General features: G+C 58.7%; 1 protein-coding gene across 1 annotated transcript; it reads right to left on the bottom strand.

The window, feature by feature from the left end:
- Positions 1-21643: 21643 nt before the first annotated feature.
- On the bottom strand, positions 21644-69635 carry CDH22 (cadherin 22). The gene is made up of 11 exons (XM_068416022.1): positions 69411-69635; positions 64692-64986; positions 58859-58978; positions 49540-49707; positions 48702-48889; positions 47635-47888; positions 40163-40299; positions 32856-32977; positions 32429-32543; positions 23596-23847; positions 21644-22182 (listed from the first exon to the last, which is right to left on the bottom strand). Exons 1-11 carry the CDS (start codon positions 69633-69635, stop codon positions 21644-21646), a joined length of 2415 nt encoding a protein of 804 aa, XP_068272123.1.
- Between the last annotated feature and the right edge of the window lie 426 nt (positions 69636-70061).

Raw genomic sequence — 70061 nt, 5'->3', positions numbered from 1 at the left:
GAGGTGCCCTGCCCGGAGCGGCTCCTGCTCCCCAGCTGCCCGCAGGGGCCCTGCCTGCCCCTCCTGCCCCAGCCCTCGACCCTCCTGCCCCGTTCCCTGTCGGCAGGGTGCACACTGCCAGGACGCTGGCCAGCGAGCCCCCCGCCGTGGAGCCGTGCGCTGGGGCAGTGGCGAGGATATCTGCAGGGAGAGGCTGGGGCGGGTGCCCGGGTCCTGCCCGCTCGGGGGGGCCGGGGGAGGTGGGTGCCTCCCTGCGCCATGCACGGTGCTCCCGGTGCCCCCGCGGGGCTGCGCGGCGGTGAGAGGGAGCCGAGCGCCGTGTCCCGGTGACAGGTTTACAAATCACCATGGCTGTGTGAGGAGGAAGCTTGGCTGCCTCGGCATTCATCCCTGCGCTAATTACTGCCTCCCCCAGGAACACGATCCATCTCGCTGTAATTGACAAAAGGCAATTAAAAAGCAGTTGTGAATAAAGGGGGACATCTCTGGAGGGCCTGGCAGGAGAGATTTAGGTGCTTTGCTCCCCGGCGCCTTGGACACGTTCCAGCGGTGTGGCTCAGGAGCGATGCTCGGGGCGGCTGTGCCCCCTCCTGCCCCGCTGCCAGCCCCTGCCCTGCACCCAGCCCTCCGCTCGCCCGCATCTCCTCCTGCCCTGCCAGCTCCAGCACCCGCCGCTTACCCCCCGCCTGGTCGCCATACGGACCCGCAGACCCGGCCGCACGCGGGCAGGGACCGGGGCAGGAGCAGCAGGGCCCTGCACCCACGAGGAGCCCAGGCCAGCACCCGGCAGAGCCCGTCCCAGGGGCTCCCGTCCAGCCCGCGCTGGGATAAGCCCCCGGAGCTGTGGGAGCCCCAGCATCTTCCCCTGCTGGGAGCCACGGGGGACACGGGGAGCGTGGGGCGAGGAGGGCAGAGCTGGGAGCAGCGCCATGGCCCCGCTGCCCGCGGAGCACGGCCCGGCAGGAGACAAAGGGCAATCAGCGGCGAGCGGCACGGAGCCGCGTGAAGAGCCGCTGATGAGGGAGATGCGTCAGACGCCTCTTGTGCAGAGCCATCGCCTGATTGCGAGAGCTGCAGGTGCGGGCGCTGGAGCTCACCTGCGGGGAGGCGGCGGGAGGGCGGGGGGGACGTGGGCACGGGGCTCTGGCAGGGCTGCCCCGCTCCAGCGGCGGCAGATGGCAGGTTGTGCTGATGCCGGGATGTTCTTCACCATCTGCTGGGTCTAATTGACTTCCTGCAGAAGTTCTTGAAAAAAATTAAACCAGTTGCAAGAACAAAATTGTTAATTAAAAGGCCTTTTGATTAGATAGACAAATATTTATCAATTACGACTGACCCCGGCCACCCTACTTTTTGTTTGCAAACTCCACATCAGCAGATATCTCAGCAGTTACGGCCGCACCGATGATCCCCCCGTTCAGTCCCTCCCTGGGGGTGTCCCTGCAGCCACGGGCAGGCTGGCAGGAGGGGGGACCCCAGTGCTGCAGAGCAGAGGGGTGGGCTGCCCCGCTGCGCCCCAGGCACGGCCCTGCAGCAGCCCCCCGCGCCCCTGCATGGGTATGTGCCCACTGCCCGCCCCGCTGCAGGGGCCCTGCTCCGGCCACGGTGCCTTCTGGTGGCAGCGTCCTCCCCTGGCTCTGGCGCTGGTCCCCAGGAAAACTGGGCTCGTGCCACACCGTGTGCCGAGAAGATGCGGCTCCCAGCCGAAAAGCTGTCTGTGCTTTGGGGGGAGATCAGCACGCGGCAGGGCTCCCCACCGGCCCCGGCGGTCGGTGCCCAGCCTCAGGGCAGGGGCTTTGTTTCCCGTGGCCACCCCTCTGTTGCCAGCCCTCCGTGGCCCTCTCCCACACCTGGGCACTGGGTGCCAAGGGCTGTGCCAGCTGCTCGGGACCCCGCTGCAGCGCCCAGCCCTGCTCCCAGCCCACCGGAGCAGCAAATCCCCCTTCCCCCTGCCCCCCGCTGGCACCCGCGGCCAGGGGCTGCAGGACGGGGAGCCTGCGCCTGCCCTCGCGCCTGCCCATCGGCTGCCGCCTGGTCCCGGGCGCAGCACGGCCCGTCGCCCACGGGGCTGCGCCGGGGCCGGACCGGAGCGACCGCAGCCCGTGGCACACCGGTCCCCCGCCCCACACTGCGCCGAGGGGTCACGGGGCGCAGCACCAGCCGCGCACTCCCAGGGCAGGACGTTGGTTTTAATGCGGTAAGAAATTGATGGATGATCCCGAGCGAGCGAATGTTCAGTGTAAATTAGCCATGTTGGGCTCCGGTCCGTGGCTAATCCATTAGACACACGTTTCTACACAAAAATAAAAAGCTGCCTGCACGCATTGTTCACTGAATGCTCTGAAGAAAAGACGTGGGGAGGCGAGGGAGGCTCTTGACCCACTCTCCTGGTGAGATCCTGATTCCCAGCCTCTCTGCTCTTGCTGCGATGAGCTGCCAGCGCCTGCCCGTCCCCGGAGCCCGCCCAGCCGTGGGGCTCGGCACTGCCCGGCGTGCAGAGGGGCTGGGAGGAGCGCGTGGCACGGCGCGGGGGGCACGGGAGCAGAACAGACCCTGGGCATCAGCCCCGGCAAAGCGCGGGGACGGCGTGAAGGCCCATTGCCATGATCCAGCACCATTTAGAGTCTTATTAACGGAGTGGGAAAGCTAATTGTGATTAAAGTAACGATGGCACTAAACAGATAACTCTGCACTGAAGGGCGAGACAGATTTTTAAAAAGTGAATAAAGAAAGGAAAAGACGGAGTAACCAGTCCCTGAAAATACAGAGCTCTGTAAGAGAGGATCATTTTTCATTATCAGAGGGAGCTCGGGGGAGGCACGTGTCTGCATCCCCGGTGCCTGTGGCCGCACGGCTCTCAATCACCAGCACCCAGCGCCGCCGGGCCTGCCCGCGCCATCGCCATGGCTACTGCACTCTGCTCCACCAGAAAACTAAACACTGAGCAGAGCGCGGGTGCGCGGAGGATCCCAGCCCTCCCCAGCCGTCGGCACCATCGGCACAGGCAGCCGTGGGCCACGGGCCAGGCGAGGCAGCCAGCGTCCCTGTCCCGTGTGCCCGGACACGGGGACCTTCGCGCCCTAGCCGGGGCAGGGGCCGGGCCAAGCCCTGGTGATGGGATCAGCAGGAGACCCTTCTCCAGGGAGCTTAACCTGTGCTGAGCTCCTTTCCCCCCGCAGCGGCAGGGAGAGCCCAGCCAGGACCTCGCCGTGCGCTGCCCAGCCCTGCAAAGGCTGCGGGAGCCGGACGGTCCCTGGCACCCGGGACCCCCTGCCCTGCGCCCGCCGTTCCGCCGTGCCTGCCCGCAGCTGGGGAGCTGCGGGGACTCAGGCGCTGGCCTGAAGCCGCTGCTCCCCGGGGCTGGGGGATGCGTGGTGGGGACATCTCCCCAGCAGACCCCAGGACCCACAGACCCAGCAAACGTCCCGTGGCTCCTGCCTGCAGCGCCTAGCCCAGGAGGCAGCGGGGAAGGAGTTTGGTATCAGGACTGCTGGAGGCTGTTGCTGTCATAAATAGGTGGCACACGAGTGCTCGAGGTGAGAAAGACAAAGTGCCCGTGGCTCAGCCTGGCTCCTGCCTGCAAATGCCTTCACCCCGTCCCCCCTTCCAAGGGCTCCCCAAGGCCTGGCCGGGGCCCCCGGGGTCTTCTGCTCCCCAGAGCTCCCCCACCCTCCCTGTGCATTTCTATTCACCCCTCTAAATGTTCTAATACTGTGAAAGATCCATCAGAAACCTTCCACTCCAGAGGGATATATATTATCTAAATTTGATAAGACAACTTAATTTCTCTCTGTGTCTGTTACTGGCGATAAAACTGGGAGACTTTTATGACCCGCAGTCCTCTGTAAGATTGTCAGGAACTTATTATACAAGGTATAACTGGATTTCTCTGCACAGATGGCTTGCAGCCATGAGCTGTAACGCAATTCTGCAGCACATTTGGTAGAATAAATGCAAAGAGCTTGTTACAGCGCGTTAGATAAGAGCGACGGGAACACGGCTCTCGCAGGCTAATTCGGCATCTGATCTGCCTTTTCCCTCGCTGTGAAGGACGACGTGGAAACGTGCCTTTAACGCCGAGGAAGGAGCCAAGCCCTTCCCAGAGCCGCCTGGGACCGGCACTGGTGCGGCACGCTCAGAGGGACAGCCCCGGGTGCCAGGGCAGAGCCACCCGCCCAGCCCTTCCCCAGCAAAGCACCGGCAGGCGCCTTCCCGCGCCGCAGCGAGGGCCCTCCAAAGCCCTCACGAAGGCTCATCCGTTATAGTTATCACACAGCCCGTGCAGGCTCTGACCAGATAAAGACTGGTGATTCTTTATTTACTGATTTTTTTATTTCAGCATCCTGCGGGCAGGGTGCCACGCAGCACGCTCATTTATCTCAATTTGCTCCCTCCCACCTCCCATCCCTAATTTTTCATCAGAGCCCTGGAGGTGAAAGCCTTATCTGTGTGGTTCTCCTGCACACGGAAAGCCATCGTGGCCTCTCCTTGTAGGGGTCCTGACGGGGCCATTTGCTGTTGGAGCAGCAGCTACGGGCGCTGGAGATGCGATCGGTCCCTCTGCAGCCGCAGGCTATGCCAGACCCTGCGCTGCTGTGCCCAAGGCTGCAGCGGGGCTCGTGCGTGGGGCTCAAAGGCTCCGGTCACACAGCGGTGCTCCAGCGACCGTCCCCGAACAATCACAGAATCACACAATCAATCAGGCTGGAAGAGCCCTCTGGGACCACCGAGTACAACCATTGCCCTGACACCACCATGGCAACTAGACCAGGGCACTAAGTGCCATGTCCAGGCTTTTCTTAAACCCCTCCAGAGATGGTGACTCCACCACCTCCCTGGGCAGCTCCTTCCAATGGCTAATGACCCTTGCTGAGAAGAAATGCTTCCTAATGTCCAACCTGAACCTCCCCTGGCCAAGCTTGAGGCTGTGTCCTCTTGTCCTCTCGCTGGTTGCCTGGGAGAAGAGGCCAACTCCCACTGCGCTACAACCTCCCTTCAGGTAGTTGTAGACTGCACTTAGGTCACCTCTGAGCCTCCTCTTCTCCAGGCTGAACACCCCCAGCTCCCTCAGCCGTTCCTCGTAGGTCAGACCCTCCAGACCCTTCACCAGCTTGGTCGCCCTCCTCTGCACTCGCTCCAACACCTCAACATCTTTCTTGAAGTGCAGGGCCCAGAACTGAACACAGTACTCAAGGTGCGGCCTCACCAGTGCAACAAATACCCCCCACACTCAGACCATGTTAGAGCAAACGGGACCCACTGGAAACGATCAGCCGGTAACAGCATCTTCCTCCCGCGGCCCCGCCGAGCTGCAGCCCCCGGCACGGGCAAATCCGGCCCTGCAGCCCTGCGCACTCTCCCCGCGGCTGCTGCAGCACCCCAGCACGTGCTGTCCCCCAGAGCGGGTGTCACCCAGCCCCAGCACGGCCAGGCTGCTGCCTGCACCCATGCCCACACCAGTCCCCAGCCCTCGGACCCCGCAGGGCACAGCCTGGCCGGGAGCCTGGCTCGGAGCGGAGGCTGCAGCGCGATGCGGCCACATTAATGCTGGGCAAAACACGTTGTTATGTGCATCAGGTTTTGTAACAGAACATGTTTAAAATTCAATAGAAAGAAAGATTAAAAAATAAGTTTCTTATCTAAAGGAGCCATAGAGCCAGTGAGGAAATTATGAATGTCTCGTTGTCCAAGGTTAAAGAGTGAGAGCCGAGGCATGAAAAGGCAGGAGATAAGATGAAATGTTTTCTGTTCAAATGAATGGGCTCCACTCTGCTCCGTAATAAACGATCAGTGTCAATATGACAAATTAATTCCACACTGAGCTCCGTTCAGCGTGTGCGGGGCGGGGAGGGGCCGGCGGAGCAGCACGGTCCCAGCCACAGCCTCTGCTGCCAGGTCCGTGCCACGGGGCTAAGCTGGCACCTCAGAGCCTGTTGCCCTGGGAGCATCTCCTGGAGGGTGGCACAGGAGAGGCCCCGCGTCCCGGGGGCCACCCTGGCCAGGAGCTGCATGCTGGTTCCCCAGCCCCTCTCTGGGGTGGCCAGCAGTGGGGCTCGCAGGGTAACCAGCACCCAAATGGGGACGGTCAGTGCCCGAATGGGGACGGCCCCACCACCCCAGAGCCGCCTGCCACACCGGCTGGAGCCAGAGCCCGTCTGTCTGTGGTCCCATGGGCTGGGCTGGGCCGGCCCCATGAGCCCCCTGTGCTGGCAGAGGGGAGGGGGGCACCCCTGGGCCCAGCTCTGAGCACTTCTCTGCCCATGGGGAGAGGGGGATCGCAGCAGGACCCCAAGGATGGGGGGACAGGGATGACATGTCCTGGGCTGGCAGCTGCGGTGGCTGCAGCGGAGCCGTGCCAGCATGAGGAGCTGCTGGCGGAGCAGCCAGGTGACCCCGCAGAAGAGATTGGACCTTTTAAAAGAGACAGTGACAAATGAAGCTCCTTCCAGCTCGAGGCGCAGAGGAAGGGGGCAGGGAGGCGCTTCCAGGAGCCGCGAGCTGAAGGTCACCAGGAGCTGGATGATGCTGCCGCGGGATGAGGGGGGGCAGTGGGACGGTGGGTGCGGGACCCGGCTGGGCAGTGCCAGAGGCGGGAGGAGGGGGGGAGCAGGAGCCATCCACGCCCCGGGAGCGGATGGGCAGGGACCTGGGGATGATGCTCCTGAGCGCCACGGTCAGTGCCAGACCTGCCGCCATCCTGACCGAGCCCCCGCGCTGGCAAGCGACGCTGCCGGGGACTCCTTTCCCACTGACGAGTGGTGAACCCTGGGACGGGAACGCGGTTCCCTGGGGTGGCAGCGGGCCGCCCGCCAGGCAAAGCACAGCGAACCGGCCGGAATGGCAGCTGTCAGCATTCACGGGAGAGCCCTAGTGCGAGACATGCTCTCGCAGGAGACAAATCGCAGCCAACACACAACACTGCTGCTCCGTGTTTGTCTCCAGCTGCCTGAGGGCACGAGCAGGTGAAGCTACAGGAGATGTGGGACCGCTGGAGCAGAGAGCTGCCACAGCCCCGAGCACATCCAAGGCCCCACTTTGCCCCAGCTCCGGGCTTGCCCACCACCAGCCTCTGCCCATCCCACGGGTGCAGGCAGGGACGGGGCAGAGCTTCGCCCTGGGCAGGCATCGCCATGGCTGCCACTAACGAACCAGGGGCTGCCCCCGGGGGTCCCCAGGGATGCAGCCACACATGGGGGACAGCAGGTCCCAAGCAGAGCAGGGGGCACCCAGCCACTGTGCCGGTCCCACACAGCCATGCTGCCGCCGGCCGCACCGCTGCCGAGCTGAGCTGTGCCCAGTGCCATGGCAGAGCCACACGCTCCCACACCCGGCTGCCCCGGCGGGACGGGCAGGGCTGCCCACACCACAGCATTCCCCCTCGCCCGGGACCCGGGGAGCTGCGGCAGCTGGGGCGCAGGGCCAGCTCCTGGCAGAGTTAACAGCCTTCCCCATCTTGTTCTCAAAACGCTGGCACTGGAGCTGAAATGGAAACAGCATCTCAACAGCTGAGACTAAAACAAGGAAATGAATATAGAAATGATGTTTGTTAAAGCGAAATAGCTAATATAATCCTCAAAGGATTTTTCCTTTTGACTTAAAAAAAAATCTAATATCTTCATTTCCATACCTTTTTTAAGCTAATTTGTGGAAAATTAAAATGGTGAGCCCACAAAGGCTGCGGTTTAATTGAATCTTGCATCAGCCCTTGGTGAGCAGTCTCCTTGGATTCCTTGATTAGTTCCCTCCATTAAATCATTTTTGCATCGTTTAGCTGAGATACTGTCTTCTGGCGGGTCTGGGACTCAGGGACCTGGATAACTCAGTCTCCATCTGAGCAGATGTAAAAAGACATGCCCTGCTCTGGAGAGCTGCCTTGTCTGGCCTCCCATGTCCGCAGGACTCGCTCCTGCGCCTCGCCGGCCCGGGCAGCGCCGTGGGGCTGGGGCTCGGCACAGCCCCGGTGCCGCGGGACCCGCACGGGGAGCGGCAGGAGCGAGCCCAAGGGGGCAGGACGGAGGGGAGCAGGGGCAGTGGTCAGCACCGTGCACGCTGGCCCGGCCGGGGGGGACACAAGGCGCAGCGGGGACCAGGGTGTGACACCCCGGCAGGGGAAGTCCTTCTGCTCTGCCTGGCAGCGCCCTGCGCACGGTGCCGCAGGAGCACCGGCCCTTGGCATGGGACACATGTGCAGGGTGCGTCTGCAGTGTGGGAGAAGTGTGTGAAGTTCACATTCTGTCTCTCCCTGCTGAACACCCCCTCTCTCCAAGCACGGATAAATTACACCTACCAGGGACGGCTCATAACTTAGCGGGAAGAGAATTTACAGCCTCCCTGTCCCATGGCACAGCATCCCGACAGGGACAGCGCCGCTAAACCTCTCTGAAGCCACCAGCAGCAGCTGCACAAGGACAGCCAGTACGTCCCAGCCCCAGCGAGCCACGTCCCAGCCCCAGCGAGCCACTGTGCTCCGGAGATGCTGGCGCTTGAGGAGCCAACCCGCCCTCGCACATCCCCAGGCAGCCCTGGCACCTCTCCCTGCCCCAGCCGTGGCACACGAGTTTTCTGATGGCCTTGTCAGGCTATCATGTCCTGTAGATTAAAACAGATTTATATAAAGTCCTTTTCACCCCATTAGATTACTCTGGATTAACCTTGATCTCAGTAATAGATGCTATAAATGTAAGTCCTGCTCAGGGGGATTTTATCCATATGTTCTTGGAAGGCAGAAAGTAGATAAATTCTTAGAGAAGGTCTTACCGAGCGATTAGAAAGATTTAACCTCTTCAGAGCCAGCTGGAGCCACGTGCCCCTCTGCAGGTGAGTGATCAGTCCCACGGCCCCGTTGCAGAGCAGACTGCAGTCCTTTCAGTGTTTGATGGCCAAGAAACAGTTAATTCAAGGAGTGAAGAAGGCAACGAGAGGAAATTCAAGCAGCTGTGAGAGCAGGGGAAGGAGCCAGTACATCACCGAGTGGCTCCACGCACACACCCGCAGGTGCAGCCCGAAGGGGTGGCAGCAACCTGAGTTAATTCCCCCTTCCCTCCTGCTGCTGCTATTAAATTGCTCTAAGTGCAGGCTAGAGGCAGCATCAGCCAAGCTCAGCTCTTCCAGGAGAGTTTGGCCAGCAAGATGCCTTCTGCTTGCTGCTCAGAGAAGCACCCAACAGAGTGTCTGCCTTTAGCCTGCACCCAGGGCTAAACAACAGCCAGGTGGTCTCTCACCCAGTGTCCCTTCCCCAACCAAGAAAAGGAATTGGGAAAAGGAGGGAGACTTGTGGGTTAAAAATTAAGCAGATTTAAAAAAAATAAGGAAAACAATATCAATGCTAATACAAAAGACACAAAATTATACTTAGCTCAGAGCTGTGGCAAGTTCCTCCAGGGATCACAACTGTTGAGAAGAGGAGGAGAAAGAGGGATGGGAGGGGAGAGCAAAGAGCCCCCCAGGCCCAGCAGCTTCCCCATTTATAGTGCCCCTGAGGTTAATGCTGTAGAACACACCTGTGGGGCAGCCGGGGGCAGCTGCCCTGGGTTTAGCTGCTGATGACCTCGATCACCAAGCAGTGGAGCAAGCCTGAACCCAGGGTGAGGACAGGCCTGTGTCCTGCCCGGGCTGAGCTGGCCCCCAGGGCTGTGCCGCAGCCCGCGCTGCCCGTGGGGGTGCAGACCCTCCCGTGCCCGGTGCCCGCCCCGCCAGCAGGCGCAGCCCTGCCTGGCCGGGGTGACTCGTGGGACCAGACTTCGGCCGCCGCGCTGGCGTGTGTCCCCCCGGGGCTGCGCGAGCCACACGGACCCGCCTGCGGCAGAGGAGGGCGAGGGAGCTCGTGCTGTGCCCTCCGCCCCCCCTCACCTGCCCCAGCGCAGGCACGTGGCAAACCGCAGGGAGCGGCTGAGGCAGACCAGGCACGGCACCAGCGGGGCAGACCGGGCACAGCACCGGCCTCGTGCCCGCACAGCCACCCGGTCACCAGCAACGGGGAGCACAGGGAGCCCTGGCCAGGCGCAGTCCCAGGCTGTGCTGTCCCCAGCCACTGCCTCAAGGTGCCGGGGTTTGTCCTGCTGTGCCCTCCCTCCCAGGGGGCCGGGAGGTCTGACTGAGACCTACAGAAATTCTGCCTGCTGCCATGAGCTGTCACCTCCGATTCTGCTGAATATTTAAAAACTGCCTGAATCTGAAGTGACAAATCCATCATTGACCATCTGCCACTCTGCGCGGTCACCCTGCAGCAGTCCCTGACATTTCCAGCTCTGCCCTGACACGAGCCAGTAACGCGGAGATGAAAGGCATCAGCCTCAGCGGGCTGACAGGCGCTGCCCCTCGCCAGCCCCAGGCTCCTGCACATCCCACGCAGCAGGGACAGCCAGGGCACACGGGCCCCTCCTGCCCCTCCCCGCCACAGACTTGGTGACTCCTGCCGAGCACGGGGCTCCAGCAGCGAGGCTGCCGCTCCCTGGAAACCTGCTCTGGGGCTCCGTGACAGAGGCAGTCGGTGGCACTGCTCATCCCAGGCCCTGAGCCAGCAGCAGTCCTGGCACCATGGGCCAAGCCCCAGAGTCCTGTCGGGGACCGAGGGCTGCCCAGGAGCTCTGCCCAGGGCCCAGGATGCTCCCGGCAGGCAGCGTGGCTCCTGTTGGCAGGCAGCGTGGCTCCCGTCCCCCAGGGCCCCAGGAAGAGCCAACAGTGCCCACCACAGCAGCTGTGCCAGGTGCCTGCGGAGCTGCTCCTGGCAGCCTGCCCACAGAGGAACCGCACTGCAGCGAGACCCCGGGGCTCCTCACCACCTCTCCTGTGTCCCCAGAGGCCTGACAGGGTGGGGGAGTGGGGCCGGGTGCCAGGAGAGCCCACGGGGGATGTGGGGCCGCGGCCCTACACCTCCAGCTTGGCTCAGGCGCAGCAGAGACAGCAGGGCTGCAGGAGAGCTCCCGCCTGCCGCTCGCTCTGTGCTTGTAGCTGGCACAGAGCTGCAATTTACAATCAACCTGCTGTTAGAGCTAATTGTGCTGTAATTGCTGAGCTGTGCTCCCTCCTGCTTCACCAGAGAGCGGTGGTTCTTACACTCCTCTTGCCAGGCCAGCACAGCCCCCGGTCGGCCCCATCGCTCAGCCCACTTGCTCCCACCCCAGCCGTGCCCCGAGCAGAGGCAGTTTTCCTTTCTCTCCCTCTGCCAGCAAACACCATCTCTCACGCCTGGAAGCTGCTGGGCTCTCTAGGAGCCCCCACTGGATGCAGCTGCTGGAGGGCACAGGGTGAGCGGGCACTGCCACGCCACGGGACGGGCAGGCGCAGGGCACCTCTCCAAGAGACACCTCTGCTTCCTTGGACGGCGTCTTGCCGATGTTTCATTTTGATTAGATATAATCTGCGCAAAGGGGGGAGCAGAGCAGACTGTGCCTCAGTCCGGGGGACAGGACCTGGGGTGCCCACCGTCCCCCTGCAAGGCGGTGAGCACTAAGGGAGGGAGACGCCGGGTTATCAATCGTAATTAAAGGACACTGTCACTGGCGCTGGGCTGGTTCCCAGCAGCTCCCGTCACTCGCCCGCGCTGACGCCGCAGAACTCGGACATCCTCTGTGCTATTTAAAAACCCCATCTTTAATAACTCAGAGACACCAGGAACCCGCAGGACAGGCACGGGGGGACACCAGGCACGGCGGGGACACCAGGCACGGCGGGGAGAAGCACAAGGGGACGCCGGGCCCTGGGGAGCAGGGGGGGCTGCAGGCGGCCCCGAGCGCGCAGGCGGGTGGCCGCCGGGCTCGGTGCCCCGGGCTCGGTGCCCCGCCCCGTGCCCTGGGGTCGCCCCCGGGGCCGGTGCGGGGTCGCGGCGGGGCAGCGCCGGCAGCACCGCGGACAGCGCCGGCCCGCGGGCGCGGCGGGGGGCGCAATCAGCGTTAATCAGGTCGCTCGCTAATTGCCGGCCCCCCGCGGGGCGGTGATGGCGGAGGGCGCCCGGCAGCGCTGCCGCAGCGGAGGGGCTCCGGCAGCGCCCGTGCCCGTCCCTGTCCCTGCGCGTCCCCGCCGCCCCCGCCCGGGGCAGGTGTCAGGAATTGGGTCTAAAAGCGTTTCTAAAGAATGAGCGTTAAAAACTCACAGAGAGGCTGCGATTCTTTCAAGAGAAAATGGCTTTAAAAGGCAATTTTTCTGAGAAAACTTGCTCCTCTTCCACGTCCCAAGAGTTTTTTGCCAGGTGCCACGTTTCCCACAGCGTGGTTCCCGCGGTGAGCACACGTGGGGCCGCGTCCCTGCTGCCCGGTGTCCCCGTGGGATGCACAGGCAGGCCCGGCGCTGCGGGGCAGCTGCCCACACCGGGGGACATGGCACAGCCGCCCTGGCCGGGGCCTGCCCTCGCCCCGGCTTGGCAGGGCGTCCGCAGCCCGTCCGCAGCACCAGCTGGTTCACACACATCTCCACCTGACAGGCTGGGCCCTATGCAAATTCCCACCATAATCACTCTGAGAGCTATCAAACTATCTAATTTAATTTCTTTGTGAAAATAAATAGCTAAAGTGGCCCTAGGTACGTGCATAAATACTTCAGCTTTATGTTGGGCCTGTTATTACTTCTCCCAGCTTGTGTAGTTATAATGCACACTTAATAAGTACATATTTATTGCGCGTCTCGTCCTGGTGGAATAGTGAGCAGTTTTTGCTGAATAAGCAGGAAAACAGCTTAGTTTGTAATAAAAAAGGGAAGGAGTTAAAAGAAAATATGCTGGGTAATTAATGATTGGGCTTTGAACAGCCATAATTTTTTATTAAGCAAGTACGCAAATACGGCGTAAGTGGCTGTGTTAGCGTTCGATGGCTTTTTTAAAACATTGATGGTGATCTCTGGTAACACACTCTCTCTTTTTCTTTATGCCTGCGTGCAGAGAGACATGATGCTGAGCAAACACGAGCGTGTCTGCGTGTCCGTGCAGGTATTTGGGAGCGTGTACGGAGGGAGCGCACACTGCTCGCGCGCAGCCCTGGCCAGCGAGCGCACACGTGGCTTCGTGCTGCTCCCCAGGTCTGCACGACACACCGCCTTATCCTCCTCCTCGTCTGCTGTCATCCATTGTCTCTTTCTGCTGCTTGCTTTGCCTCGCCTATACATTTGTTGCATGCTTCATTAATCCTGATAAATATGTGGATTAGCGCTGCAGAGGGGCCAGGGAGACTGGGCTGGGGGAGGAAGCTCCAGGGATGCTGCCACCACTGAGCTTCCAGCGCCCTGCTCCTGCCGGCCAGGGCTGGCACCCACGGGGCTGCCCATCACCAGCCGTGCCCGCCGGCACGGCCGGGTCCCTGCTGCAGCCCCTGGGGTAAGGTCTTGCTGTGTGCCCAGCACCTGAGGCTGTGGAGAGGGGAGAGCAGGCAGCCCCGGAGCGTGGGACAGGCAGGGAGAGGGACGATGGGCCCCTGGGGCTGCTCCCAGAGCTCCATCCTTCCTGTGAAGCCCACAGCAGCCCTGCAAAGCAGAGATTTCCCCTGCAGAGCTGCTCCGTCCCCCAGCACCAGCACCGCAGCCATGCAAGCCGGGACAGGCATGCAGGTGAAAAGACGTTACTGAGCCACGGCCAAACCGGCCAGGGCTATCGCTCCTCTGGCTGCCAGAGACTGCTGGCCCCGGGCAGACCCCGAGGTGTGGTGGGGCAGTATGAGGGGCCGAGTCCTGCTGCTCTGTGGTCGGAGAAGACAGCTCAGCAGAGCCGTTTTTGACACACCGAGCTGGAGCTCGTTCCCTGGGGAGCAGACCCCGAGTCCCCATCCCCACTGGAGCAGCAAGGCAGGGAGAACAGCCGGGTCGCAGGAGCGACAGGGCCACGGCAAAGCACAGCCACGCTGGCAAACAGCAAGCTGATCTCCCCATTAGCCCTCATTAGCACGTGGCTGAAAGACAACACAAGTTTAAATTAAGAAGGCATCACAATGGTCCCAGCTGTGTTACCGCTGTGCTCAGGAAGAGCCCGACAGCTGCTATTTAATACACCTTCATGATCTGTCAGGGCATATGCACGCTGCACAGCACGTCTGTGCCTCGGCACACGCGTGCTTCCGCATGGCTGCACGGCTCCACACGCAGCCACCAGCACCTGCCCCCGCACGTGCCCGCCGCTGCGCAGTGCGGGGGGACGGGGTGGGACAGCCCCGCTCAGCCCCGCTTCCCGGCCGGGAGCCGTGGGCTGTGACCGTGCGGGGCTGGGGCTGCACCACCCCCCGTCTGGCTGCCCCTAAGGGCCAGGGCTGCAGCCTGGCCCAGACCCCCAGCCCTGGGAGCATCCTGCACGGCCTGGGGGCTACAGCAGAGACAGGAGCGTGGGGACGGGCACCAGGCGTTCCTCCACTTCAGAGAGGGTAAATGGGAGAAGGAAAGGTCATCTTCCTGGGCCCCTCACTGGAGGAGCAGAGAGCTGCAGCACGGAGCTCAGCGCAGACCTGCTGCCTCAATTATTTATAGGTACCACAGGTAGAACATGTTTTAATGACATTTGTGCTGGAGCTCAGCAGTGCAGATCTGCACCGAGCCAAAAGGACTATGTCAGAGGCTTTACTGATGGCAAAAGCAGCACCTCCATCACAGCAGCACGCTCACCTCAGTCCCTACGTCGTGTTCACCTCAGTCCCTATATCGTGCTCACCTCAGTCCCTACGTCGTGCTCCCCCTGCCCCGCGGAGAGCCTGCCCACAGCCCCCGTGATGGATCGGTGGGCAAACCCACAGACACACAGTCATAAGTCACCAGGCTTTTTTTATGGGTAAATCACAAGCAATAAGCTTTTGCACTACAATTAGAATGACATCCTGGAAAATTATGCTCTGGTTTTACAGCAGATGACAGAAAAGCAACGGACTCCTTGGAAGGGGGTGCCTGTCCTCCTGTCAGGCAGCCACGGCTCGAGGCTGGGCAGGACCTCAGCACCCCGTGCTGGGCAGCCTCGGGAAGCTCTGCCCGCCGCGGACACCTGCCCGTCCACCCAGCTGCCCGCCTGCCTCCCTCTCTGCCCCACGCTGGGCAGGATGGGGCAAACCCAGCAAATGCAAATCTGAGCAGGAGATGAAGGAGACAGGGCAGACCTGGGATCCGACCCGCGGCTGGGCCACATCGGCTCTGTGCACAGGGCTCATCCCGAACCACGGCGGCCCCGGGGCGACGGGAGAGCATTGCTGTGCAGCGGCAGCACGAGGCTTGTGCAGCCCCGGACCGGGCAGCCTGGCAGGGGAGCACGGCTGCCCCCGGGACCCAGAAATGTCTGTTGCTGTGCTGGCAGGAAAGGGATGTGTCTCTGCCTGACCTTGCAATCCTGCAGCCAGCTTCTCTCTGCAGCTGGTGGGCTGCGGGTCCACGGCCCAGGGTCCCGGCAGCCAGACCTGGAAGCAGCAGAGGCTCCCGGGCAAGCCGGCTGGACACCACACGCTCCGGCACCTCTGGCGGCTTCGGGAGAGGAACCCGGGGCACTGAGCTGTGGTGCTGCAGCATCTCCAGCTTGCCCATGCATCCGACAGCACGCCTTGTTCTGGGATTTAAAGCTCATTGGTCCTAGTGCCTCTTTGCATTTCGTAATTTTCTTCAGAAAATGCTCTTTTGCAATTACTGTGAATTACACAGGAAAAGCAAGTGCTCACGTATTGACTGGAGCACAGGAAAAGCACCAGAGCCATTTAGAGTAGATTAACTTTTTCTGGAAAATGGTTTCACAGTTATTTAAAGAGATTAATCAGTTCATTTCAGGTCATTTGGCATTGTTTCTGTGGCCTAGCTTTCCCCCAGCGCAAGGGCTGGCATATCCCCCTCTCTGCCACAGGAGGAGCCGAGGCCGGCCCTGGAGGAGGTGGGCAGGAGGGCAGGAGCCCGTGTCCATGGGGTGCACACCCTCACCTCCTGCTCATGGCCAGCACACCCTCATCTCCTCCTGCTCATGGCCAGCACACCCGCACACCCGCACGCCCTGTCCCTCCAGCTCACGGTGACGGCAGCACGGCCACCCAGCACCCTGCAGGCAGAGCAGGCTCCCTCCCTGAAATAGTTCAAAGCATTTTTTTTTTCTCTGGGAAGACAGTACAGAAGTCAAGCGGCTCCTGTGGTGGAATACTTTCCAAATGTCAACACAATCTGTGCTACATTATGGCTAAATGTGATAATCTTAACGCCTGGCTTCTTAATGTCGGTGGCACTGAGGTCTGATGGATTGACAGACAGCCGGAATGACACGCAGTCACAGCTGATAAGGGCTCTCTCCGGGGAAATCACAGCTTTTTAGAGATGTTGGCAGCCACTAGCAAGCACCTTTTTATTTAAAAGGATTACAAGCATTGATTGCACTTCCTGTTTTCTTTCTATCACATTGCGGCACCAAGTGACGCTCGTGCCGCGAGCTGAGCCTTTCAGACAATTATTCTGGAATAACGAAGACGTGTCATGCCGGCTGTAATGAGTATTTTCAATGCCTAATTTGTGTGCGATGTGAAGGGATTTCAACGGCTGCCTGGTTCCTGGCTAGAGGTGAGTGACTCCTGGCCGCGGAGGAAGCCGCCGTGGGCTGGCTCAGCTGGGGGCAAGCCGGGGTGGATCGTTTCTGTCAGCAGCGCGTGCTTCCCCCGGCAGAAGAGGGATTAAAACTTCTCCAATTACCGCAGTTAAAACACTAGCTAAGGGGACGCATTCTGCCTAGAACCGGCTGGTGTCTGCTCCCCCAGCCAACAGCCGGGCTAACCCGTGCTCACCTGAGCAGCTCCTCCGCAGCAGCCACTGATGGAGACAGATGAGGAACGTGTGTCCGTGAGACCGCAGCGAAGCCGGTCAGGGCAGTGACCCGTCCCCAAGGCACACACACTCGCTGCCGCTGGCAATAGAGGGGGGGGGTCTCCAAGCACAACAGCCTGGCATCCCGACCACAGAGGGCCGGCCCAGGCCCGGCAGCAGAGGCGGGCAGCGTGCCACGCCGCACGGCCCAGGAGAGGCAAACGCTGAGGCACGCCGCTCCTGCTCCCATTTCTACCCTTCCTTGCTGCCAATGTCGTGACATTAAATGCCAGATGCTGACCCCCCACGCCTGGGTTCTGGCATTGGTGATGGCAATGGCGAGGGCAGGCTGGGCCGAGGCCCTTTGCAAAGCTTCCTCAGAGGATACAGGGGGAAAGTGATCACCTTCCTGAGCATCAGATCACCAACGCGAGCGGGAGGTGGAGGCTTACAAGGCCTTGCTTGCCTTCCGTTACCAGAGATGTATTTTTCTCCTGGGGGTGCAGATATCACTGCCCTTTTTTCCTTTCCCCTTAATGATCCCAGCAGGTCACATCCATCTTTTGTAAATAACTCTCGGGAGGAGGCTCGGACACCTTGCCGTCTGGAGCTCGCCGCAGCCCGGAGCTGCTGCCGTAGCGCAGGGGCACCAACCTTGCAGGACTCATTCAGAATGTGACCGTGGCAAACGCCACCGTCCTGGCCAGCAGCCAGCTGCATCCCATGCCGTGGGGGTCACGGCTCAGCCTCGGAGCGGGTGCTGAGGGGGTGACTTGTGCATGGATGCCAGGAGCCCTGTGCCAGGACGTGGGGCACCGCAGGAGCCAGGGCACACGGGGAGCAGCAGCTCTTTGGCAAAAACACCCAACAACGCAGCACCACGGGAGCTGCCACACTCTGCTCCTCCAAAGCAGCTGGCCGCAGCAGAGCTCCTGCAGGCAAGAAACAGCCAAAGGTGCAGGCGTCAGCACGGCCAGGTCCCGGCTGCCGCCGTCACCTTCCCAGCACACAGCAGCCACCCCCACATGTACCCGCTTTACCCCCACAGGAGCCCTCTCTGCCCAGTGACTGCCTGGTCCGTGCACCCACTGCCCCGCTCTGCGCAGACAAACGTGGGCGTTGTGGATGAGCTGGGAGCCCGTGGCCCACGGCGCTCATTCACCCACACCTCTGGGGCTGCCTCTGATGGGAGAAAACTGACCTGGAAGAAGCATCTTCCCTCCGCGCTCACCAGCAGAGCATCCCCTGGGTGTGCCCAGCCCCTGGATCTGCGGGGCAGGACTGGTTCCTCTCCTGCAGAAGCAAAGAGATCAGCCTGCCCTTGCCCTGCCCTGCAAGGAGCCAGAGGCTGCTGTGCCACTGCTAAAGAGAGAGAAGTTGCTATAGAAAAACTTCCTCAAAAGGGGCTGTGTTGAGGGGACACGGAGCTCTTAGAACATCTTCACAGATGCTTCTGCAATCAGAGCTCTCAACAATCCTCCTCTTTTGTAGTTAAGGGTCTGGTTCTGGCTGGCAATTTGTTGCTTTGAGCTCTCTCAATTCCTCTGCAGTATCAAGAAGCAAATCCTTCTGCGTGGCCCAGGCTCATCGCACTCAGCGCCAGGCACTTGTTACCGCCTGTGTAACCTGTCGGGGGGAGCTCCAGGACACTCAGCCCACCTGATCCCCAGAGTCCCGAGGTCACCAGGCTGCTTGTTTGGTGCTGAAGTTGGACAGCGGGATTCAAAGAGAGCACGGCTCTGTGCTGGTTGCACCTGGAACATGAGAGCTTGTTGCCAAGGTCCTGGGCTGAAAACCCGGGGTGCAAACACGCAGTGACCACCTCTCTGCACACAGCAACTGGCCGATGTGCCCAGCGCTGCCGGAGCACGCAGCTGTGGGCGCGCTGCCACATGCCTGCGGTGCGTGGGCAGTTAACGACGATGCTCACAAAAGGCCTCCTCGAGGCTGGCAGCCAAGAGGCACTTGCTGCACCTGTGAAGAGCACAGCAGCGCGTACACTGCGGTCTGGCAGCACACCTCGCGGGCCTGAAAACCCCCCGCCCTTCTCTTGCAGCATCCCACTAACTGCTGTCCTCAAAGGGCACCAGATGCTCCTTCCGTAACATTTAGCGAATAGTCAAGGGAGCGGAACGGCAGCGGAGGCTTGGCGATGGTGAAGGACACGGAAACGCTTAAAGACCTCGGGGATCAATAAGCCTGTTTCGGAGCGAGCACTGCAAGATGCCATTTAAATGACTGTCACTCCACGGAGAGGTCTGAATTCTGCCTGTGCTACCTGCTGACCTACACTGATGCCACCACAGAGCCTAGCGCACGTCCCCCCTCTGTGCCGCTGCGTGCCACGTCCAGCCCCGCAGCCTCCCACCGCCGCCGGAGCACTCACCGCTGCGCACCCCGACGGGGCTCCCAGGCCAGGGAGGGTCACGCTTTGCCATCAGCACGTTGATCGTCCCCCAGTCCCTTGCCATCGAGGAAACCACCAGCCTGTGCTCCCTCGGGAAGGCACTGATGGGACCACGTTGACAGGGCAACGGGAGGAAACAGGACAAGACAAAATAAGCAAGTAAGACTCAGGCTAGACGACAAGGAAATAATTTATTTCCAGGTCCTAGAAAGACCTTGAAAAAATAACAAGGGTGAGGAAATCAACCTCCTAATTTCGTTTGGGTAGAGAAAGAAAACCAACGTGACTCCCCCAGACGCCGCGGCAGCTGCCAGCTCCCCCCGGGCGGGCAGTGCGGGGCAGCACCGCGCTCCTCCTGCACCTACAGGTGGGGTAGAAATCAAAACGCAAGCGTGTGTGCATGCGCGTTGGGGAGGACTGGCTGGTCGGGGGTGAGGGATAACCCCGTGGGAGGGCTGCTAAACACGTACCCTGTCAGGCCCCATCCCCGACGGACGGAGCCCGGCTATTGCACAACACTTTTGCTAGAGGAAGGGCCAGCTCCGGGGGAGCTTGGGCACAGCTCTTCAGCCCAGAGGGAAAACACAAACACATTCCTGAGGAAAGAGAGGGCTTTCGCTATCTCCTGCTCCGAGGTGCGGGGCATCACCTGCCTGAGGCGGCGCGGCCAGAGCCAGCACCCGAGGGCCAGTGCGAAGCGGCCCGTTGGCCCCGCTGCCCCCCCGGCAGCATCACAGTGAACCCGCAGCGCACCGGGGCGTGGGTGCCCGCAGCGGGGGCCCGCCGCCTCCTTTGGGAGGGACCAGAGAGACCCTGAGAAGCGAGCAGCTCCCGGTCCCAGCGCGGAAGCCGAGCGGCAGCTCCTGCGTGGGCAGCCGCGGGCAGGAGCAGCCGCGGGCAGGAGCAGCCGCGGGCAGGAGCGTGGCAAAGTCGCGTCCTGCCCCTCTCCGCTGTCAGGTCTCGCGCTGCAGCCAAAGGACCAACACCAGCAGCCGGGAAGCAAAACACAGTAAAAAAATGAACACGCGTGTACATACATTTACAGTTAAGCCTTCTCCAGGGAGAGAAAACACTGTCTTGTGGCTAAACTAAAAGGACAAACCCAACGACAAGCCCAGGCTGTGTCAGGCCTTGGGAGACCTTATCGGTTACCTCTCAATGGCATAATTGATTTTTTCCCCGACATGAACAGATAAGGAGCTGCACCAGCCAGCACGGCCCAAGAAGCTGCCTGCGGGTGTTGCTCAACGCGCTGCTTGATTTACCCCGAGGGCAGTCAGCAGGCTGGGAAGGCGCAGGGCACCGAGCGCTTTCCTCCAGCATCAGCTGCAGCCCGCAGAGCCATGGCACGTCCCGCCCGCCTCATCCCGACCTGCCTCCCGAAGCCAGAGACCTCGTGCAAAGGTGGCCCCGCTGCGGGAGCTCACGGCGGTTCCTTGCAGGGCACCGTGCCGGGGTGGGGACAGCCCAGGTACCCCGAGGTGTCACGGACCCGCTGCCCAGCCTGCAGCAACCAGCTCTGCTGCATGGCAGCGCCAGCAGGATTTGGCCTTATGCACATGTCCTGGGGATGGCTTTTTTATCACCAATGGTGACGCTTTGCTGTCAGCTGGGTGTAAGCTGGAATCACCCTCCAAAGCAGGGGGCCGGGGTTCTCTCGCACCCTACAGCACGATCCCCTGGCTGGGACACAGCTCTCCCCCCCCGGTGAAGGCCAGGGCGTGCTGATGACCGGGGCTGTGGGGCACATTGGGACCTCGCAGACAACGTCCGCTGCGCAGGGAGGGAGAGAGCCCCTTCAAATCACAAGAACCTTTGATAACCACAAGAGAGGTCTAATAACCGAGAGGTGAAGCAGCTGCAGCTCAGAGGCGAGTGTGTTCTGAGGTGAACTCTAGTGCAGCGGTCGCTCTGTGCAGGACGTGACCTTGGGGCCCACATCCAGCCCACGCGTCCCCAGCGCGGCACGGCGGGCCAGCAGCCGGGCACCGCCGAGGAGCCCACGCACAGACAGAAGGAGAACTCCAACAAGCAAGCCAACGTAAGGGGGAAAAAGCTGAACAGAAGTTAAAAGCTTGTTTTTCTCTGCAAGGAAAACTCTTAAAGAAATCAAAGCACTTCAAACGCTCTGACTGAAGTGACAAAAACAATTCAGACAACAAAAGGCTCCCGGTTTGCTCTTGCTCTCCTGAACAGATCTATTTAAATGATAATTTGTAGGGGAGAAACTCCCTCCAAACTCTCTTGAATTAGATTTTTCTCTTTCTTAAATTAATGTGTAGTGCTTTAATGGGGACTGGTATTAAGGAGATGAGGACGGCCACAGCGGCTCCTTTGGGCGGGAGCAGAGGACCCCGAACAGGAGCCAGCTGACGAGGAGCCCGTCGCCCAGCGCTCCCGGCCCCTCGGCACAGCCCCTCTCCAGCAGCCGCGGAGCCCGGCCGGAGGCACGCGCTGCCCCTGCCTGGCACCTCGTGGTACGGAGCCCCGGTCCAGGAGACGCCGGGAGCCCGGCTAGGACTCCTCGCTGTCCTCCTCACCCCTGCGCCCCGCATAGAGTGCTGCCAGCTGCCGGAAACGTGGCCCCCAGCCCCCCAGGTAGGAGAAGTCCTGCTCCGAGCCGCTGGACCAGGTGTTGATGGAGCTCAGGGAGGGCACGGGGGAGTCCGAGCCCTCGAAGGCGTAGGTCTGGAACGAGTCGTAGGGCGGCACGGAGAGGTCCTCGTCCGCCTGCTCCACCTTCTTGCAGATGTAGTCTCTGAACATGGAGAAGTCCAGGTCCGGGCTCTGCACCCACTGCGGGAGGGCGTGCAGCTCGGAGGCCGGGTTCCCATTCGGGCCCCCCTCTCCCAGCCCCCCGCCCCCGTCGCTGCCTTTGATCTCGCTGAAGTCGTAGAGGCTGCGCAGGGCAGACATGTCGTAGGCCTCTGTGTCCTGCTCACCACCCCCTTCGTCGTTGTATTTGATGACGTTGTCCCTCATGTCCTCGTCATCCTCAGATGTCAGGTGGCTTTTGTGGTGTCGCTTCAGCGTGAGGATCAGAAGGACCAGCACTGGGGAAGGAAGAGATGGTCAGATGGGCGCAGGGGCTTGTGCCAGCGGCGCTCCCGCAGGGTGAGGGCGGCCGTGCCCAGCGGCAGGGTGCAGAGGCACAGCACTCGCTGCTACAGCACCCTCCGGCACAGGGAGCCCCGAGGCCACCGGTGTGCAGCCCATTCCCATCAGCCAGGCTCATCGAGTAGCAGCTTTGCTGCATCACTGGCTGGGAGAGGGGTTTGCCCAGGCTCCAGTGCAGACCAGAAGCTTCCTTTCCCATGCAGCGCGACCACTGAGACAGGAGGGACAGATGGATGAACACACGGCTGGACACACGGATGAATTCTGCAGAAGATGACCAGGAAAAGGGGGTGCATGAACCACAGCAGCAGCAGCCAAACTGCTGCTGGGAGGGTGAATGTGGAGCAGGCGGCACAGAGCCTGAGCAACGAGCCACAGATGTGTCCTGATTGTCATCCATTCATCCCATCACCTTTAGAGCACTGATGTGCACTTTATTCATTTGGGCAATTAGGCAGAAATTTGTTTGCGCTGCGTTGGAAAATGAAACCAGTGTAAAGTGCACCCTGTGGGAAAGGGTTTTCTAAATGGAGACACAGCAGGAGACGGGGAACAGAGATGTGCCAAGGACAGGAGACCTCACTGAACAACGTGCTGCCTTCTGCAGATGTCCGCCAGCCCTCGGCAGCCAGCTGCGAGCCAGCACCGACACCGCAGGGCTTTCAGCAGCAGCGTCCATCAACTGCCCTACACTAAACCCAAGGGCACGGCACCGCTCTCAGAGCCCCCTCCCACGCGCACACAAGCCCCCGCCTCCCCTGCACCATCACACCGTGCCGTGGTGGCCCAGCACAAGCTTTGGCAGCCAGCAGACTCCCAAGGTGCAGGGCCCAACCTGGGCAACGCTCTGGTTTGTGTGCACCCCAGCTGCGCGCCCTGCCGCATGCCAGCGCCCCGAGGGAAGAGCACAACGCGCACCCCGTGCCCGCCGCCCTCGGCCCCCGCGCTGGGCTGCACACACGCCCCGGCTGCCGCGAGACCCGGCTCCGGGCACGGCCTGGCAGCCTGCGAGCGGCTCCCGGCTCCTGCCCAGCGAGGCGGGGAGCAAGCCGCAGCTCTCCAGCCTTCGCCGGGCAGCAGCCCGCCCGCCTGCCCGCGCACGGGGAGCCCTGCTCCGGCTGCCCTGCCGAGCCCGGTGCAGGCAGCTGGGGCAAACGGGGGAGCTTCCCCGATGGCCCCCACTGGCAGGGGCCGGGCTTCCTGCCCCCCGCGCTGCAGCTGCCAGCAAGGAGAGGTGGCAGAGGAGCCTGCACGTGCCCACAGCGACCGCCCGCGCTCGTCTGTGTGATGCTGGATGGAAAGGAGACGGGACGGGACAGGAGGAGTCCGGGGGACAGGCGGGCACTCACCAACCAGAATGAGGACGCACACCAGCAGCGCGATGAGGGCGCCGGGGCTCAGCGTGGCGGACACGACGTAGGCTGTGCTGTTGCAGGACTGGATGGCCCCGTTGCTGTCGCAGCCGCAGACGCGGATGGTCAGAGTCCCCGTGCTGCTGAGGGCTGGCGGGCCGCTGTCCACCACCAGAATGGGGAGCAAATACACGTCCTGCTCCTGGCGATTGAAGCCCATTCTTCGCGTGTGCACCGCAGCCGTGTTGTCTGTAGGGCACAAGCAAAGCCACAGCAAAGTCACTCCCACAGCAGAGCCGGCAGGACTCACCGTGAGCTCCTCCACACGAGAGCAGCACTCGGGGTGCTGGCGGGGTGCTACCACCCACACAGCGTTGTTTGTGCACCAACTCCAGCAACCACCCACAGAGGGGACGGGGCCTCCATCCTGCCCATCACAGGGGAGCAGGGAGCGAGCTCGTGGCTCCCCTGCACCGCAGCCCCTCAGCAGCCCGAGCACCCAGGGGTGCCCAGCTCTGCTCCAGCACGCGCCCCTTCGCCGGGCACCTCGGGGCCAGCCTGGCGTCTCGCCCACCGACGTGCCCAGGGCACGGTGAACCTGACATAGGAGCTACAGCACGCGGGTGTCTGAGCCGTGCTGACATGCAACACAGTTGGAGCAGAGAGAGGGGAAAAAACCTTCCAAAAGACCCTCTGAGAGTGGTACAGAGCAGGAATCAGGGTAAAAATCTGCTGCTGACATGGAGACCGCTCCCGACCCGACCTGGCCCACTCAGTCCCGAGCAGACGGGGGTCTGCAGGTGGCACTGACCCTGCAAGAGCAGTTACTGCTTCCACACCCGAGAGCCGCAGGTGATGGGTCCTGCCTCAGCCGGAGGGCCACATACCCCCAGGATCCTTCGTAACTTCTGAAGGCGCAGGCAGAGCTCCCTCCCAGCCGAGCCAGCCATCCTCCTCTCCGTCCGCTCAAACCCTGCTGTTTCAGGGGCTCAGCCGGCGCAGCAAAACCCCCTATGACCCCATTAACACAGCCACTTCGTGGGCCCTCCCCAGGGCCCCGGTGCCAGAGATGAACCCAAGCAGCAGCTGCTGTGCACAGGCGACCCGGCGCGGGGAGGGCAGGGACAGGGACTGAGCATCAGCTCGGCTCCCTGCTCGCTGCCAGCCAGCCGCGGAGCGGGCAGGAGGGACTGAAGAGCAGCTGAACAATCGTGGCCATGTCAGAAGTTGCTGCCGACTGTCTGCAGTCTTTATCTAATAAAACACAGAGTGGCCCGCTCACAGCAAGGCGCTGCCGTCTACAGGCTCTCTCCTCATTGCACCTGATTTATGCTCAACTGGCCCCTTTCTGTATCAATCAGCTCTTCGATCGGAAAAGACATCTCTCCTAATCCTGGCTCTCGGGCTGCCTGCCACCGTGGAAATTGCCGTATGGATCGGGTGCCGCATGGGAGCACACGGGGCACAGAGGGGACGGGACGCGAGCCAAGAGTGGGGCCGAGGGGCCGCAGACGCTGAGCCGTGGGATGGGGAAGATCCGCCTGGGCAGATCCCGGAGGCACCATGCAGCAGCCGGGGCACGGAGCCCATCTCCCCCCAGCTGCCCAGCGCTGGGGCAGCGCAGTTTGGGCAGAGCCTGCCAGGACCCCCGCGCTGAGCCCTCGCCCGCTCTGCCAGCACGAACGGCAGAGGCACAGGCACCTGCCCGCAGGACCGCTGCCACCAGCCCCAGCAAGGGCCGAGCGAGGGCAAGGCTGGCCTCTGCTTGGCAGCAGTCTGGGAGAAGAGGAGCGGGGGCAATCCTCACCCCGTGTGCTCGGGCCGAGCACAGCCAGGTGCAGCAAGGGCGAGGATGATGTGCTGCCCGTGCCCGGAGGGGAGGCAGCAGTGCCCGGGCTTGTGCCCAGCACAGCACTCAGCTGTCACGGTGCTAAACACCAGATTGCTGCTTCCTACCCTGAGGTTCCTGGACTCGGCCCACCAGAGGCTTCTGCGTTGCCACAACCCAGACGTGTTGCTGGGGAGAGCAGAGCTTTTGGCACCCTAGCTGGGGAGGGCTGGGGTTCCAGCACAAAGGAGACAGGGAGAAAGTCATCTCCTCCAGTTCAGCTGAGAGCACAGGTCTGCCCTGAAGAGCTCAACGCGGGAAAGGCAAGGACACCGGAGAGGCCACAGCAGCCAACCCGTGGAGGCTGCACTGAACGCCACAAAGGCGATATCCAAACCCTGATCTTATTCAGGCACACAGAACCGTGCTGCAGGTCACTAGAAGAACTCTTCCTTTGGGTGTAGCATCTTTTATCCATTAAGGGAATTTTCCAGGTAACCTCACTCATCCCTGCTCGCAGCAGCAGACTTCAGGCAGGCAACATCCTCCGGAGCACAGCACAGAAGCCAGCAATAAGGCAAATGCTTGTACGCGTCGATCCTGTGACAGTTTGTCTCAGAAGGGAGGTAGCGCCTGCAATGTCTCTGCCTGCACGGCTGCAGCGCCCAGCACTGGCCCCTGCTTCCCGAGCGAGGTGTGACCCGAGTACCGCAGCGTGGCCAGCCCGTGGAGGGGATGGCACAGCAGAGAGCACGACCTTTCTGCACCACGTGCACTGCCTGGCTCCTGCGTACGCGCGGCAGGGACCACCCACCCACCCACCCTCCGCCTGGGTCCTGCGGGACATCTGCCACCGCGGCTGGGACTCCTGGGGCAGCACATGGCCAACCAGGCAGAGCTGTCGGGAGGAGCAGGGAGGCTGGACAAGTGTGGCAGCCCCAGCAGCAGGGTCTGCTGAGAAGCTGCCTGTTGCCTACCAAGGACGAGCTAGGAAAAAATTATTGTTATGCTAATCATCCGCACAAAGGTAACAAGATCTCATTTGGTGCTGCTCCCTCAGCTTGCTGCAACATAGCAGGGAGATATAAATAACATTAATGGCACCATCTCAGCAAGAGGCCAGGACTAACTCCTAGCTAGCCCTGCGAAACACATGCGTTGGGCATCTGGATCCAGTGGAGATGAAGCCACAGCACACAGGACAGACCCGCTTGCTGTGAGCGAGCCAGGCTCTGGCCCTCAGCCCAGGTTGCCTTCACTGGCACCATCACACCAGTCCAGTAACCAGCCTGTGCTCGTGGTCGGATCCCGGCTCGAAGGATCCCCGTGCACCCAGCCCTGTACCTCCCCGTGCTGCTCAGCCCGTCTCTGGCCCAGGTCTGAGGAAATGCCGTGCTCGGGAGCTCTGCCAGCTGCCTGGCGAGATCCCCTTCAGTGCTGCGTAGATGCAGGCGTCGCACCAGCTCCTCACCTCTCCGCAAAGGCAGCAGACGGCTGGCGACTCCCCCTCTGCTCACAGCCAGCTCCAGCCCCTGTTAGGGAGAGGACCCGCCACAAGGCACACCGTATTTTTAGAAACAGTCTCTAGAAATCAAGGGGAAATACCTGTGCAAGTCGCAGAGAGGCAGCCACTAACCCCAGCTCAGCTGAGACTGCTCAGACGGCACGTTGCACGGCTGAGCCCCCTCACCTCCGAGTACGGGAAGGAGAAACATTTTCACTGCTGAGCCCACAAAGTCAAACTAAGGCAGCCAGTACTTATCAGCAGCACGACAGACAGCTCTGCTCTGAGAAACCTCAGCTCAGGAAGGGGCTGAGGTCTGGCTCTGTAACCAAAACTTGGTGCTAGGCAGAGAGACAAAAATCACAACTATTTCAAACATCATGAGATTACATTTTCTCTCTGAACAGAGTGACATGAGCACTTCCTACAGGGGGAGATCCACAGGAATTTCACATCTACACCTGCGACATTCCTCAGCAAGGCTGGACAGCCAGACCCCAGTCTGGCAGAGACCAGCCCCCTCTGGGCACCGAGGCAGCTCCAGCCTCCTCCCTGTGCCCACCCGCGTACCCAAGGCTCCCCAGGCACCCTGGACAACTGTCTCCTCTATCGAGGTGTTTACACTCCTGTTACTTGCAAACTTCTGTGTTCCCTTCCGAGATGCTCCAGAAAAAGCAGTGCTTCTGCCATGCAAAGTAGTCTATTTGACCACAGAAGTGAAGAAAATTGTGCCCAGATCTGGGAAAATGTATCCTGGAAAACGCTGCAAAGCAACCTCCTACAAAACCACAAACTTCGCTTGGTACAGTTGTGTCTCTACATGAGCTGACCCAAGGCAGTTGCTTCAGGGCGTGTGTCTTGGCGTAGATTTGTTTGTACCAGCACAGCCTGAGTCACTGCAAAGACAAGCCAGGCAGGCCTGGCCCTGCACCCTCTCGTGTCTCCTCCTCTGTAGCAGCTTTCTGCTCAGACCATTTTTTGGGTCACGAGGTTGAGGAGCAGAGTTTCCCAGGAGGTGCTACTGACATTTGAGCAGACATTAATCCACAGCTTTCCTGCACGGACGAGTTTGGATCTCCACACTTGTGTTCTCCTGCTCCGTCCACACGAGGTTGCACTTTGTGCTACGGTCACACCACCCCGAAGGTTGTGCCATGTGTTCTCTGACGCCCCAAGCCAAACCGTTTACTGTCAACGCTGTCTTGCTACACAAACTGACATTTCCTCCGCAGGTTTCCTAGGCCACCCTCTCCCTGACCACACAGGGATGTCACATCACCTTGTGCGACGGACAGGAGATGGCATCTCTGCCTGCTTGAGGAGCAAGGCACCAGACAAGGCGGAAACCAACATGGGTTGAGGGTGCAAGGACCAGTCAATGCTGCTGTAAGAGGAAAGTTTAGGAACACAATATACTCTGGTAGTAGCGTAACATCACTAGGAATAAAAAAAATAATTAAGTCTCTCAGACTCCCTCTCCAAAGAGACTCTTGGCAGCTTCAAAGACAGCACTAATAAATCCTTCTCATAACTCAGTCTCGAACAGCACTAGGAGAGCAGAAGGGACCAACCTACCTCCAGTCTGGATTTCGGTATCCCTGCCCTCTCCCACGTCCCAGGGCCCCATGAGTGTCTGCCTCCCTCCTCTCCAGCAGCTGTCCTGCACTCCGGTGCCCGGGCACGCCAGCTCCAGGGAGATGCACATCGCTCCCGGCTGGGCCTGCGGCCGCTGGACCTGACTGCTGCTCCTAAGGGCTCCCCGAAAGGAGCAGAACCCCCCTCCAGCCCCAGGCAGGTGCAGCTGGTAGGAGAAGATTCTGATTTTTCCCTTTTGCCTCTTCTTTCTCCCAGGTTCTCTGGGTGCCAGGCCACAGCACCACTGCTGCTCGTTTACCTCTGGCTCAGCCCCCACAGAGACTTGATGCTCTTTTCCACCCCCTGTCAGAGCAGCATCCCTGCGAGGCTGAAGGAGGCTTCCTCTATCCTGAGGCAATCCTCAAATCCTAACGTTTTGCTTTTGATTGTTACGATTTTCAGATCTTCTGTCACCCATTACATGCTCTTAATGAGACCTGCAGAGAGTTCAGACATCTGCTTGCCTAGCCCTTGAGCTCTGGAGTCAGTAGCTCCATGTGTCGCTCCATATTATCTAGCACCCTTCCAGGTTGCTGAGCTTGGATGCCTTCTACCATCGCTTCCAACACAATTAGCATTTCTCAGAGAACATGATTTCAGGCTTTAATTGCCTTTGATCCTTCTGTAATCAATCTTCTCATGCCAGAAAGACCCAGCAGAAGGCGAGTTGGGAGGCAGAGGATGGCGAATGCCTTTGGAATGGCACCCATCGGGCCTGGGTGAGGTCAGCCTTTCCAATTCTATCTCTTCCTTTAGGCACTTCATTTGCTGGGCATCCTCCTTCTGGACCGGGGCCGTTGCTACACTTGACATTTATTCCTTGCCTGATGAATTAGGAAGTGCTCGAGCACTCCCCTGGACAGAGCAAAAGCAAGGAAGGAGCGATACCAGCAGGAAACGGCGCCGTTTCTAACAGCCTGACTCCTGCAAACCCGCTGTAATTCGGCTAATGCAAGGTCTCCCGCAGGGTCGCCTTTCGCTCTTGTATCTCTGACCCGCAGCACCAGAGCCGCGGCAGCTCTGTGTGCCGTGGGGCTGCAGCAGGGCTGCGGGTGTGACTGCGGGCGCTTTGCAAGGGCCAGCCCCACGCCGCGCGGCTGCAGCGGGGCCGGACCCAGCAGGGCTGGGGCAAGCGGCAGGGCCGTGGCTGTGCCGTGGCAGTACCGGGGCAGCAGACCTGCCCTCTGACCACTTACTAGCGGGGACTCCACAAGCTCTTCACCTTATGGACAGGCTGCCCCATCGATCACCCTGGGCTGTCCCGAACACCGCGCAGGCTTCCCCCGTGCTGCCCATGAGGAGCCCCGGCTGCCTTGGCAGCGGCCAGCGTCCCCTCCCGCGCTGCCCCGCCTGGCTCTGCTCCCACCTCTCACTTCAACGTTTAACCGACCCGCACCCCTTCTGCTCTCCCAGCCCCCCGCGGGGTCAGGAGCAGCCCAGCAGCAGACCCCCTCACTCCACTGCCCACTGGGCACACCAGCAGCCCCCCGCAGGACCCCTCTACACTGAGGCCAGCTCGCAGCCTCGGACCCCTCTCCGGCAGCTCGCAGTTAACTCACTGCTGGCCGTAGCCCCCAGGCTCCACACCTACAGCCCTGCCAGGGCTGGGTGCTCTCGCTCTGCCTGATGAACTGTGACCGGGAGCATTCCCAAGGAGACGCTGGTCCCTGCGTGCTGAGGACAAGTCACCCTCCCGAGGTGGCTTTCTGCTGCCTCGCAGGAGCCGAGGGAAGTAGGTGCAAAGCAAAAGAGACAAGAAGGATTTAAGCAAGAACTTAGTGAATCCATCTGTGCTGACATCCATCAGTGTCACTCCTTGGCTGCAAAAGCAATATTTATAAATCACGTTTCAAAACTGGCTACAAATTTGTACAAAGAAACAGATGGGCTGGTGGTAGCAGTTTGTCACCACTGATATTTATGTGGAGGAGTAGAGACAAGTGCAAGCGGGGTGAACGCACGAGAGGGAGGCGAGGCGGGGGCAAAGGAGGGTGCAGCAAGGGAACCCACGAGAGCAGGGGCAAAGGCGAGCGCACCCAGGTGCTCAATGGACCAGAGAAAAGGTCGGGGGGAGAAACCAAAAGAAGGGAGGTGACACTAAAACACACACACACGTTAGGAACGAGGGGTGCCTCCATCTGCACAGGCAGTCGCCTCCTCTTGCTGCAGAGGACAGCTCGCTTGGCAATCGGGAGCGTCTCCAAACACGCTGGGAATAGCCCTGCTGCAACAGCATTTGTTTGCCCGAGAACAGAAGGCGGGAGGTGATGCCAGCTTTTACTCATTTTATGCAGTGTTGCACCACACGCCAAGTTTGGGGGATCGTTTAGCACGAAGGATTACCCTGTGCCACGAGAGCCTTGTTCCACTCTCTCTGGAGGAGAGGGTGGTGTGGGAGCCTGCGTCCCGCACCCCCCTGCAATGCCAGCCCTCGGGCGCTGCTGGTGGACCCCAGCTGCTTGAAGGGGGTGAGCCCCACACAGCAGCGGGCAGCGGAGCAGCCCCCGCCGAGCTCCAGCCACCCCGGCCAGGTCCCCCCCGCCAGGCAGGAGCAGCAGCGATGGCTCTGGGACCCCGACCCAGCCGCAGACACCCCGGCTCAGAGCAGGGCGCGGGCCCCTCGGGGCTGCTGGAGGGCTCCGTGCAGGGACGGACACCGGGCTGTAACTCAGTGCGCTCAAGCACGTTTTCATAAGGTCCTTCAGAAACAGTGAAGGAAGCGAATCGCTGGGCGTGGCGCAAAAATCTTGCAGAGGATTAAAGCTTGCTTATGAGATAAGAAGCAAAGGTCTTGTGAACAGCTGCCCGTGAGTGCAGGGGGAGGGACTCGGGTCAGGGCCAGCTGCACTATTTAGGACACAAAGCAATATCAGTCCTTCTACGATTATGGCTGAAGCTCGCTGCTCCAAGTGCCATTTTGGCTATCCCTAATGATGCTGAACCAAACTGAGCAAGCAGGATCTTACATCAGCAGAAGGTTCCTCTGATAACCTCAGAACAAACTAAATCAGACTTTTGAAAGATGAAGCTGGAAAAACAGAAGAAAAAAATGGTTTAAAATAAACAAAACAAACCAAAACAAAGAAGCATTTCAATGTGTTCTGCTGGCTCCCATCCGGGCTGGCCCCTTTGACAAGTAAGTGCACACCCGGCTGGAGAAGATCCCACTATCTGCAAGGATCCCAGCTGTACCTACCACTGCAATCACCACCTAAATTCATCCAAACATGCCAAAGGAAGCAACCTGATAACGACCTTTCTGGATTGTTATCATCCCCACAAATGCAGCCTGACCTTGCAGTCCACAAAGCCAAACAGCAGCCAGGGCTCAGCCAGCAAAACCTGCGACACACCTCGTCATCGGGAGCCACTCAGCCCCGCGGCACCAGGGACCCCAGAGCTCCCCAGAGAGGCAGACGGGCCCTGCCCGGCGGCACTCCCCAAAGGCCAGGACGAGCCTCAGGCAACGCAGACCTGCGCTCCTGAGCCACCACCTCATCAGGAACCCGGCTCTGCTGGCCGTGTCCCAGGGAACCCACCACGGCCAAGGGCTGGCTAGGCAAACAGGCTGGAGACTTCGCATCAAGAAAGGGGCCAAGCGCCCCGAAAACATCAAAGGCTAACCAGAGAGCACACGGGGAGCTTTGGACTTGTCCGCAGCACAGAAAAAGCTGGCAGAGCCTCCTCGAGGCAATCCAAACTGCCAGCTGACCAGTCCCACCACTTCAGGTTGGCAAGGAGCCCCGCAGGGTGCCCAAAGCGCCCTGAGCTCCCTCCGGCACAGACGGACCGTAGCCCACAGCCCCGTCCCCCTCCCCACGGCCAGCTGTGCCGCCCAGCCTGGGGGCTGCAGCAGGGCTTACCCTTAATATCCAGCAGAGAAAAATGGTGGCTGGTGGCTTCGGGTGCCAGTGTGAAGTAGAAACGATGGCCGCCCTGAGGCTCATCACGGTCCACAACGCTTATTGTCTGGATCAGCTGCGGGGAGAATGCAGAGGTGAGAATCGGTGCTGCCTCCGCAGCCCCCCACGGGCCCCGCTCACAGGGTCTGGCCCAGCAGGGCACTGCCGGCCTCTGCCACACCACGGGACGAGCCTTTGCCCCTGTAGACGGGCTTGGCTATAGGACACCACCAAAGTGGGTCCCGATGTGACAGGAGCCGCTCAGGAAGACGTCCAGGCAGAGGGGGAGGATGGGCAGGCTGGCCCTGCTCCGGAGCACTGCTCGCAGCATGAGACCACTGCAGGGGCTGATGGGGACCCGGGAGAAGGGCTGGGGGACACCTGCTACCTGGCCTGGCTTGGCGTCCTCGCACACAGCAGCTTCGTAGGGAGTGGCGAGCTCGGGCGGGTTGTCATTCACGTCCAGGATACGGATGCGGAGGGAGGCTCTCGACACCTGTGAGTGATTATCTGAAACAGAAAAAGATGCAGAGCTTCAGCAGGAATTGCCATCTGCTGCTACCAGGAGCAAACCCTCCTCGTGTCCATCCAGGGGTCGTTGTGGCTGCACGGGGCTGCCAGCGCAGAGGGGCACCCAGCACCGCACCCCTGCCCGCCCGCGGCACACACCGTCCCCTGCACACGCAGTGACGAAGCCTGCCACGTGCCACCCCACCACACCAGGCGATCGGGGTCGAACGCTCCCTCCCAGGGCACGAGGCTCTGCCCTGGACCGGCACCTCGCACACTGACACCGCTTTTTGCGTTGCCAGCAGCAGCTCAAACTCGACCCGAGCACTGCCTGCCCGCTGGCACAGCGGGGCCGCGCCGTGACATCGAGGGAGCCCCTCACCCCCGCGCTCGCCAGCCCGTGCCCCGCGCAGGCAGCGGGGCTGGGGGCTCGCAGCCCGCTCCCCGCCCTCGGAGCCGCCGGTGCTGCTCGGGGCTCGCTCCGCACACAGGACAGGGATTGCATTTACGGCTCCACACACTGCAAAGGTACATTGAGCCCTCGCTATAAGATTATAACTCACTCTGGAGGGCCTAATGTTTTCTGAAGCACCTCATGTGCTTCCAGAAATGAAAACTCCCTCATACTCCATCTCCTTTGTTTTACCCAGAGGTTGCAAAACTGTGACAGACCCAATGGCTCTCTTCTTGCTCGGGCAGGAGCTCTGCTGCCTGTTTGTCTATAAAATTAATGCTGGGCCCCAAGATCAGGTGGGGGAGGACCCAGGGGAGAGGAGATTTAGCACCGCTCCATAATTAGCCGGGAACCTCAGCCCCTCCCCAGAGCTGCCTTCACCCTGTCCTCGTGTTATCACTCCCTCTCACCCAGACCAGCTGCTCTGGTGATTAAATGGTTGTTTTCGGGGGAGGGAGACAAAAGTCGTGACTGAAAGCCTACAACAATGTGTTATTCTAAAAGGCATGTTGGTGCAGTGAGACAAACTGCAATGGCTTTTGGGGAGAGAGGAAGGGAGAGGCAGCAGGGCAGGAAGGAGCGGGGAGCCCGGGGGAGGCAGAGGGGTGCACTGATGCCCACCGACGCCACAGACGAGCAGAAGGAAAAAGCGTTCAATTCCTGCAAGAAGGACAACAGCATCTCGTCACCCCTCCTCAGCCCGCAGGAAGATGGATAGCCATCCCGGCTGCTCAGCTCTGAAGCAAGCTGGCGTTGCCCAGGAGGCACTGCCGGGAGAAAGATGAGGAAAGGCAGAAAGAGAAGGGAGGAAGAAGAGCCCAGGAGGAGGAAGAGCTCAGGAGGAGAAGAGCCTAGGACCCCATCTCTTCCCCTTCCCAGCTGCGACCCAGAGCAGCGGTTCCTCCCCTGATGCCCCACAGTGCCCGAGCGACCGCAGCAGGAGCCGGTGCCAGTGCTGCCGATCTCTCCCCAGGGCCTGTTGGCACGGCTCTGCGGGCCAGGTCGGGCACCTGGGTGAGCCCCAGCACGGCAGCTTCCCTTTGTGATCACCTGGTACAGCCTCAGAGGGAGGGACGTGATCAGCACACCCAGAGCCGGGCACAGCCACAGCTCTGTCCTCCTCCACAGCATCCCTGCGCAGCTGCCGGGTGCTTTATGCTGCGCACGCGAGCGGGGTCACCCACGCACCGCGGCACACCGCCGGGGACCCCGCCGACCCCTCTGCCAGAGCCGTAACTCACACCCCGTGCCTCCGAGCGCAGCTCAAAGCACACTTGTCCTTTCGAAATGCATCCCGTCATAAAAAAGCTCTCCTTTTGCCCCTGCCGAGATTGCCGAAGCCTGAGGCTCACGCTTACTCCTGGCTCAGTGACAGGGTTAAAATGTGACATCTCTAGGGACGTCAAGGTTAGAAATGCAGCCATTGCATCGCTGTCTTCTCTTACAGCGAGGCACACATCGGATTCTTTTTATTTTGGCTGTACCATGACCTATTTGAAGGTTCCTCAAATGCTTTCCTTATCAACCTCCCTCTTCCTTTGAGCCAGTACCTGGATTTATGGGTGGAAAATATGAAAAATGGTTGGATGTATCCAGAAAAATAAAATCTCCACAACATCTCTGAAATATGTTTTCTGTAACTTGTGCAGCATAAGCTGAATTTATGGTGGTCAGAAGTGTGAGCAAGATGGTTGGAGTGGAGTACCCTGTGATGAAAGGCGTGATGTGCCCAACTAACGCAGACTTCACATCCGCAAAGCCAAAAGCTCTGACCTCTGCTCCCTCTAAATACACAGGAATTTTCGCACGTACCCGTACACACGCTCCAGCGCACAGAAGTGAGCGCTCAGCAGGCACCACTGCCAGGAGAACAGCAGCGCGGGTGGGTGAGGGCTGCGGGGAGGCACAGAAACGCGCCTCAGAGGGCTCTGCCGAGCAGCACCTGGCCCGTGGACGGGGCGGACGGCTGCACGTGCCGGGCTGAGCACGCCTGGAGAGGCAAAAAAGTCATCTCCCATTGCAGCATGTCTCCTCGGTATTCTAGCTCAGCTGACTGACATGCAAATTAGTTTAATTATTTCTTCTTCTAAAATAAATTATATTTTGCAGTGGCTGCAATATGTTGTGTCAGGCAAAATTACATTCAATATTTTTAAACTAATTGATGTCAGCCTTGAGAAAACCTGATTGACAGCAGCGAGGAAACTAGGCTGCTACCTAAACGCTTTCCTAAATTAAAATTAAACATGCCGTTTTTCTGCATTTCCTCCAGGAGTTGGAATGCTATTAATCTGAAAAGACTCAGGGAAGAGACACGGAAAATACGCAGAACAAGGGGGAGACGCTGGAAACACAGCAGGGCAGCACGGGAGCTCCATGCTGGAGCCTGGCAGCTGCCTTTGCCAACGTGGGCTGAATTATTTGGAGACGCTGGAGCCTGCGTGGTGGGGGACAGAGCTCTGCCCAGCGCTTCCACGCTGCAGCGTCTGCGCTTTCCTCAACGCTACAAACAACGCAGCTCAGCGCGAGCAGCGAGCGCGGCCCGGAGCCCCGTGCCGAGATGCCGCTCGACCGGGAGCACAGGGACGGGCAGCGCAGGGCACTGGCTCTGGAGCAGGAGAAACCCACAGTCCTGCCTCACGGCAATGCTGAGGCTGAGCCTCAAATGCTCCAGCTGAATCTTCAGCCACATCCCAAAGTATTTTTTCTTAATTTAATTAACCATGAAAGTAATCTGAACAGTACAATATTCTTGTCTTAAACACTCAGATGCAAAACGCCAACAACATGCCCTCTCCCCGGGTTCTGGACAGCCAACTCGCCTGCGGGACCGACACCGACAGCTCTGGGCAACTGCTCTCCAACGCCGGAGGCTTTGCAGCAGCAGCTCACGGCGACGGGAAGGGATTGCCGAGGTGCTCGGCCACCCCTGCCGCGGCAGGGAAAGGGGATCCGCGGTTACTGTTGCACTGGGATCCAGTCCCTACCCCACCAGACCCTCGCGCAAACTCACAATAAAGCACTTTGCATTCTTACACCCAAACCTCTACTGTGAAGCTCACGTGCCATCCGCACTCCTGCCTGCGCACACAGCGTGCGGCAGCACCACGCGCACCCAGCCGCTCCGCAGCTCCCCGGGGGCCGAAGCACAGCTTGAGGGAAGCCCAGAGGACCGTGGGCTGCAGCCCCTGGGGAAACACGGCCTACGGACGCTGCTGGGCGCAGCGCACGACCCACTCTCTTCTGCCTCAAGACCAAATTGGCACAATACTGAACTCACAATTTTTACAGTAGTAGGGAAGCCAGAAGAGGCAGGGGTGGAATTTATTCCTCGCTATCTCAGCAAACTGGGAGAACAAAACGCAGATCAGAAGGCAGGGACGGGCCGCTTTGCTTCACAGCACTCGCGCCACGGCTGCGAAGCGCAGGGCGGGTGTGTAGATGTCAGCTCAGCGCTGATGGCAAGGACAAAGCAGGGCCGTGCCAGGGGTACGGCTCATCAGACACAGGTGGCTGCATCAGAGGCTGGGGCTGAAAACGTGGCTCCCAGCTGAGGGGAGGCAAAGTGGAAGCAGCAGTGAAGCCCAGTAACATATAAATGGCTCTCACCTCTCCTGAGTCCTGCCCGAACTCAGCAGCATGAGAGTCATTAAATCTCATCCAAACACAACGCTCTGATTAAAGCCAGTCTCCAGCAGGAAGATTTATCATCCCAATTACCAGCGGTGGACACAGCAGTCAAGGCCTCATCATTTTACATGAGCAAAGAGGAAAACAGGAAGAGAATCACTAATATTAGCCCAAGGAAGGTAAACAGCTTGCAAGTGAGATGAAGATTTATCTCTGGAAGCGCTTGGCCTGGTCCCAGGCCAGATTTGCTCAACAGCCCCCATGCCAGACCTGGCTGCGCCGCGCCCCAGGCCGTGCGCCTGCCCCGCCGCGGGAACCGAGCGGGCACGGCTTCCCCCCTGCCCCGACAAGCTGGGGCGCCAGGCACGAGCCCAGCAGTAGGATGCCTGGTGGGCTCACTCTGTTCCTTCTGCAAAGTTTGCACTTCACTGAGGAAAGAGAAAGAGTATTTTACCACTTGCCTCTGCCGGAGGCGATAACGTTCTGCCCGGCTGTGCAGCAGACCCCGCGGCAGCCAGCTGCAACCTGCAGGCCCATGGCAAACGCCGCAGGGCCCTGCCAACTCCCCCAGCCCCACCTGTGTGCTGGGAACTGCCACGTGCCAGAAACTGCCGCGCCGGGCACGCCAACGCCAGCGCGGAGGCCCCCAGTGCCCCGCGCTCCCCGCGCACGGCCTGACAGCAGCTGCACAGCCCCGCTCCTAAACCCCTCTACCTCTCGCAAGGCCGTACCTTCACAACCACCCTTTCTGCCAGAGGTTTCAGACATAAATCCTACTTTAAACTCAATATCAGTCATTAATATTTCATTATTACAAAACGTTAAGGATAATGTCAAGGGGAGGAATGTCTGGGCGGTTAAACAGATGAGTCAGAGCTCACCGCGGGAGAAGTCAGAGCTGAAGAGTCTCCCCGGCCTCTGAAGCGACGCGGCCTGACAGGCTTCCCTGCCGGAGGGGAGCCGCAGCATTTACCGACTCGTTCTGAAATCCCAGCCGCTGTGTGTAAATATTGTCCTTCTGATTCTTGTCGCCTCACGTTTCCTCTGGATGCTGAGCTGTGCTGCAACACCGCGGTCCCTCCTCCCGGGGAACCGCTGGCAGAGCCTCCCCGCAGAGCCCACGGTGCCGTGGCCCCGCAGCGGGCTGTGCCCTCCCTGCGGCACGGCCGGGCAGCACCAGGACGCCGGCCCATCGCCGGGCAGGCCCAGGACAGCACTGCAGCCAGGCCACACAAGGTCACCACGGCTGGCACAGGGCGTCAGCACAGAGAGGGGCCTGGGTCACGCAGCAGGGCCGGAGGCGTCCCCGGGGCAGCGCGGGTCCGGCCGGGGACGCTGCTCCCTCCTCTGCCAGGGCAGCGAGGCCTGCACCCGGCGTCCCAGCCCTGCCAGAGCGGATGGCTGCCGCCGCGGCGGGGTGGCCCCACAGCAGGAACCGATCTCTGGGCCCCGAGCCGGGCCCCGGCACGGCTCCTCGAATGTGAACGGCATCTTCCAGCTCAAGAACGAGCAAAGAAACGAGAAGCCGAACTCCTGGAGGGGTCTCTGGCTCCTGCCCACAGATGGACGGGTCTTGGCACACGTCCGCAGATGTCAGAAGGTGCTTTGCAGCCAAAGCAGCTCCTGTCACCAGCTGCCATGGGATGGCAGAGCACAGCAGGTCCCAGGCTGCCCTGGCGACTTGCGCATCCAAAATGTGGAAAACTCTTAAGAATACAGCAACGCCTTTCTGCTTCCCAGCATGGTGCCTGGGATTGAAGCCCCTTCTCCATCTTCAGGCTCAGAAAAAAGGAGGAACACAGAGCAGTCCCTGGGGCCCCCAGGACCAGACCCACTGTCACACATGGGGACCTGCGACCCGGTGAGCCCAGGCGCTGTGCAGACACGATGGAGGGCAGCAGGATGGCCAGGGCAGCTCCCGACCCGCAGCAGAACACTCACAGGGAAGCAACGCCTGCCCTTTGCTGCTGTTATTTTCTTTTCGTTCCTCAAGAGGAGTTTATTCAGAGCTCCTTAGAGCAGCAGGACCCAGGTTTGTTCTTTTCTTTCTTAACTGGAGAGGAAAAGGTAAACAGAACTTCTGCTGGAAGCATCCACGCCAGGCTCCGCTGCCCCCATTGCGCGGAGTGAAGATAAACTAACAAAGCCCACGGAGCCACCAAGCTGTTCCCCCTCGGCTCTCCCAGCTGGGTGTGAGCAGATCTGGCAGTTACTGTAAATACAGGATAGCACAGCCATAAGGGAAGGAAGAGACCGTCACCAGGGCTCACGTGGGAGGGTCAGAAAGGAGCTAACTTCAGAAGAGGACAAAAGAGCTTCGCCTCATCCTCTGCCTGAGGCTTTTCCTGGTGGGCTGCAGGGTGAGGCCAAGCACTGTGGCCAAAGCCGAAGCAGCCTGGTGGTACCACCCCTGGCAGCACCGCTGCTCCCCGTCCCCAGCACGGGGGGCGCTCAGGGACACTCTGCCCCCTCAGCCCCTTCCCACCGCTGCAGTGCCGGGACCCCCCAGCCCCTCCTGGCTGCGCCTTGCCAAGCCTGCAGCCACACCAAAGGCAGGGAGACGAAGGAGGAAGGGCACGGGAGGCACGCAGAGCCACAAACCCAGTGTGCAGGTACAGCCTGCCAGTCCCAGCCACCGTGAGCCCCCAGCAGCAGCGAGCGCTGGCAGCCATCTGCGCCACAGGGCCCCAGCTGATGGGGCATCCACCCACAGCACACGCTGAACCGGGGGGATGCAGGTGATGTGAGCACAGACCCCCCGGGAGCCCCCAGAGCCACTCAGCAGCTGTGAACGCAGGGAACGAGCTGTACAGGGATGACTGGCAAAGCTGGCGCGTAGATAACACAAATTTGATTAGTGTTCATCAAATATACTATTCGACCATGCTCCCTTATTAATGCTCGAGTCAGGAAGAGTATTTTTAGGTTGTCTAGGGAGATGTCAGACTCCGTGCTCCTGCATTTTTTTTTTTTTTTTTTTTACTTCAGTGTTAATTAACACTTTCATCTTGGTCACCTCTGCAGTGAACACACTCGTGTTTCCCTCTCTGCCCCACTCCGGTCCAGCACAGTCTGCTCCACACAGCCCTCCTCCATCTCACCTTCTTCCATCGCCAGGACAGTGATGTTGTGCCATCCTGCCGTCTCCCGGTCCAGGACCTTTCCTGTCACAATGGCACCTGTGTTGGCATCGATGTCAAAGATCCTCTCTGCGTCTGTGCTGCGGTCGATGGCGTACCTGAGACCAGGCAAAAGGGGAAGCCATGAACAGCTGGACATGCCAAGCCCAACCTCGCCATCCACCCCAGGAGTACAGGGATCTAACGTAACAGGCCCTGTTTCACTGCTTGCACTCTTCCTCTGCTGCAGCATGGTGCACGAAGGCCGTTCTACCAGGCTGCAAGCCCAGAGCCCTCAAGCAAAATTAAAGTGTGGCTTTTGATGCATAAAGTGGAACTAAGCACAGACCATGGACAAGGGGGAAAACCTGCTCCGATGGGAACCTTATGCCCAGGATAGAGCGACATAGAAATCATGGTCTGTAACTCCACCCATGAGTCTGGAAAGCTGCTGAGCTGTAGGTCCAGGAAAAACACCAACCCAAACTGAAGGCAGGCACCCCTGCTCGATGAGCCCACCTCACCCACCACCCTCTCTCCCGACCCTGCCACAGCCCCCACCCAAGTGAGAGACCTGGAGGACAGCACAGCAGCCCCCGGGCAGGCTGTGAGCCGGACCTGCAGGTACCTGACTGCAGCTACAGCAGTCACCAATGGCGACGACTCCTCTGAATCCAGACTGACCCTGTGCAACCAGAGCAAGAACCCTGGCAGCAGAGAGGTGGGCGACAGCCAGCATTCCCACAATCAACACAGCACATCATCACCAGCAGCCCTGAGATTTGCCCGAGCTGGGGCTCCCCAGTTTCACGGGAGCAGGCTGAAGGGCTCGCCCAGCTCCGACCGGCTCCCGTTGCTCCGCAGAGACCCTTGGCACGCAGCTCGCTCTCTTCTTCACCAGCTCCAGTGCTGCCCCAAACAGCCCCCGCCCCGGGCATCCCATCAACAGCCCACGGGCTCCCTGTGCCACCTCTGGAGAGCGTGACTCCCACTTCCTCCCGAGGGGCAACACCACAGCTCACGAGGAGTCAGACACCCGGGTTTACCCTGCACCTCAGCCACGGCACCACGAGCCCACACAGTCAGTCCCAGTGGCACGTCCTGCATTCCCAACCATTACACACATTACACACGGAATAAAGCAAGCTAAGATTAAATCAGGGCGCAATTAGCTGTGTGCTCCTCGGAGGCAGGGACCAGGAGGGAAGCCTGATCCAGCTGCGGCCCTCGAGCACAGCCGTAACACAAATAACAACCACCACCACTGCACTCAGAACCAGAAATCCAGAAGGCCTACAAATCACAAACAATACAGCATAATGTTATTGTGTACTGCATCTTTCACACACACTGCATCCCAGAGCGCTTTACAGAATTAAATAATACAAGACAGCAAAGAGTACAAAGGATAAATTACCAAAAGGAGGGCTGTGAATAAATTAAAGCTTTCAGTCACATGTCCAACAACAGAAGGAAGATAAACGTAGGGACAAAGCAAGCTGGAAGGCTGGTGAGGCAGGACAGTACCGAGAGGCCCCGTCAGACAAGAGGAGCAGAGCAGGACAGGCTCTAGGCTAGAGGCACGTTCCCATGGCAGAGGTGCCCTGCACGCCGCGGGACGGCTTTCCCGAGCGCTCGCATCTCGCCTGGCACAGTCCAGCTGCGGTCTGCGGGCCCATCATCTACATGGCTCGCAGCCAAGGAGCACTGGCTCACATGCAAGGATGACCACTGCGCACAGAGGCCTCGATGGCCTCCACGCCTTTGTGTCCCATGCCCTGGAAGGGAACCCGCTGCAGATGGGAGCGCCTCCTGAGGGGCACCCACCCACACAGCCAGGTGGCTGTCTCTGATGGAGACACATGCAAAGGCATTTATACACCGTTTAAAGTGTTATACAGTACCAGATTATGTTCCATAGTGCTATCCCTTTCAGACAGACGGGGGGATGAGAGAGAAAATACAACAGCACTTGCTTGTAGTTAAGGAAAAATGTTCAAAAATCACTATCTAAATTGCATCTGTGCACATGCACAATCTAGCACGTCTTGCACCTATGTGGCTGGCTTCCTGCCTGCTCCCTGCATCTAGAGGCGATGGGGATCTGCCACACAAAGCCAGGTACGCTCATGGCATCTCTGAACCAACTGCCAGGGACCTCCTAGCCATCCTGCATTTTGTGCCCCAACTCCCAGCTGGAAACAGAGCCTCTGCAGGCACGGAGCCAGCTCCAGAAGGGACAGCGACGCTGCCCTGGCACGTACTGCAGCCTCACATCCACTCTGCACTCGCTCACTGCAAAGGGAAAGGAGAGGTCTGGCCACTCTGCCCTGTACACATCAGTCCAATGTTCTGCTGGAAGGAGGAAGAGAAACTGGGATGACAACACCTAATATCTTTCCAATAGCATAACTGATGCATTTGCATAACTGCTTGCACTGTTCTCCCACATCACCCGACCTTGAACACATCCTGTTCTTCCATCCCACTTTTGAATACTGTCAGTTCACGATGGTACTTCACTCTCCGTCCGCCTTCCCTGCTTCTCGGGTAAGCACATGCCTGCTTTGTTCACACTCATGTCATTGCTGCATAAACACAGATGTCTGCAAAAAACAGCTACACAGAAAAACCCAGTTAGTGATGGGAGACATCGCTGAGCCTGGAAACATCTGACAGTGGCTGCCTGCGTGGCCGGAGGGCAGGAGGCTGGTAGGAGAGCGCTCTGCAAATGCCACTAGTAACCTTTTCTTATGCTTCTAATTGTTTCGCTGCTAAGGTTGTCTTCTGTCACTTCTGAACGGTCTGCTGAGGGCTGACTGCCCGCACCCTACAGCAGGGCACAGACCAGACCAGAGATCTGACCCCTTTGTCACCACCGCTACACAGAGAGCTGCCACCTTCTCGACACCGCGCCAAGGGAAGTGGGCAGAGCTCCGAGCGCTGCCTGCGTTTGCCATGGGAGCAGGGCTGAGCCTGCTTCCACAGCCAGTGATTTCAGAGGTGGCCAGTCCAGGCGGGTCTGCAGCTCTCCATCCGTGCAAGGTGCTGCGGAGGCTCTGGAGCACGAGGCCAGCACTGGAGCTGGGGACTGAGGGGGCACAGTGACGTCCATCCACCCTCCTAAAGCCACAGCCATAACCTGCTCAGAGCTGCAGATCAACCCCCTCCCCGTTGCTCCACACAACAGACCCCCCTTCCCAGAGCTTAGGGCTAACCCTGCGCTGGAGCGGCCGAACAAGCAGCTATCTCCTGCGCTCAGCCTACACCACTGTGCAATACGAGCTTTACCAGCCAAAGTCTGTGCTGACCATCACTAGCCTCTCCACCTCTAGCAGTCCAGCTTCATGTTCATCTGTCCCACTGAAGTCAAAGGGTGCTTCTCACCTGGGAAGGGGTAGCAATTAATCCCTGGGCCATCCAGGTACTCAGAGACAGGACATACGCTCATTCCTCCTAAAGCTGGCTGGTGCTCCGTACCTGGCACAGCAGCCCCACCTCTGATTGGGATGCGGACCTCGTAATCCATTTTATTCTCTTCCTGCTGGCACTGACTCTTGATTTGGATGTCACAAGTGACTGTTTTAGACAGCTTTCTTGGTGCTCATCTTTCTCGTGAATGCATTTCTCAAGCGGTTTGTTTCACTTCTCCCCCTGAATGCAACAAGGAGCACATTTTGTGCCATGTGTTTTGTTAATAAGGAGCTTTTCAAACACTGTGTGAAAAGCTTTTTGTTGTCTTTGTTTTTTTCTTCCTCTCCCTTTTGTGTTGAAGCAGGTTGTAGTTCTTGCTGTGCTGTTGGAGTCTATAAAATGCCCATGTCCAACATGTGTCTCTCGATTTGGTGAATGCCAAACAAGAATATCTCCGAGAACCTTAAATCCCAAGCAACATCTTCCCAGGGCTGATAAAGCCTGGAACGCACACAATCAGGGCACAGGCTCCCACTGCAGAGAGGAAAACAAAAGGCTCCCATACAAACAGCCTCACGTACACAGACGGTCTATCGCTGTATTACCTCACACAATGGCTCAGCTGAGAAGAATTGCTCTACGCCCAGGAAACGTAGAGCTAAAGCCAAAAAGCCAACTGGAAACTAAATTATTTCTGAAAAAGAGTGGTTCCAGCTTTTGTTAGGCAACAAACAAGGGTGGAATAAAATAAAAAGCACCAGTCCTTTAGAAAGGCGTTTCCTGCCTGTGCCACGGTGGGTTTTCATGTTCCCCCGAGGGTGCGCGCAGCCCCTCAGCCATGCTGGACTCCCTGCCTCGCAGCGTGGGCGCCGGAGGGAGGGTGGCCCCCTCTGAGCAGCCACAAGCTGGAGCTGCTCACCCAGAGAGATGGGGTGCTCTTCAGGCACCCTGTGCCCCAGCTCTCCTCCCACCCCGGCAAGCGGCTGCCGGGGGCTCTACCCCCACCCGCAGCTGGGAGAGGGGCAGCAAGCAGCGCCTCAAGGATGCTTTCCAAGAACAGAGGAGCTGGACGCCCTCCCACCCCTCACGTCTTCATAACAGGTCACCCTGCGACCCAGCCCAGCTCGTCCAGAAGGGATTTGTTCGCACACCACGTGGCCACATCCTTGTGGGACAAGCCCAGGAGGGCAGGGGAGCGCCAGGCTGAAATGTGCCTCCAGCAGCTGCTTCGGGCTAGATGGTGCAGCCGGAGCCACACAGCCCTGTTTGCGCTGCCCTGGGGATGAGAACAAAGAGCCAAGGGCACCTCCTTTCCCATTTGGCTAAATATACTTCCCAAACCTCGTTACTGGCAGCCTGGTGTCAGCAGGACCTGGAAATGCTGACAGAGCTGATTTTTGCTCTGCTGTCTCTGGCAATCCTTGTTCTTCCCTGCCTCAAGGGGAGAGCGCATCTCGTCGTGACAGAAGGTTGTGGCTCTCCCCTATTTACAGGGCAGAGCCAACACCCAGACCAGAGTCCAGGAGACAGCAGCCACCGCAGAAACACAGCCATGTCTCTGCTCCCACCTCTAGCAGACGAGGATCAGGAAGTTAAAGGGATCCACTGAACTGCAGCAACTTGAAAGGGTTCACACCAGCTTCAAGGAGCTGAGGATCAAACACTGGTCATGCTGTCAGGACCAGCTGCTCTCTAACGTATCAGAGGTGAAGTACAAGTGCTGGCTTCTCGTGACTGTGCTTTGGAGTAGCACGCTTGAAATGCGAGGTGACTTACTGCCGGCTCCTGCTGATGGGTTAGTGTCACGTCCTGACAGGGTGCTGCAGGATGCTTGCATTAATGTTTGTGCACCGCTCTGAGGCTGTGAACAGCTGCCTACATGGCAAAGCATTTTATTAAATTACCTGGCTAGCCAGAGGACGGGAAAGCAGGAGAGATCCAACAGCACCTTCCTCCTGCACTAGTGCCACATCAACGTGACTGATACAAACTTGCATGTTCACTTGGTCCATGTTAAAATGCAGGGACGTCTCCCCCACCCGCACTCCCCAGGCAAGCGCCAAGGGAGGGTCACAAGGGTCGGAGCTGCCACTGCTCGTGACAGCAGGCACTGCAAGAACAGAGGGGAGTGGAGAGACGGACGGATGGAGACCCAAAGCCACAGGGGAGCATGGGGGATGCAGGGTGAGCTACCTGCCCGGGGATAGCTGGAGGGAGGACACATATTTGAATGCATTAAGCCTGACAAGGGAAAACACACTGCAATTCCCAAGCTGCAGCAGATGCCTGGGAGTCCTGTTGGCTGGGCCCTCGTGCCTGAGCACGAGGCATTGCCTTGTCTGGCACTAAGCTTGCTGTAAGAGAGACACTTGTGTAGCAAAGTTTGGGCTCTAACCCTCTTGCTCCTGCTGAGTACTTGAATCTGCTTGTTTCTGCTCCAAGTCCCCATCACCTTCTGCACAGCAGCAGAAAGCCTCCCTCCTCTGCTTGCTTTTGTTCTGTCTGCAAACGATGCAACAAGCTCCACGGGGAAGCAGCACAAAGAACAAGAAAAAAACGAGAATAAGAATAGTTCTGTCCCCAAGGCCCTTTCCTACAATTACAGATCAGAAAATAAAATCTATGTTCTGTAGCACTGCTAGAAGCAGCCAAGTGAAAAAGCGCCTGCACACACGTACACACACACAGACGTGCACACAGACTGCACACACCTGAAGAGCATGAGCCAACAGCCACGCGCTCAGGGCAGGCCACAAAGAATGAACCCAGCCCCGTGACAAGGTGAGCAGAGGTGCTTTGAGAGCACATCGAACAGACAGCACCGACCGGAGCAAGTGGTGCAACACCCACACACAGTTCTGGGTCCTGGCGGGCCAAGGCCGATTTCATTCCCTTTCACCCCAAAGACAACTTTCTGCATCCGGCTCTGATACAACACTCTGCCGGCTGCCAGGCATCTGTAGATGGCAGCTTTCCATGCGTAATTTCTTCTCTGAGCTTTCCTAAACATCTCAATCTTCATTTCCATGAAGATTTGGAGATACCCCTCACTCCATCTTGAACCAGCGCGTTCCCCACGCCTGCACAGCACTGGAGCTCAGCACCCCGAGCAGCTACGCGGGGATGTCATCGAACGGAATCAGGACCGTAACTGAGCCCTCCCTGGCCACGTCCTTCCCCATCTCACGTCCCTGCCCCTGCTGCGTCCCAGTTTATCGCTGCCTGGGAAGAGTTCCCCGCAGAGCTCTCAAAGGCAAAGCCACCGCTGCTCCTTTGAAGTGAGCGGCTCTGCAGCCCTGCCGTCACCTGGCACAAGAACACACATTTCAAGGAAATTTTCCACACATCGAGGATGTTTTCTGAACACCAGCTTTCCAACCCAACCGCTCGCAACTCAGGCCAGTTGGCAGAGCCAGAAGGCTGCTTTGCGCCTTAGGTAATAACAATTTAACAAGGTAACAATCTCTTAAGCCACAAATTAAATGGAAATAGGAAATGTCCTGTGCAGATAAGCTGCTGCCTGGATTATGCTGCCTGCCCAAATATAACCTCCTCTGATCTTTGATCCCGGTGCACACACGCACGCACACACAGCCAAGCTCTGTCTCCACACCTCCTGAGCCTCACCTCATTTGTCACCCTTCATCCCTGCCCTCCTGTCATTTCTGGTCACTCCCCTGGCACCATTGTGGATGCCTCGCTGTCAGCAGCGGGGACAGGCAAGCATCACCCAGCCACCTTCCCCAACACTCCCTTGCCACTCACAAACCCGTCACTTGCCAGTGACGTATCTGTCACCTGTGGATGGCTGCTCCTGCTTGTGCACAGGCTGCCCCTCGCCTGCCAGCTGCCTGTCCCACAGGGCATGCTCACGTGCTTGGCCACGCGTGCAGCACTTGTCACCTTCACCCACACTGCCCCCCCCCCTCCTCTGCCCCAGCCATGGCCACGAGCCCCCCCCGGCCACGTCCAGCCCTTGCAGGTGACCCCACGCCCGCTGCTGGAAGGAAGGTGACGCGAGGTTTAGGCGGCTGCTTTACCGGACGGGATGGTTCGCTGTGTCCGGGTCGAGGGCGGTGACCACCCCCACGACAGAGCCGATGTGCGCATCCTCCTGGACCTCCATCAGGTTGGAGGGGGGCCGGAACTCCGGGGGCTCGTCGACATCCAGCACCGAGACCCGCACAATGGCCTGGTCCCGGAAGGTGCCCAGGTCCACGAACCGGGGATCCACGAACTTGTTGAGGGCCTCCACCACGACAGTGTGCACTTTCTTCGACTCGTAGTCGAGAGGCTGGAACAAGAGGAGAGGGTTAACCATAGCCAGCCCGAGGAGCCCCCCCGCTGCCCCTTCCTTCACCGAGACATGGGGCAGCGCTAAAGCCACCCGCTCCCCAGGCAGCACCTCCGCGGGAGGCTGGGAGCTCTCCTGCTCTGCCCTGCCCACACCGAGGGGGGCAGGAGGAAGGGGAAGCCTCCAGCCCACTCCCTCCGCAGCTCCCAGCTGTGGGCAGCCGGGATCCACGGGGAAGAGAGCACACTGCGTGCTGCACGTGAGCAGTTCTGACCATTCATCACCCTGCGATCACTTCTGCAGGGCAGGCAAGCTGAACACAGTGGCCTTGGTGAACAATCGTTCTTTCTCGCCCGCATCAAGCATTTGCTTGATTGTTTTTGCCACCAAAAGCAGACACAGCCAAAGTGCTGGTGGTCAGGTATAGGAATTAGGTGGGCATGTTTCTCCCCTAACAGGTGCTGTCAATAGCAGCTCAAGCACGCGTCTCCCCAGCCCTGTGCACGGCGTCACCCACGCACAGCTCGCCCCTTCGCTGCCCCTGGGAGCTGCCCTGCGCGGGCTCCCGCAGGCACCGCGCTGCTGCTGCTGGTCAGCCTTCCCTCCCAGACACAGGGCTGCACTTTGCCATCCAGGCAGGACAGAGGCAGGTCTCTCCCTGGACCTGTGGCACAAAAATGCAACTGCTACTGCTAGAGCAGCACTCAGAGGAGCATTTATTTCAACTCAAATGCAGCAGCAGGAGTCCCCGAAGGAAGGGCCCTCCTAGAGACCCGTGCCCTCCCTACCCAACCAGCTTTCCTCATCTCTCACCTTCTGTACTGTGATGACAGCCTCCTGGGTATTGCTGTCCGTGGTGACTTTGAACATCTCCACCCCTTCCTCATCCTTCACCTGATACGTCATGTCCGTGTTCTCCCCGACGTCAGAGTCCTCTGCCTTCACCCTCCCGATGGCAGTGCCCACAGGGGCAGTTTCAACAATGCTGAACTGATACATCTCTGGAGGAGAAAAAGGTACCAGAGTCACTGCTTCTGCCTTTGAACTCCCTGCAGCCTGGTACAGCCCTTCCCACACCTCCCTGGGGGCACCCTTGGACTACGAGGGCTGCTCAGACGCTACCAGTGTCTACAGCCCAGAATGCCCTACCAGGAGAAACACACACCCCAGCCAAAGACAAGGGCTGAGGGAAGATACTTGGGGGGCACTGATGTTTCAAGGTGCCGGGGGAAGTAAGGGCCGATTTCTCTGCATGGACACTGCCCTGCAATCAGTGTTCCCTGATTCTTCGCACTTTACCACTTCTAATTTCTCGAAGATGCAGCTAGAGACCTGAGCCTCCTCCAGCTGCAGCAGCATTTGGGGTCTGCCAGCCACACGCTGCCAGTGTGTGCTGCAGATTGCACAGCCCACTCCTGGCAGCAGGATCCTCGTTTGGGGACAGTCCCAGAGAAGACACAAGCTTCAGCCACAGGCCACTAGCAGTGGCTTGGAAAACAGAGCTGTCCCGTGACCAGGCTGCTGCCCGTGAGCTGGGCAGCGTCACGGTGCCTCACGTTGGGGCAGAGTGTGCCGGGCTCTGGCGCAGCAGCCAGCAGGGCCAGGCCAGCACAAGGGCCAGCACTCACCCCCCACCGCTGTCAGGACTCACTCTGAGGGAAGCGTGGTGGGTTGTCATTGACGTCGGTGACTACGATGGTGACCGTGGTGGATCCAGACAGGCCACCCAGCTGTCCCGCCATGTCCGTTGCACGGATCACCACCTCGTAGCGGTCCTGCGTCTCGCGGTCCAGGTCAGCCACGGCTGTCCGGATCACACCTGGGAACCGGCAGGACACCGTGAGCACAGGCAGGTCACAGAGCATCCACAGACAGGGTGAGGCTGGACTGGGGTGCTGGAGATCACCCTGTCCAAGCCCCAGCTCTAGGCAGGATCAGCTACATCTCCCAGCCTCTCTGCATACAGCAGATGCTCCAACACTTCACCAGTCTTCACTGTCCTTCCCTCTCACTCCGGTACGCCCAGGTCTCCTGTATTTGGCAGCCCAGAACCAGACACAGCACTCGCGTCATCTCACCAGTGCTGAGCCCAAGGGATGGGTCACGTCCCTCAGCTGCTGGCGATGCTCTTCCTAACGCAGCCCCGGGTGCTGCTGGCCGCCTCTGCCACAGGAGCACGTTGCTGGCAACAACAAACAACATCTGCTGGGCGATGGGGAGCAAACCCTTCTGCAGCCTTCACAGAGATCGTGTACGCAAACGCCAACCGAGGGGAGGAAAGGGCTCTGGAGAGAAGAACAAGCCCAGGGGCTTGTCAGCCAGGCAGAAACATCCTGGAAATGCCCCCAGAGCCCAGGAATGGCCACAGGCCCAACCTGATCCCAGCAAGTCTCCGTGGACAATTCGCAGGCATTCTGCATGAAAGGTTCCTGACTGCCGCTTCTCCTGCGGGCTGCCACGAGCTCTGACAGGGCCAAACTCCAGCTCGGAGGAGGCTCGTACCTCTCCCAGGGAGGCCAGGAGCCCGGGTGAAGGACTCGTGGGGGCCAGGGGCATGGGAGGAGAGGACAGTGCGGGGCTGTGACGGGGCCAGCACAGAAAGGTTGTGCAAAGGCCAGGCTGAGCCACAGCACGCCTTGGGCACAGACCTGCAGCAGCCCGCTTGCCACCTGCCCAGGCAGGAGCCAGCCTGCCGCAGCACGGCCAACGACGTCGGTGCTCCCAGTGCCAAGCACCGTTTCAGAGGCGCCTCTGGAGGGTCCCCCTTTGATTGGGGGAATGCGGGGGGCAGTGTATTTCCAAAAGTCTGTCTGCACAAACCCCTCATTTCCAGTGTCCCTCTAAGCTAAGGAGAGTAGAGATGATACACATGCTGTGTCCGGGGCTGAGAGGGCACTAGAGACCCTAAAGCTTAACAAAACTGTACGTTAGTCTCTTCAAAAAAAAAAAAAAGTGTTTACAGGACTTCAGGAGTCATCTGGGCTTGGGGAAATGACCAGAACTAAAATACAAAGGAATGTAAAGCAAGAAACAAAGGGTAGTAAACCCCAGAAAACCCCGTGAGTGGCAGAAGTTACAACTTCTTATGTCAGCCAGGGGTGTTTCATTTACATGGAAACAAAGCAGAGAAGAAATTCTTTGAGAATGAAAGAAGAAATTACCCTGCCCTGAGGCAGCACCAGGGGCACACACGATCGTGTTCATGGGTACAAGGATTAGCGGCACATTCCCAGTGCCACTGTACCAGCATCTCCCCGGAACAGCCAGGAATCAGCCTGAAATCCCCTCCAGCTCAGTTTCTTGACATTCCCACAGATTTAGACGCTGTTTTCTGTTTCTGTCATTGCTCTCTCTTCCAGGCTTTTCTGTTTAACTGTCAGCTTTACCTCCTCCTACTGTGAATGCAAAATCCCTCTTCGCTTTGTTTCACCAGTAATCCTGCCTGGTGCTGGGGCAGGCGGGCTGCCCGGCTGTGCAGCGGGGGGTCTCGACCTGGGGGGAACAAGGAGCTCCTCCCTTGCCAAGCAGGGAATCATCCAGTCGCTCTCAGCAACTCGCAGGACATTTGCTGGCATGCAACAGAGCGAGCCGGGGCAGAGCATCGCAGCCGGCCAAGCCACCTGGCTCCAGGCAGACACGTCTGGGAAGCCTCCAGCACAGCCTGAGCACAGCGGAGAGCTGGGTGCCAGCACGCTGCAAGGAGACAAGATGTGGCTTCAGGGACATACCCCGAGGCTTCCAGGCACTAGCCCTCCACAGCCAGCAGGTTGCCACAGTTTCTCCGTTCGCGTGTCTGGCGTGACCTTGTGCGCTGCCTGACCAAGGCTGCGGTGGAAGGCTCGCACCAAGGAGCCACTGGTGCTGTGGCCCAAAGGCAGTCAGAAATGCCACTAAGCTGGGAGGATGACATTTCCCTGCCCGCCCCCCCTCCTTTGCTTGACATTACAGGTGCAGCAGGAGCTGGCAACACTGTTCTGGAGACATTTATCTCTCCTTGCTTTCTGAAACTAGCAATTATTCCGATGATTATCATTGTTAGGATTTATTATAAAGACATAACCACCGTTCCAGATTCTCGCAGCTCCCCAGTGCTCATGGATAGGCACAATTTAACCCACCTTCCCTTGTCCCTCTGCCACTTCAGTTCTGCAATTACCTGGATGCCCACTGCCTTCAGCCCCGTGAATCGAGAGGAGGCTCCGTCTCACCCAGCATCTCTCGAGCACTTCCAGCATCTGCCTGTTTACACACTCAGGTAACCCTCAGTCCTTCTACGGCTCCATCACTAAGGTCCATGCTCCTGGCCAGCACACAGGTGAGACGCAGCAGAGAGCACTGCAGGGTTTCTGCCAGGGAGCATCCAGCCCCTCCACAGGAAGACAGCGGGTGTTCGCCCTGCAAAGGGGCCAGGGTCTGCACCGGCTCCCTCCTTCAGCCTGGGCCTGTTCAGAGGAAGCCATTTGACCAGGAGTCCCAGCCCACCTCACCCAAAGGGGCTGAGGGCGCAGGGACAAGGGAGCGATGAACGCACCTCCAGGCACGCGTCCCAGCGAGAACTGCAGCACCCTGTCCGGAGCGGGCAGGACCGGCCTTGCACAAGCACCATTTCCCCAGGGCTGCACGGGCCTGGCATCAGCTGGTCGTGCTTATAGGCCTCTCCTGCCACTCCGCTATGAATACAAACCCGTTATTTCTGGGCACGCACTATCTCATTGAAATTTAAGCAATTCTGTTAATTAACGGGGTCTGAAGCATTTTATAATGAAAATGATTCATGTCAGCACAATAGTGATGAATGGGATAAGAGGGAAAAAGCTCATGCATTCACCAACGCTGTAATGACTTAACTGAGCTGCTCGTAATGATATAGCTCATAATGCGCCACGCAAGACGGGAGGAAAGTGCTCAGGCGCTTCCCAGAACACCTCCAAGGTCACCCGCCCCAGCAGGGAGCAAGTCCAGGCCACCTGGCATGTGCAGAGCAGCGCAGACAAACGGCCCCAGCCGGCTCAGATCCTTCTAGCGGCACGACGCAGACAAAATCCTTGTCTTTGAGGGGGGTGCAGACTGTGAGCAGAAACCACCTCCTGCCAAGACGCACACTGTTCGTCCAGACCAGCCTGCAGAAGTGGGGGTCTCATGCAGATGAACTGCCCCAGGCCCCCGAGAGCCCCAGCAGGATTGTCACCGAGAAAGCCATTCCCCCTGAAGTCGCATGGACCACACCAGGCTACCACCCCAAGGGTCAGGCTGGTTTTGTCTTTTAGCCTAAGGTACCACTTACCATTTGCTAGTGGTCAAATGGTCTCAGGGTCTCCAAGCATACTCCACACCAACTCCTTGAATATGGCACTATGAGCACGGTCATAAACACCCACCAGCAGCAAAGTGGCATGGTCCCATCTCCTAGAGCCAGGATAGCCTCTGCTCCCAAAACCTGACCCCAAGGGACATTGCAAAAGCAGCAGCAAGCGACGGTGGCAGGCCTGTTCTCAGGGCGCAGACACAGAAGAGGCAGGGACCTTCACTGCTGTACGCAGAACATGGAAACGTCCTCGCTATCATCTCCCAGGATTCTCCTTCTTTCCAGCCAGAAAAACTGCCACTCTTTGTCCTTCCCGGACACTGCTAACAAAGCAAGAACAACCTCCAGCTCAGACTCATCTCCCTACCTCTTGTCAGCATCAGTTATAGTTGAATAATACAGACGCATGGTGGCATATCCTCTGGCACAAGGCATATGTGGCTTTCCGGCATGATCCAGATTAATCAGTATAATTACCAGGCAAGGGACACTTAGAGCATCACATAAATACCATCAAATCTGCTCAAACAGCAGACACTCTTTGGGTGATAAAAACAAAGCAGGACAAAGCACTCAGCAGGTAACTGCCTTCCAGGAATCCCATCGTTATGGGCTTTTCTCTGCTCTCAGACACTTCTAGCCAGATATCCACATCCTCAGAGACCCTCTGGACAAGGCACCTTCCAGCTGAGGGCAGTCAGGAGCAACACGCTCCCTGCCGCGAAGCGCGAAGCCAGAAAGTCGTGGAGTAACATACATGGACGTATCCTCAGGAGGTCCCTGGTCCAGCTACAGCTCAAAGCAGGTGGTCTTCAAAGGCAGATGAGATGACTCAGGGCCACGTCCAGTCAGGTTTTGAGTATCTCCAAGGATGGAAAAACCACCTTCACGGTGACAAGTTTTCTCTTCCTGCCATTTGTGTCTTTTTACTGCGCATGCCTGAGAAAAGTCTGGATCTGTCTTCTCTATCCCCTCCTATTTAGCTGGATAAAACAGATTCATTCCTCTCAGCAGCTTGGTCAGTTAAAGCAAACAGATCTCTGCCTCAGCCCAGGGGTGGCTGCAGGTTCCTCACCTGTGCCCACACCTGCCTGCAGGGTCACAGCGATACCAATGTACCTGCCAAGACACAAGTACTGCTTGAGTCAGACATCCTGGAGGAGGCCAGCCCTCCACCCGCAGAGACAGAGCCACTGCTCAGAGAGGAGCACCCAGCAGTGACTGCAATCACCAATAAGCCTGGCTTCCCCACAGACCCTCCTCACCCGTACTCAGAGTCCCCCGTCCCTGTGCACAGCTCTGATGAACAAGCTGCTGGGATGGGGCACAGACCTGCGTAAACCCATGAGCGCACAAACACGCACACGCCGATATCGGTGTTTCCAGGCACCGAGGAGCATTTTTAACAAACTGGCAAGAGCAGAGAAACACGTCCTGCCTCCCGCCGCTGCACCGCACAGATCCGGCCATTCGTCAGCCCGGTGCAGCACGTTCCCAGCAACAACTCCTCTCCCAGCCCACCCTTACTACCCCGGCACTAGGGCTGACACGTAAGGATGAAACAACTAATGACTGCCCACAAAAAACCATCAACTTCATCCCAGCAGGCCCGTATTTCTTGTCCTGCTCTCCCTGGCACAAGTACCTCTAAGCCCTCACCGGCTAAGACTCCACACCACGAGACAGGCTTTAGAACTCAGGAGCGTTTAAGCGGTCATAAATACCAGACTGCATTTCAATTAGCCTTCTGAGCCTCCTGCCTGTTCCCTGCATACAGCAGAATGACAGATTTTAAGAACAACCTCTTCCTTTCAGAAAAAAGTAAGATTCCCACGCACTCCCCCAAACTGACAAGCTGGGCTTTTAGGAAAACACCACCGATGCTGGCCTGCTGTGATTGCTCTGTGGCAGCCAATATCCCTGGGATGAACAAGGCTGCTGGAGCCCAGGGCACCAGGCTGTGCCCCGCTCCGGGTGTCAGGGGTTTCCAGGTTTCCTCCCGAGGCTGTGGGCAGGGAGCGCAGGCAGCAGCGAGTCTCCAGCCACACTGGCCAGAGATGAGAAAGGGCATTGCAAAGAACACGGGAACAGGCACGAGCAGGCAGGCACAACCGCCTGCCCAAGAGCTTTGCCCCTATAAAGGTGAATAATCTGCAGAGGTACAGACAGCGCAGGGTGATATAAAGCAACATGAAAATTTGGCCTGCAATTTTAAATGCACGTTGATTTCTCCTCTCACGTAAATGCACTGGGAGCCACGTGCTCTCTGTGCCCATCTCAGCATCTGAAAAGTGTAAGTTAGAAGGGGGGGTTTGTGAGGATGGACTTCCCGGAGCTAGAACAGGAACTAGCACTAAACCTCCCGACCCGCGTCCTGCTGGGCAGAGCTGGGGCTCACAGCCGGCCAGCAGCCTGCTGCAGGCAGACCGGGGCACGCTCACCCCGAGCCAGCACCCTCCATGATGGCAGAAGTGGCTGTTCCCCAGCAGAAGCAGCAAAGCACACGTACATGCTGGCTCCTGTGCAAGCGCAGCTGCCTCCAGCAGGGACGGGGCAGCCCCAAAGCCGTGCAGCGCCGCTCGCCTGCTGCGACACGCAGACCAAGAGCAGCTGCACCCCACCTGCACGCTGAGAGCCAGCGAGGAGGGCAGCACACAGCCTAAATATGGCTAATGCCTGCGGGCTCCTGCAAGGAGCCTAGGGGATATTCTCACAGCTGGCACAGAAAGTCATGCCTCCAAAGCTTGCACATAGAAAGCTCCCCACTCATACACCAAAAAAAGCCAGCCTAGACCTTCAACACATGCCGGGTAGGTTCTGGGACCCGATTTGGGGTACACAACACAAACCCACAGACAGTTTCAGTGTCTGAAACTTAGTTCTCAAAGCACGAGAGGGAGTGGCTGGTGTACATGAAAGAAAGAAAAGCTCATGTGCATCAGCTGTGCTTTTTCTTCACCCCTATTCACCACAGTGGGAACTGGAATCATTCTCCATAGCTTTGCAGACACCAGCAAATGCCGTGCTGCAGCTCCCACTATTCCAGTGGGGCCATTTAGTTGCTCGTCCCCCTCCAAAATGACAGCTGAGACACTATGGGAGCTCAGGGGTTATTGAGTGGTATGACTTGGCATGGCATGGCACCCAGACAGTCTGGGTCTGCCTCTGAAAGGTCCATCACACCTGACGTGCCAGCTGAATACTACAGCTAGTAACATCCAACAACAGATGCAACCTACACACAGCCCATATCCTGTACTCAAGCGTGCAAACCACACTTGTACGTGCAACACCTACGCTACGAAGGACAGTGCAAAAAGACCTGGTTGTAAAGGCAAGGAAGGAAGAGGGAACCCGTGCTGGAAGGAGTCACAGGCTCAGGCAAGGAGCACGTGCATGTATGGACCTGCAAGAAAAGGCGGAGAAGGAAAACAAATTGTTCTTCATTACCATATATTATAAGAAATGTAACATGCCAGGTTTTTATGGTTCTTTTTATGGCCGTTAATAACCCTGGTGGCTCTGAGAGCCATGCTGCTGCTACGGATAATTAAATCTTACGCTCAGGGCAGGAGGCAGGCCGCCCAGGGCAGCCACGCCGGGGCTCCCATGTGAAGCACTAAAAACACATTCAAGTGCAGAGTGGGAGCGGGATGGGATTTGCTTGGGTGGATGTGCTGGCTCCTGGCCAGGACCGAAGAGACACGATGCAACACCGTCCCCCTCGGCACTGCCAGCCCTGTGCCCGCTGCCCCCAGCAGTGTGTCCCACAGGCCAGTGCCAGCAGCAGGGCACGCGGGTCATGCCGGCGTCACCAGACGGGCTGTGGCCGCGACGGGGGCAGCCAGCGGGCAGAGCTGCACACCCCGTCTTGGAGCCCAGGCCAGGCAGCGACGAAAGGCTCTTCGCAGCTCAGACAGCACCCAAGGAGCCAGCCCCGGCACCTGCTTTGGCGGTCAGATATTCTGGAAACAGACGCGCTCAAGGGGGGCCGAGGACTCTGCTGCAGGCTGTCAGCAGTTTTGCTTTTATGAACCACAAGTAGAACAGTAAATCAACACCCGCGGTGTACGAAACAACCAGCTTGAGAACTAAGACACAAAAAGTCAAGGAATCAAGAAGCTTGGATTCCCAGAGTGACATTAATTCTCACCACAGTCCCACAGGGCACATTTTAGTTTATGCCTTAGTACGGAGCATTAATGCTGTTGCAGGAAGCTGAGCCTCTGCACGTCCTGGCTTGTGCATTTTGCTCTCAGTGGTCCCTCCTCATTCCAGCAGCCAGGCTTCCACTCACACAAAGCTGTCTCAGATTAACAGGATCTCACACGCACCTGAATTTTCCATGTTTAGCAGATTGTTCATCCATCTCCCCCCTTGTCCCCCCCCACCAGTAAAACAAAGCAAATCTGGGAGAAAAGAAAGCCCAGGGGCAGCAGCTGGTGGGCCAGGAGTGGGTGCAGCCCCAAGCTTGTTCCTGTGCACTCCCCACTGCACCAGCCTCTGTCCAGACAACGGCCCCTTCCACCGCGCACCCCGCTCTGCTGCCAGGCGTGCTCAGGAGCTGCCCAGGTGGGAGCTCTCCCGCAACGGCAGCCAGGGCTGGTGGCACAGCCAGGGCTGTGACCGGCTTGGCCACACGCGCCAGACCGGTTGTCAGGAGGTGCGTGGTTTCAGAGATGCAGAGGCTCAGGCACACGTACCTTCCTTACACTCTCCTTGCACCAGAGCCTCCGAACAAATTTCACTCTGACTTACGTAAAAACAGCCTTAGAAAATAGCTGTTCGCACAGACACAGATCAGCCTGACAGGGACTTGGCACTGCAGTCCAGGGGTTGAGCTCAGCCTGTGTCACTGCAGTTCAGCTATGGTGGGAGGGAGGACTTTGCTGTCCAGCTTTCCAACAAGAGCTGCAGCTACCCAGCCTGCGTGTCCTTTGACAATTTTTCATTACGCTGTGGGTTCTTTGCTGCATGCCTTGTGCCTTAAATACCTCTTATTAGCATTTGAGTGTCTTCCCCTCTTAGAAAGCTTGCAAGGCTCCCATTAAGGGTAATGAGAGTCACACTCCTGGGAGGCAAAGAGAATATATACCCCAACATCTCCAGGTTATGGTCTACTCTAACCAGTATGTCAGGGCATCATCTGCTAGGGATTTATTACAGAGGCATTTTACAACAGGCTCTATTATAAGTTATTAAGGAATGGAGCAGCTTCTACTGTTCTGCCATTAAATATTAATAGAACATTTATAAACCGATCCTTAATTTAAAGTGTTACCTTTAATCAAAGCCCTGGTGACAGTGCAGCCCTTGGTAAGGCCCCTCTGGTAGTACTTAAACATTTCGTACTGAGATTCTCTGTGCCTGCGGGTGCACTCGTGCTCTGGGCAGGGAGCACACGGAGGAGCTGCGGCCGGTGCAGGCACAGGCAGCAGCAGGTCCTGCTCCACGGTGCTGCCTGCTGCAGGGAGTGGGCAGCAGCCTGCAGGGCTGTCTGGCTTCCTCTCCAGCACCCAGTAACGCCCACGGCACGGGTACCCCAGCACCCAGGCGCAGGCCCGCTGGCACGCAGCCGGGCACTGGACAGATGCCGGACGGGTGGCCACGGTCGGGTCTCCCGACGCCCGCCCGGACGGCCCCGGCCCAGCCGGGTGCTGCTCACCTGTTTTACTGTCCACAGTGAAGTGCTGCTCACCCTCCAGCACACTGTAGACGACCCGGGCACTGCTCCCGTATGTGGGGTCATCAGCATCCGATGCCATCACCTGCATCACAGAGGTGCCTGCAGCAGGGACAAGGAGGAGAACAAAAAGTCAGAGATGAGGTGAGAAGAGCAACGCAAACCTCGGGGCCAGGGGCTAGCAGAACAGGAGAGCAGGGGCCAACACCGATCACTCGCACGTGCTGATGGAAAGAAGAGCAGCTGGGTACAAATGCAGCATTGCCTCCCCACAACGGCCTGAGAGCCGACTCCAGACCCTGCTGCAAACGCCCCTTTTGTCCTGCAGAGTGGCCACGTCTCTGCAGCAGACAGACCTGCAAAGGGACGACAGCCATGGCAAAGGCTTTTTGCTTGCCCAGAGCCAGACACAGCACCACGTCCTCATGCTCTACACGTAGCAGGGCAGGAGGACTATAAATTGGATAAAAGTCCATCAAGTGTCTGCAATTAAGTTATTGATCTTCAGTGCTGCCTCATTAAACTGGGTGCTTCACTCCAACTGTCCCTGTGATGGCTTTAATTTGACATCATGTTCAATTTGACAAAAGCTGGACATAGGACATGAGAATGGGGCCAGGAGCAAAGGGGCTGAGATCTACAGAGAGAGCAGAAGGGAGGAAGGAGGGGAGGCCTAATCCTACCTACAGACACCTCTGAGAAAGGAGACAATGTGACCAAAGACCTGTGAGGACAGGCTGCCCAGTTCCACCTCTAGCACCAGGCTCGGAGCATCCCTGCGCTGGAGGTCAAGCACTGGCACCAGTCACCTCTCTGGTGGGATGAGGTGCAGGACAGGGAGAAGAGCCCTGAGCTGCTCACAGGAGAGATCAAACCAACTGGGACACTCCCTGTTGCAAGGTACTGCCAGGGCCAAGAGCTGACAAGGCTGTCAGAGAAGCCAGTAATTTATAATGCACAAGATCCCCCAGCAATGACTGCAGATAAAAGGTAGGTGTGGCTTCAGAGAGGACTCCAGAGCACAAGAGCAGCCCAGACTGAAGGGGCCAGGAGAGAGCATTTCACAGCCCACACTGCTGCATCCAGCAGCCCTGCTCTGCCTCACGCACCTCTTAGGGTGCACTGTGCCACCAGCTGAGGACCAGAGGTACAACACTCTGCTCCAGAAACTCTTCTGTTCTGCAGTTCATCCATCCATATCCTGCAGAGACAACCTCACAGGCTGGTCTTGGCTAGACTCATGCCACAAATAACCCAGAGCCAGGCTTACTACTAGCTGTCAGCTTCCGAGTGTAGACCCATTACATTCCCAAACACCTGAGGCACACACAGTCAGAAGCAGCCTCTGTTGCCACATCACAGTGGGCAGAAATGGAGCTGGAACCACCCAGACGGATGACGAGCTCCAGTCTTCCCCTGTCAGGAGACCACAAGCCCACAGCCTGCAGGCAAGCCAGGCAGCCAGGGCGCTTCTGCACCCACCCAGCCTGGACTCGGGCAGGAGATGAGACAGCGGAGACAACAATGCTGCTGTGAGCAGCTGGGATACACACACTCCCCCAGTCCAGTTCGCTTCTGATCTCCTGGAAAGGGTGTTCGCTGAAGAAAACGAGCAGTTACCATGGTTGCTTTTCATTTTCCCTGGCCATCTTTCTCAGAGCTGCAGCTCTGCTGATAACATGAGAATCCCCCTCATCCGTCTTCAGCAACAAGCTAGTTCGAGTCGACTTATTTATGCTTCGCCGTCTCCAGCAAAGTTATGGCGCATCCCTGCCAGGCACGTCCAGATTACACCACAGCAACAGGAGCTCCCTGCCTCCCAAACAACTGTTTAAGAAATACTATTGCTGCATTTCCTTGCAAGAGCCTGTCCTGCCTCCTCCTTCTCCTGCCTGCCATTGCACAACTCCATCTCTTCCTCTCCTGCTGCAAAGGTGCGATCCGGCACGGCAGATCAAACTGTTTCCCCACAGAGGACAGTGGGGCCAAGACCCCCCCTTCCAGAGCAATCCTCCCCGACAGCCCTTGCTGGGGCCACAGAGCGCCCGCGGGGCTGGGTGTGGAAGGGGACACAGACCCTGGCGCTCCGCAGACTGCGCGTAGAGAGGGTGCGAGCAGGGCAGGGGCTTGGAGCTTGCACCATGACAGGGTGCAGTGCTGATGGGGAAGGGATACACTCACTGAGGACCAACAGGCAGGGCAAGCCCCAGCTGCTTGCTGCCCCAGCAGCTTCCAGATGCACGCAAGTGTTTTGAGCACTTTCCATCAAGGAAAAAAGATCAGACTGCCTGCACGTTTAACTAAGTATTGTCCTTTGCTTCCAGCATGGAGATTAAACAATTTCTCTTCACAGTAATCACTTCTGCATTCAGCCAGCTTTGTGCTAGAGTCAGGGCTTGACCCGAGGTTTTTGTCTGTACAGCCAAATCGTCTCTAATCTGGAGTTGGTGCCACACAGAGAAATAAGGAGAGCAAAATGCACCAAAGGAGGAGTGATGTTCTGATGAAAGGATGCACATTTCCTAGCATGTCCCTCACTCCAGGCTCTGCACACTCCCCAGACAGCCCAGAAGCGAGCTCTGGGCTGCAGCACCCACTCTGCGCACCCAATGGAGTCTGGCAGGAGGCACCGCATGCTGGATTTGGGCTCATGCCTGTGTGCGGCAGACAGCTGTTAAGCAGACCCCAGGGGGCTCAGGAAGGCAGCCCAAAACACCGCTAATTTTAGCATCTCCTGTTACAAGGTGAAGCTCCTGCAGTTCCCAGGCAGTTGGCTGGGTCCCATCCTACCTTGTTCTGCAGCTCCAGATCTCTTCCTCCGGTACTAGACCCTTCATTTCGGAGTGATCTCTCTTTTTGGAGAGTATTAAGAGGAGCATCACACACGCTGTGGTGCTGTTCCTCCTCCTCCATAAGCATCCACTTCGGCCCCTGTCAGGACGAGATCCTGGAACAAAGAGGCCCTTAGCTCACCCTGACCTCGTCTCACAGCCCCAAGCAGCACGTATGCTGTCACTACCAGAACGTGCTGCCCTGGTCCCAGCGCAGAGCAAGGGGCAGGTGTGTCGCAAAGCACTCCCAGCTACTCTGCGAGAGTTTGTGCAGCTCTCATCTGTTAGTCCCTCTTAGACACTATGAAATCCAATGACTTTCCCTCCCAATTAGTACTCCTTCATTATGCAAATAATGTCTTTTGATCTGCTCCTGCTGTCACAGAGCGGATCTGACCATATTTGTTTTATTCCTCTTCATGCCCCAGGAAGGTACCCACCTCCGGGAGCTGGGACTATGCTCTTGGCAGGGATGGGGAGCTGTGGCTGATGGCTGCCACGAGTGAGAAGGGAAACCACCCACGTGGCAGCCCCAAGCACAACCCCAGCGAGGTCTGTGAAGGCAGCAGCGTGAGAAGAAGGGGGTCACTGCTTGCTTTTCAGGCTGGGACGCAGAGCAAAGGCTGTCAGAGCAGAGACAGGGAATGAACAGCTCCCCACAAACCAGCTCCAAGCTGGAGAGCAGCCCAGCCCGCTGGGGCGGCCCCAGCCCAGCCCCTGCCCCAACAGAGAGCCCAGCTGAGCCAGAAACACTGGGGATCCGGGAAAACATCTGCACCCAAACGGAGCTGAGACCAGGCAGGTTCACCAGCAGGTTCCCAGGCTTTGACCTTGATCTTGATGCACTAACAGGTAATCCAAGCTCTCCCCAAGCTGCCCAGCCTGCCTGCCCCTGCTCAGCCAGTACAGCGCATCACCTCCATCCGCACTCAGGAGGGCAGCCAGGCATGCTCCCCATCGACTCCTATGAAAACACCCCTCAGCTCTAGGGGGGATTATCTGTCCAGCTCAGAGACAGCAAACATCACCACCAATACCAACCACAAAAAAGCCATGATCACAGCTGCACCCGGCCTTGATGCCACAAAAAGAGCACTCCCACACAAACAGGGCCTGGCAGGGTAATTCCCATAAGAAAGTCCTGAACTTTGCCTCCCTGGCCCAGGCAGCACCCCATGTCCTGCATCCTCAGCCCTTCCTACAGCAGCTGGAGCTGAACTTCACACACCAGGTCCATGACCAGCCCCATCTCCTCTGTGTCCACGCCAGAGCCACAGTGGAGGGCAGGGCAGCTGCTGAACCCCAGAGGGTTGAGGAGAAAGCTAATTCTCAGGCTTGCTTGTTTATGCAAGGCATAAGATGCGTCCATCCTGTCCTCTGCACTACCTGCTCCTGGGCAAAGCACTGGTAAGCCAAGGGAGAACTGGGAGGGAGCTGGGGACTTCTGCAGCAGCACGTGGGTACCCTCCAGCTCTGCATTCATGCTGCAGGGGACCATGCGGCAGCACCATTCAAAGATGCTGTGTGAAGCTCTGGGCCATCTCCAGGGCTAGGCTGCTGCAGAGGAGCCCTTATGCTCCTGGGGATGGCCAGGCTACAGACAGCTCCAAGGTTGTCGCAGGCAGACATCAGCCTGGAAAACAGAACAGGCTCTTGGCTCCAGCTCCCCTCTCTGAGCATGAAGCTTGGAAGCACAGCCCACACCGTTCACAGCACTTCCCTACTTTTAACTTCTGAGTATTTTAATTTGCAGGAATCGCCTCCTTTCATGTCGTGAAACCATGTTTCTTTCTCCCTCTGATCTCCAGTTTCGCATAGAGACTGTCTCCTTTGATATGTCTTGTTCCCATCAGTCTGATCAGGCAGCTCCGTAATTGTTAGTGATTTTCAAAGAACTGGGATCCTTGTCTAATACTCAGAGTCGAGAATCCCTTCTTTTTTAAATGTTGTTAAAGCAAAATAGATTAATTTAATTTCTTTCTTCCCTTTGGGAGCAGGATGCCTCCTGCTTTGCTGCCCACATGCTGTCTTTCATTACTCCAGAAGCACGTGGCTGTAGTTCAAGGGGTCACTCTCTGACTTGGGAAAGGATTTGTGCAGGTAAATGGAAGAGGAAAGAGAGCTTGGGATGCCTCAGAAGAGCTTGTTCTTCATCTGTCAACCGAAATCCAAGCAGCAGCAGCTCCTCTGGTGGGGGCAATTCCTGCACACCTGTACCTGCACGGAGGCCACGCACCAGTCTCGCAATAAACTGCACATGAACCACGGAGAGCCAGAGCCCTGACCCAGCACTCCGCCCGACCTGCCGAGCCCCCCGTGCGGCTCAGCCCCGGCCCCCCGTGCTCTCCCTCCCAGCGCTCACTGCCTTCCTGGCACTGCTGGTCTCCCCCTTCCGTCACAGGGGACACGAATTCCCCAATCTCAGCCGACAACGCCCGGCCCCTCGGAGGAAGGCTGGCTGCCGGGTGAGGGGCTCGGCCGTGCTGCGCGGGGACGCACAAGGGGATGGCTGGGCACCACGGGAGAGCAGCCAAGCAGCGGATCGCCTGAGGAGGGGCCGGGGCACAGGCAGAGAGGGAGGGAAAAACAGCACTCGGGCTACTCTGAACCACAGGCAGCCGCGAGCCCCCCAGCACGCAAGGGCTCGGGCTGTCCCCCCCGTCCCCCAGCGCCTGGGAGCGAGGGGGCTGTGCAAACCCAGGGTAAACGCACAGCGGGCAGCTGGCACCGCCACGACCCGTCTCCAGGGCACGGCTTAGGGCTGAGGCTGAGCGCTCAGCCGCAGGCTGGCAATCAGCTCAGAGGATTTATTCACTTGTTTTCCTTAAGCCACCTTATTTATTTTTCCCTTTTGGCTCCCTAGCTCTGGTCTCAGCTGGAATCCCCGGGATTTGCAGGCGGTTTTGCAGGGTACAGCGGGCTCAAGGTTTGAGAGGAGAGAGGCGCAGGTTTCCCAGCCCACCTCCACCCACCCAGAGACCTACCGATGGGGGACAGCTCAGCCACGCTGCCGATGTAGGGCCCCTCCAGGAAGCGTGGCTCACTGTCGTTGATGTCCTGCACCTTGATGATGAACTCTGACTCGGGCTCCAGCAGCTGGTCCGTCTGCCGGTCGCGGGCCTGAGCCCGCAGCGTGTAGAAGGTTTTCTGCTCCCGGTCCAGGCGCTCGGTGGCGTGGATGTCACCTGTGATCTCATCGATGAGGAAGATAGTCCCTGCGCCCTCCCCGGAGATAGTGTACTTGATGGAGCCGTCCCCCTCGTCTGAGTCCGAGTGGATCTGCCAGGAAAGAGGGAGAGGGTGAGAGCAGGCTGGGGGGCCGTGCCTGTGCCCCCACGGCCGAGACCGCGTGGGTGCGGAGCCCCTGGTGCAAGGTGCCCTCGGTCCCCACGTGATGCCCGTCTGCTCCCTCTGCTACTGCTGGACTGGAGAGCAGCACAGAGCAGCACCAGACAATGCCTGTGCACGGAGGAAGGCCCAACAAACTGAAACTTCAGCCCTGCCTATGCCACCACACACTGGGCAGATCACAATCCTGCCAGCACCCACCCACACCACAAACCAGGGGACAAACCCCACAAGGGTTAGGGGATGCTGGAAAAGGGAAGGACAACTCAGCAGCACTCCAGAAAAAGAGGTTTCCCTGTGGGGAAGGACCCAGGGCCCTGGCAGTGTAGGATCACCTCTCCCCAGGTGCACAGCAGAGCGGGGTGTAAAGGCAGCTCCCCGCCAGCATCTGTCCCATCCACCCGCCAGCTGCCCAAAGCCCCCCGCATCCACCCGCTCTGCCCCAGCCACAGCTGACAAGTCTCCCTGCCCGAGAGCTCTCGCACTCACTGCACATCTAGTAGTAGTGGGGGGGTCGGCCCCTCACACCTCACACCCAGAGCCCCCACCTGAGCAAAGCCTGCAGGAGAACGTGGCAAACTGGGGAAGAGGCTTTTGTAGCCAATCCCCACTTCATTTTCTAATTAAGACAACGTTTGAAATTAGGAAAAGAAAGGGTAAACAGCAGCTCCCCACAGACCAGGAGCTGACTGGAATCCAGGCCAGACGTCCAGAGATAATTTTATCGGTAGCATTAAACTGAGTTATGAGGTTTTTACAATCCAGCCACTTATGAGAAATCTATTAACAGTAACTGGACAGGCAGAATGCATCTTGACGGAGAGCAGCACAGGCATTAATTGGGACAATCCATAACGGGACAGGCCCCTGGAAAGGCTTCATCAGCTGCTTTCATTTGCTTCCTACAATTTCTGCTTAGAATCAGCAAAGTCGTGTCCCCCCCCCCAAAAAAGAAAAAAGCCATCCATTAATCAGCTAATGAAATATGAAAATGTTTATGGGCCATTCAATCTTCCAAACTGCAGTTCTATAATCCACCTTTCAGACATACAGCTCTACCAGCAAGAATTTATACCAGAGCTGCCTCTTTTTTATGACGCCTTCATTGTATTTGTCTTGTTAGATACAGTTTATATATTTATTTCATGAGTGAGGGCCCCACACGTTGGACAATTCAATGCATTTTACACAATATTTACATACTACTGCCCATGGTGAACCGTCTCCCGGGGGCTCTCCTGGGAAGGAGCCCTGCCCTCAGCTAGCAAGTGGGGCTGTGAGCCCAGCAGTGCCCTGGGACCACCGCGGCAGCCGGGATGGGGTGGGATGGGATAGGGTGGTCTGCGGGAGCCTGCTGTCCTGGCCGTCCTGCCCCAGCCCTCCCTGCTGGCTGCTGGCCCGCTTGCTGGCCCCTCTCCACTTTACAATCCCCTCCCTAACGTTCGCTACTGCTCCGCTTGAGATCAAGGTTCTTCGAAAGAAAAGGTGCACCTGGTCTGTACAGCGCAGGTAACAGAAACCCGTGTTTTGCTGCTGAACACCAGGCTGGCAATTAATAATTAGCCCAGGGATAAACCACCCAGCACCTCTTCCCAGCAGCACACCGGGCTCTCAGCAAACCCTCTTTACATATTTGCTCATCGCTGGCTGCTGGGAGCAGACACCAGAACCCCTCCAAACTGGAACGCTGGCAATAAAACGGAGCCCGGGCTCAAGGGGCTGCAGAGGTTGATTTACAAGGGAAGATTAAGAGAGCTCAATCTGTGCTGCTTGACTGAACAACAACTAACGGGGAGGGCGGGATAACAGCCTGCGGACCTCAGAGGGGATGCCACAGGCCCAGGCCATGGCCCAGGGATGCTCCCTCCTGCCCGACCTCCCCGTTGGAGAGGGCAGGCTCTGGGAGCACCACGCTCCCGCACAGACTTGGGGACCCCCGGCCCCCGGGCACGGCCGGCGAGCGAGGCTGGCAGCCCTGGCACGGTGCAGGGCTCCGCTGCGCCCCAGGGGACCCCCAGACCCGGGCACGGCAGGGGAGCCGTGGGCAGCCCTGGCACGGCGCAGAGCCCCGCTGCACCCTGGGAGCCCAGGGCATCCCCCGCCAGCGGCTCGGCTCCCCCAGCCACGCACAAGTGTCTGCAGCAGCCGGGGCCGCCCCGAAGCTGGACAGAAAGCTCATCTGTTCAGTCTGTTAAACTAGAAAATAGTTTCCTTGTCCTAAAAAGCTACAACCAGGAATTTTACAAAGCCACTAATTACTTACTAATAATTAAATAAAAATTAAATGTGAACAGAGGTGCACATTCCTTATTGAAAGCGATTAAACAGAAAGCACAGATACACAAATAAAAAATGACTCTTGGGGTGGAAAAGAAAGAAAATCAAATAAAAACTAGCCCGTAATAAAGGCACACTCTGTTTGCTCCAACTCATAAAGCCCGAGTTCATCAATTTTCTTTAAATATTAGCAACTTAATTAAATCTGCTTTTTTCCCTTTAATCCTCTCCTCTATCTAAAATAGATCTGTCCACATGCAGAAGTTGGTAACTAGTGCTGACCCCATAATTCTATTTAAAAAACCCAAAGAAATCCACATCAAACTGACAGTGGCCTCAGGGGAAATTACAGTTCAGAAGAAGGATTAGCTAGAGAACCCAGATTTTATGGAAGCGGTATCAGCCCCTCGGAAAGCACACGTAGGTGTGCAGGAGGTGTCCGGGGAGGGCGAGCCCCAGGCACGCCGCGGGGAGCGGGGGTCCCCGGGCAGGAAGGCTCCGGACCCGCAGGCCGCACCGCGGGGCTGGCACAGCGCCCGGCAGCGGGGCCGCCCGGGCAGCCGCCCCGGCTTCCCCCGGCCCAGGGAAAAGCTGCTTTCAGCCCTCGGGAGCAATATTCACAGGGAATGGTTCCCAGTGCAGGCTGGCTGTTTATTGCGAGCGGGGTGGGTGATGTGGTGAATGATGTGGAGAGGGGCTGTAAAATGGGTTAGTTGTAGGTTCCTGGTTCGTTTCGGAGCCGAGGCAGTTGCTAGGCTACCTCTGGAGCTTGACAGGGCCTGATGCTTCGAGTCAAGACCCAGGGGAGCTGTGAATTAGCTGTAAATGCATCGAGCGTCGTGGCCGAGGAGTGCGGCTTTCGAGTGTCTGCTGAAACGGACACAAATCACCCTGAAATCCCAGCTGGCCTCTAGCCAAGGAGCCCATTTTCGAGCCTCCTCCAGACTCATGACCAGACGCCTGAGGCCATCAGGCAGCCCTGCTGCACGAGCACCCTCCTTTGGGAGAGCCCGTGCGCACAGGGCAGCTCTCCCTGGCGGGCAGTACCCTGCTCTGGGTGGTCCCAACAGCCAGCACTGCCTTCATCAGTACACAAACAACACATCCTCCGAAAGCTCCCAGCGCCCATCCCCGGGGTGCCACGGCCTGCGCAGAGCCCAGCGAGGGTCTGGCCCTGGCAGCGGCACCGTAACACAGCGCAGCTCCTGCCGGCACCCAGGGGTGCCCGCAGGGCTGATGGGCACAGCTCCTGGCAAGCCCCAGGAAAGCTCTGTCACCAGCGCTGGCCCTCGGGGTCCCTCCAAGCCCCGCACACCCACGCCAAGCACCCTCCACACCACACTGCGCAGGCCAGCCTGAGATACAGAAATCCTGCAACAACCTCGCTCTGGCCACAAACAAGAGCAGGATTTCCGTGCCACAACTAGAGCGGGACATCTGCTCTGCCAGCCCCACGCTGCAGAGATAATCAGCTGGGAAACTGCCGCCGCAGCCTGCAGGTCCAATAGAGCACGGCGTGTCCAGGACCAGGAGGGAGCCACAGGGAGGGGCCACAAAACAAAACCCAGCACGTTATCCCCATGCTGAAAGGGCTCAGGACCAGGGATGGACCATCTTCAGGAAGGCAGGGTTGCACCTATGGCAGCAACTGCTGAGGCAGGAAAGGCCTTGGTGCTACAGCAGCACTTTGGCTCCCAAGACACGTCAGGGACCAGCATGAGCAGATGCCCGCCCAGCTGGCCCAGCCCGGCAGGTCCTCCCACAGAGATGGGGCTGAGCCTTCCCCGCTGCCCCCACGACACCCAGAGCTGCACCCCTTCTCGCACCCACCCCAAACACCAGAGGAAGCCCACAACTGGAAGAACACAGATGTGAATTCTGGGGTGCTCCTGCCCTACAGCCTCTGGCAGCACATCAACCGGCTCCTGCCACCGCAGCCCACAGAGTGCTTCTCTAGCCAGGACCCCGTGAGCAACCTTCTTGCAGGCCCTCTCCCCCGCCAGGCTCGGCCGTGCTGCCAGCAAGCCCTCCTCTGCCACTGACTTGGCCAGCCCCACGGAGACATAGGGTCACCTTACCTTGCCCACGTACAGCGGCTCCGTGCCCGTGTACTCCTCCACCACAAAGAATTGGTTCCAGACCCAGCCACGCTTCACTCGCCCGCCGGCCAGCAGCGCAGGGTCCCCCAGCTGCCTGAGGTCAGGGCCCTCCACCGCAGCGTGCACAGCCCGGGCCCCCAGCTCCTGGATGGTGCAGAACAGCAGCAGCATGGTCCATGAGAAGCCCTGCAGACCCTTCGCCATTGCACTCTAGGAGGCTGCATGGGCAGCAGCTTTTGGACAGGCAACTAGCATCCTTCACGGACGAGAAGGAGGGAAGTCCACAGCATGGGGCTCACCGGCCAACGCTGAGCATCCCATCCCCGCTGCACGCCGTGTCCTGCAGCCGCAGCAATCCTGTCCCGGCAGGACGGAGTCACACCTGTGACAACAGGCGTCCTGGACTGCCCGCTGCTGGCGCGGCAGCAGTCAGCGCTGGTGCCTCGTGGGCTGCTCCTGGGTCTCCAGAGAAGAGTCTGTCAGCTGGCATTGGTCCTCGGGGACAGAGCTGCAGGGCTCCGCGCTCGGCCGCCGCTGGTCTCGCTGGGGAGCGGGGTCACCCACGGGCTGCTGCCCACCCTGCCTGCGGGCCGGGAGCTCCGCAGTGGCGCACAGGGCACAGGCACCCGC

This window comes from Nyctibius grandis, chromosome 19, assembly GCF_013368605.1.
Source record: "Nyctibius grandis isolate bNycGra1 chromosome 19, bNycGra1.pri, whole genome shotgun sequence".
NCBI classification, from domain to species: Eukaryota; Metazoa; Chordata; class Aves; order Nyctibiiformes; family Nyctibiidae; genus Nyctibius; species Nyctibius grandis.
This window is presented reverse-complemented; position numbering and strand designations above follow the sequence as displayed.

Excerpts from the sequence above, each read along its gene's own strand:
- CDH22 (XM_068416022.1), bottom strand. The coding sequence starts at position 69,635 with ATGGCGAAGGGTCTGCAGGGCTTCTCATGGACCATGCTGCTGCTGTTC. Across the intron at positions 64,987-69,410 it reads AGCCGCTGTACGTGGGCAAG|ATCCACTCGGACTCAGACGA; the intron begins GTAAGGTGACCC and ends CTTTCCTGGCAG. Across the intron at positions 22,183-23,595 it reads GTGCGTCCTCATTCTGGTTG|TGCTGGTCCTTCTGATCCTC; the intron begins GTGAGTGCCCGC and ends TTCCTTCCCCAG.